General features: G+C 41.2%; 3 protein-coding genes and 1 long non-coding RNA gene across 6 annotated transcripts; 1 reads left to right on the top strand and 3 right to left on the bottom strand.

Annotated features, from left to right (window-relative positions):
• Positions 1-21,581: 21,581 nt before the first annotated feature.
• On the bottom strand, positions 21,582-37,361 carry LOC117774106 (eukaryotic translation initiation factor 4 gamma 1-like). The gene is made up of 6 exons (XM_034606218.1): positions 37,294-37,361; positions 37,126-37,175; positions 37,016-37,093; positions 34,029-34,030; positions 22,848-23,053; positions 21,582-22,134 (listed from the first exon to the last, which is right to left on the bottom strand). Exons 3-6 carry the CDS (start codon positions 37,084-37,086, stop codon positions 21,628-21,630), a joined length of 786 nt encoding a protein of 261 aa, XP_034462109.1. The 5' UTR covers positions 37,087-37,093; positions 37,126-37,175; positions 37,294-37,361; the 3' UTR covers positions 21,582-21,627.
• Positions 34,584-36,614, bottom strand: LOC117774114. 2 transcript variants are annotated; one of them, XR_004616017.1, is made up of 4 exons: positions 36,562-36,614; positions 35,909-35,995; positions 34,976-35,182; positions 34,584-34,768 (listed from the first exon to the last, which is right to left on the bottom strand). It is a non-coding gene; the product is annotated as an uncharacterized LOC117774114 (long non-coding RNA). The 2 variants fall into 2 exon arrangements; XR_004616016.1 differs by lacking the exon at positions 36,562-36,614 and having other exon boundaries at positions 35,909-36,211.
• Positions 37,362-48,840: 11,479 nt separating the features above from the next.
• rnft1 (ring finger protein, transmembrane 1) lies at positions 48,841-53,976 on the top strand. The gene is made up of 9 exons (XM_034606209.1): positions 48,841-49,024; positions 49,531-49,991; positions 50,073-50,149; positions 50,236-50,336; positions 50,511-50,664; positions 50,756-50,914; positions 51,536-51,601; positions 52,194-52,295; positions 52,951-53,976. The coding sequence occupies exons 1-9, from the start codon at positions 48,999-49,001 to the stop codon at positions 53,083-53,085; spliced, it is 1,281 nt and encodes a 426-aa protein (XP_034462100.1). The 5' UTR covers positions 48,841-48,998; the 3' UTR covers positions 53,086-53,976.
• A 492-nt stretch (positions 53,977-54,468) lies between these two features.
• On the bottom strand, positions 54,469-67,721 carry rps6kb1a (ribosomal protein S6 kinase b, polypeptide 1a). 2 transcript variants are annotated; one of them, XM_034606206.1, is made up of 15 exons: positions 67,478-67,721; positions 66,510-66,553; positions 65,403-65,488; positions 63,273-63,341; positions 62,516-62,663; positions 62,294-62,351; positions 60,981-61,081; positions 60,719-60,809; positions 60,533-60,623; positions 60,028-60,135; positions 59,864-59,926; positions 59,626-59,703; positions 59,422-59,529; positions 58,276-58,388; positions 54,469-57,847 (listed from the first exon to the last, which is right to left on the bottom strand). In XM_034606206.1, the coding sequence occupies exons 4-15, from the start codon at positions 63,288-63,290 to the stop codon at positions 57,583-57,585; spliced, it is 1,242 nt and encodes a 413-aa protein (XP_034462097.1). In that variant the 5' UTR covers positions 63,291-63,341; positions 65,403-65,488; positions 66,510-66,553; positions 67,478-67,721; the 3' UTR covers positions 54,469-57,582. The 2 variants fall into 2 exon arrangements, with proteins under 2 accessions (XP_034462097.1, XP_034462096.1); XM_034606205.1 differs by having other exon boundaries at positions 65,403-65,523; positions 67,478-67,715.
• Positions 67,722-69,781: the final 2,060 nt, after the last annotated feature.

The following is a 69,781-nucleotide window of genomic DNA, read 5'->3' as shown; positions in this document are numbered from 1 at the left end:
GCAGGAGCAGCAGCACAACGACTGAAGCGGCTATTTGTAACAGGAAAACACCTTACCAGTACATCTTAATGACAGGTGACAAATGAGCCTCAAGTTCAACTAGGTTATTCCCTCTTCATAAATCAAGGCAAACTGCAGACTGGGGTGTATGTAAGAAGATTGGTTTACTCACTGCTCCAGAACAAACCTAAATGACACCAATGAAGCAAGCAATCTAGATCACAGATGTAGGCAAGGGGAGGTAGAAATTCTGCCTGTAAGCACTTTGTCACGTCAACAGTAGCTCACCTTTTACAGCCTACAGAGTGCAGGCCCAAGTAAAACACGCTATATTACCAGTGAAATGTTCTAATCACTGGATCGCTGCCAGTGCAGTCTCAGGCTGCTATTCAAACTTCTAAAGTGTGACCATGGGATTTTGAGGGAAAAATAAATGTGTTTTCAAGTGACTCAACAGGAATCCCTTCTGAATCACACAGGAATGTGTCCTTTTAATCACTGTGCGTAAGTCGAGGGTTGTAGTTATGAACATCTGGAGCACATACCTCTCTAATACGCCAAGACAAAACAGCCTAAAAAATCCAAACTGGTGATTTAAGGCTTGTTACCCCATTTGGCCATCTATTCTCTCCACATTTTTACTCTTTCCTTGTCCTCTTACTCCAGGCTGTGTTGGATGAGACGGATGCTTTTTGCTGGACTTTTCATTTGCCAGTGAGCTTGGCACAGGAATAATTACCTGTCTCTATGATCAAGTACCTGATTACTCACCAGAGACGCACAAGATGTCTGAAGAGCAAAACCCAGGCCTTCTGCTGTGGTGGAGGATGGGGCTGCTGCAGTGCCTGCACACATGAAACAGACACGCAAACACACACACACACACATACACACACACGCAAGAGATTAACATGTGTATAATGCATGCATTCAAACTCCATATAGATGGATAGATAGCTTGTTGTCTTGAGGATCTTATTCTCCCTATGTTCTCCTGGCAGCTAAGCAGCTGACAGAGTCAAGGACATTTTGACTGGTGGGCCATTGAAAACACAAGGAAATCATTAAGAACAATCCTGACGCACATAATAGCAAGAAAGCATCCCAGTGTGGGGCAAAATAATCCCCTTAAACTGCCTAGTTAGGATGAAAGATGTTTGGAAAAGAGAAATACACGAGTGGAGAATAAGCAGTAAAACCGAGGCGCTGGACGTTGCTATGTGATATTTAGATATTATAATAAATAAACACTTGAGTCAGATTATCATTGTGTTGTGCAAGGCCCCTCCTGTAGTCCTCATGGTATACAGCTTGACCTCTAAATAGCACTTAGGTATAAGCACAGCGGCCTCCTGATCTACTGAGCGATCATCCCACAGACACACAAACAACGCAGGAGCATGACCTCCCCTCCATCCACCGCCGTGTCACATCTGATCCCACACATGGCACACAGAAGGAGCTCTCCTAATGGTTTGCTGTGAAGCAGCGTCTATGGAGCTTATCCCTGAAGCCACCAAGGCGTCACATCACACAATATGTTTCTATTCATCACAGAACATTGTTAATATTAATCTTTCTTTTTAAATAGACCACACAACACTTTGTCCTCAGAGTACATGGAGAGTACTGTGAAGTCAGTGCTGTCTGATGGCCATATTTTAAGGCTTGAAGAATTGGAACAATTAAAATGTCCATCTACAAGGAAACTGTTGTATTTCATCCACCTCCTTAGTGGGTGGACAATAACAGGGTGCGGTCCAATAACAGCCTCAGAAATGACCATTTACCAACTGAAGATCAGAAAGACAGTGGTTTGTTCAGTGGGAAATTCCTGGAATTCACACATCAAACACTGGTGCTCTAAAAAAAAAGAAGTAAAACACAAACATTGGTATAGGTTTGGGGGTGGGGTGGGAAATTACCTGAGTCTGACCTTTTAATGTATTCATTCAGAGGTGTGTCCTGAGGGGATAATTGTGACAACATTTGAGATATAACGAGCACCATGCAGAAAGCACCTCCCTAAGCATTTTCAGGATCGGCGGTTCGATCCCAGTCTCCCTATTCCGCACGCAGAAGTTTCCTTGGGCAAGACACCGAACCAAAAAGTGCCCCTGCTGGCTGTGCTCGTTGAGGGTGAGTGATGTGTGATAGAGAAAGTGCTGCACATAGATGCACTATATATGAATGTGTGTGAATGGGTGAATGGCAAAAGTGTACTGTAAAGACCTTTGAATGGTCATCAAGACGAGAAAAGCTCTATATGAATACAGATTATTTAAAACTCCATCCATCCATTCAGCATACCGCTTATCCTTTGAGGGTTGCAGGGTGGGCTGGAACCAATCCCAGCTGACCTTGGGCAAGAGGCAGAGTACACTCCATGGTAGAACCTAAACACGTCAACACATCACTTTCCCAAAATATCCTCACTCGGTTGGTTGTAGACTCAAACTGGTCCTCACAAAGAGAGCGGTACAAGAGCACACACACATACAGACATCGTTCTGAAATTGCATCTTGTGGTAAATCAGTCACAAAGTGTCTTTCAAAGCTGAATTAATATTACTACAAATTCTATTTTAAAAAAGCAGAAATTAACTATTAAAAATTGTCCTTTTCACATGCACACACACTCACTCACACACGCACGCACACACACACACACACACACACACACACATCACTCAGACATATTGCATTTTGCACAATTTGGTAAGTCACTCACACAGACAAACCTCTGCTCAGGGGCAATCAAAGCTATGAATAGCTGTGGTTACTACACACAGAGAGTGAAACCTTGAAGCCGACTGCTTTCATGAGCTGCACACACTGAGTGGCAGGAAAACACAAATACTACTCCACAGTCCTTTCTTCTCTGCTCGCAGACGCCACATTAACATAATGTAGTCTGCTTGGATTCCTTCGTCGCCACACAATTATTACTCCCCATTTAGTCTTGTACGCTAGTCAATAAATCCCCGGCAGCGAGTCACAACCAGTCTCCGTGGCTGATAGATATGCAGATGTTATGATACATATGTCTTGTTTCTCTCTATGGGAGAAGCCATTGACCTTTTCCTGTCCCGGCATGTGTCACAGCAAATAACAACAAAGCAGTGTGGCTCGGTAGAGTGGCACTGTGGTCTACATCATCATTCATGTTACAATATAGGACGACATCATAGAGAAACTCATTGCCCACAGACAGTAGCAGCACCCTTGCTATACTGTGAGCAATATGAAAACAGGGGAGTCAAGGGCCTTATAAAAATCACACCAAAGATCATCAAGATGTCAGGAGTGAAGCCCTAAACCAAAAGATGTAGCCTCTGGGTGAGAGAAGCAGGTTCAGCGCCTACAGGTTGCTGCTTCATTTCTGAGGCCCAGCTGGGAACAGATGGTTGGAAAAGTGAATGAATAATGTTCCTCACTCTCACTCAATATGTCCGAGGTGTATGGAAGCAGGGCTCTAAATACCAGGACCAAAGTGTATGCTGAAGCCATGTTACAGACATATAAAGAACTTGGTGAGCATATATTTAACAATCTTCTATCGTAAAGCAAATCAAAGGCTCACTTCACTTTGAATGATCTTTTTCTGTAGCCTAAAAGACACAAGGCTATATATTCTACTTAAATCATTAAGTCATGCTTCACAAATGTTGCATATAAGTGTAACAGACAGCTTTCCTAATTGGTAATAATGGCAAGAATTGATGACTTAACACACTGCAGACTTAATTTGGAAGCAGATCTGTTAACAAGAAGACCTGGTTTGACGTATAGTGCTGAAGACGCATTTTAATTAAATATTAGAATATGTAAAACTGTGCAATATGCCCTTCAACTCTGAATCAAATTATGAAGGAATTTCTTCACAGACAGCAAAGCCAGGAAGAATGAATACAGCGACCAATAACTCGTTCAATGTGCATAATACAGCTAGTTGCACTAATGTTGCTTTAAGACAGACAGACTCAGAAAATGCAAACCCCTTCTCAGTGGTGGGATGTAATTTGGGATGTAATTTACTTAGTTACTCTACTTAATTACATGTTTCATTTTATCTGCGTTTTACTTAAGTACATTTATTTTGGTCACTTTTATTTTTCACTTCGCTAGACATAGCAGCAAATATCTGGACTTTTTACTCCACTATATTTTACTAAGTATTTCATCAAATGTTTGTATTGTTTTTTCTATATTTAAAAGTTTTTCTGTATTTATATATATTTTATATATTTTAAAGTGATTGATACTGAGAAGGGAATTTGTCCATTGATCCAACCCTAACAGCTGAAATGGATTTAGTCGCCACTAAGACTCAGCTATAATGGTGTGGAAGACCCCTGCATTAGGGAATAGGCCACACTCTTTAGGCCAAGTACTTTTTCTTTTAATACTTAAAACGAAGCATGCACTTACTTTAGTTGAAAAGGTAATGCGGTACCTTTACTTGAGTACATTTCATTTGTACTTTTACTTAAATAAAATGTTTGAGTACTTCCTCCACCACCCGCCCTTTTCTTTGATCATTGATCCACAACTGTCAATCAAATAGTGAAGGAGTTTTGGTGTGGACGCTGGGCATTTGATAGGTTGAATTAGACCCATTATAAGGATAACCCCCAACCAAACAGAGTGTTCTGTTTTTATTATGACTCATTACTAATCAATACCATATTATATAACATAATTATATAAAATGCCTTCTTAGAAAGTGGTACCAAAACTCAATCACATGTGTGATGCCTGACAGGACTTATACCAGGAGTGATATGAGGTGGATATCTCCACACCAGACCTCTCCGATGTCCTACTCAGTTTATCTCGGCTCCTATAGGACTTGGATTAAAGAGCCCTCTTATATAAAGAAATCCGCGCTCCCCAGAGAGCAGTATGGCTGTCAAAAGCCTGCAGAGTGGGAGGTTACCATTACTGTTCACCACCACAGTAATTACAGATATTTCATTACTAAGCCTCCCTGCACTCTACCTTTCTTTAGAAAGCGTACATTTCCCGACAGCTCTTTTGATCACGCAGCACAGAGTCACACGCAGAACAATTTCTGCATGTAGGATACTGCAATCATCTCAAATCTGACAGCGCTGATTATTTCCAAATGTAAGCTGTTTTCTGGAGTTTTGAAGGTTTTTCTTTTATGTCATGCTAAACTGCACTGCATCTTAACCAACTTTCTTTTTGCCCTCCCTTACATATACGCAGCCTCACTGGCAAAGCGGAGCGTGTGTCTAATAATCATCAGGGCCGGTGGCGTCGTTGTAATGGATGCTGTATCTGCGAACAGTGTGAGTTATTGCAGTTCCACGGTGAAGGTGGTGATGCTTAATTATACTGAGACCCCCACACCCCTTGGTGAGGGTGAGAGCTCGGCATGCCGCATCGCTTCCTGGGAGCTGTCCACCTTCTTTGATTCCTGGCGGTGAGTTGCCAGTGAGAACCTGCCGCCTGCGAGAAAGGTAGAGAGGTGGGGTCAGGAGAATAGAGGGGTGGTGGGATGAAGGAAACTGCAACAGAGAGAATGCGAGAGGTGCAGGTAGAGAGGGTGCACACAGGCAGGGATAATAAAGAGAAAATAATATCACCTACTTGTACCTTGTGGCTCCCTAACCAGGATGCTAATAGTGATCTAATTATCGCTGATTTCTGCAGAGAGCAGGATATGAAGAAGCCCTTCATATCCTTATTCACAGAAATATCTCACCAAGACCAGCAGGTGGTCCTTTTTTGGTTTAAGATTAAATAACTGCATTGCCATGGAATGTGGCACATACATTTAAGGTTCCCCGAGGGCAGATTTGTAAGACCTCAGATCCCCTGATCTTTTCATCTAGCGCCACCCTCATCTGTTTACTTACTTTTCCCAATACAGTCCCATCAGCCGCATGCAGTGTTTTTAGAGCTAATTAGCAAATATTAAACTCAGAGGGGTGTGTGTGTGTGTGAGTGCGTGTGGTGGGTGGGTGGATGAGGTCTGGAGGAGAAGACGGTTGAGGAGTGATTGCACAAGCCAGTGATACAGGCAGCTGCACAGGCAGATTCCCCCCCGGCACTGTTGGTTCTGCCTGATTATTTAACAGGAGCAACTGGAAGTGGTTGACATGGTTTCATGGGCTTTGTGCAGTGCACACTCCTCAATTATGGATGGGAAAAGTGACACTGTGACAGCTGTAGCTCTCAGGGGGTCGGAGAGAGAGAGGAGGGAGGCAAAGTGAGAGACGGGAAGAGAGAGAGAGAGAGAGAGAGAATATGCAAGGAGTAATTCTTTCCTCCTCGAGCGGGAAGATAGGAGACAGTTTTCAGCACAGACGTGACATACACAAAGACACGTGCACAAATACACACACACGCACCCACACACGCACACAGATACACACACATACACACACACACACTCCCTCTTCTTGTTAAATTAAATATGCCCTGAAAATGACGGGAGGGTGGGGGTAATGAGGAAATTATTCACAATCCTTGACATGCTTTAAATCAGATTATACTCTCCGCCTGCCTCACCGGGCCCAGTCTAAAGACAGTCCAATCCATTCCTAGCTTAAGGCACACCGCCTCCTACACACACTCTCACACACACACACTCACACACACACACACACAGAAAGGTACAGAGAAGCTCATCTGCATCCATCTCAGCCGGAGACAGGGGAGTGAGGAGAGGTGAATTATCTGCAGCTTTCTTTGTGGTTGGATGCAAAGTGGAAAGTGGGCTTGGACCTGCTGCCATCTCGGAGAATCATTACATCCGATCCTGGGGGGGTGAGTCACTGTTGCTGCGAGAGGAGGGGACGTGCCAAAAGAGCATGGTTCTCCCGGCAGCAGGCTGTCTAATGAAATGCATATTAACCAGCTGAGAGGAAGGGAGGCAGGGACAAGAAAGAGGGGGGGATACGGGAGATATCACTTGCTGCAGCCCACTCCCCTTTTCACCAGCTCACATGCCATTACATACCTCCACAGAGGATACAGAGGGCCCATTGTGGAGCGTTTAGGGCTCTTGTGCTTAGAAAGACATCTTTGCTGGTGCACTCTGCAATTATGTGCTGACGAGGTCTATGCATTTCACACGTCCTCTTGAGGGGTTACAGCAGGTAGCAGCGAACATGCAGGGATGGTAGCGTGAAGCTTTACAGAGTGTCAGAAAATCTCCGCCTCTACCTCCTGAAATAAATCAAGGCTGCACTATTGCAGCCATCATACATGTTATCCTCCCATTGAAATAAGAGTAGTGACCTTGCAAGCAGCCTCAACATGTATGATCTATGGTGATGTATGTAAATTGAGACCAGTGATTGCATAAATTAGAGCTAAAGATGTGTGTCGAGAGATGTAAGCATTTGTGTGTGTGTGTATATGTGTGTACGTGTGTGTGTGTATGTATGTGTTTGATGTGCTGGGAGCCCACAGCATCCTGGGTTAAAGCACACAGCTGGAGGCGCTGGATGGGCCAGGTCTCAGAGGCAACAACAATCATCTTACACAAACACAGCCAGGCGAGAGAAGTCTCACTCTCACACACACACACACACACACACACACACACACACACACACACACACACACACACACACACACACAGGTGCAAAGACAAACGCAAGAGCAAGTTCAAAGAAACACACGCACACCTAATTTGCTGATTTTTTGCTGTGTGGGCTCATTTGCAAACAGACACAAGCTCTGCCTATCTCCACTGCGCACTGCTGCTGCACAGTGTATAGCTGCATTCTTTTACACGACCAGTTAAGCCACATGGAAGCGCTATCCTCTCTCTTCAATTACTGGGATGTGCTCCAAATCTGTTTTAGTTAGCGGGATTCCTCTTACAATGTAAATACACTAAGTAGCATCTTTTACAGAGGTAAGCTCGACTAACAGGAACACTTACAATCCTGTTATCCAGTGTTTTTCCAGGGCCAGGAGCATCAGTCTGGGTTTATCCCTGAGGAGCGACGGAGAAGAGATAGGGTAAGCTGTTATCTCGGAGATATCTACTAAAACAGCTGAGGCCAAAAGCTTTAACAACAATTGTGATAGGAAAAAAATGATACAGACAGAGAGGGATTGAAGCCCAGGGATGAATGGATGAAATACAATCAGTGTAGAAAAGAAAGTGATACAGAGAGATGTTGGAAATGTGTTTTTAGTGTGCACAGTTAAGACTTCCCCTATGATGAATGGCTGCCGGTGGATGTCCTGAAATAGCCGGAGAAATTCAAGGAGGACTGCAGGAAAAAAAAAAGATACTGATGACTGAGTGTTTTTACACCCTGAAAAAAAAAAGGAGAGGTTCAAAAACCGTGTCGACACAGGATACTCACTCTGGAAGGTCTTTGAGAAAACGCACAGATGTTACATAGTACCTACAGCATGTGTTTTCTATTTGTCGGCGAAGATATTCAGAAGTCAGACTCAAATTTTTGTGGCCCTTCATCTCTAAGCGAAATATATATTTCTCATGCGCAGGACAATCCTCTAATAAAGCACATGGTCCAGTGATACATGATTTTGCTGACAAACACAAAAAAGTTGACTTTCAAGTCACTTCATATTTATATTAAATTCCAGTGAACCTGCAATTTCTAAAAGTCTGACACTTATAATTGGATAATTGAAGTTTTGACATAATATTTTAAACATATGTATCCAACCTCTAAACAGCTCACTGATCCATTCGTGGGCTGGTCGTTACAGATCCTGTGCAGCCAAACCCACAGACCTTAGTGTTGAAGTTTCCAAAGTGTCAGAGACACACAGTAGGTTTGGTTCTTTTGTCAGATGGACAAAGTAATGACTGCACAAAGTTTTTAAAATCATGCAAATATGTATTGTATATGTATAATGTATATCATTTGCATGAAACTGGACATCTATCATGATTTTTCTCTGATTTTACTTTTTAACTAATATTCTATATCTTAATTTCATTAACGGTGCCACTATATCTGTACTGAGGTATTTTCTGTTGCTGTTCTTCATTTTGTTCATTTGGGAAACACAACTCGAGAGTTTGATGACACAGCGACGCTCAAACTGATCTTTAAACTACGAATGAAAACTTATTCTTGCATTATTTAACTTTCAGCTCCTGGACTTATGGAAAAATCTTTCACAAAGACATCAGAGCTCATCTAAGAGCCTGCAGCTGTCTGCGTCCCTGTTGCTGCTGCAGACAGGATTTTCAGAATAAAATACCTTTAATCAGTTGTGCAATATATTTGGGTTATAAATATGTTTTAATGACCTATATGCAGTAAGAGCTCTGCTCTTGATCCACGCATAGAACCGGGGAAGCGATTGAATTAATCCATCTTTTAGCTATAGCTCTTATCCATTGAGGGTCATTAGGCAAGAGGCAGGGTACACTCTGGACAGGACGCCAGTTACAAGGCCAACATACAGAGAGTAACAACCATTCACACTCACATTCACACCTTCAGGCAATTTAAAGTCACTTTATGTCTTTGGATTGTGGGAGGAAGCTGGTGTTCCCTGAGAAAACCCACGCAAACTCGCAGAGAACATGCGAACTCAGAACCTACTTGCTGTGAGGTGACAGTGCTAACCACTGCATTACTTTGGAGGGGGGGTGAATAGTAAATATTTCTCCAATTCTAATCTGTCAGGCTGAAGTTTGTGGAAAATAGTAAATAAAAGATGCAGAATCTTTATGATGGGAGGTGGCATCCATAAAAAAATCTTCTTGGGTTTGAATATGTGTCAGTGCAAACATCCGGAAGCTTCAATGAGGAGCTGTGACAATACAGAAGTATACTGTACATGCATGTGTGTGACAGTGGAGAATAGAGTGAAATAATATTTAGCTCCTTTGGGTCAGAAACTGCATGTGAAGGAGGTTTAACAGTGGTGGTGTAATGGTGTGGAAATGGTTTTCTTATCACACTTAATACCAATCAATCCTGGTTTGAACCCTAACTCCATCATGGTTTGAAGGCCACAGTCTATCTGAGGAGTAACCCTGAACTCTATCAATGTATTCTGTATGTGAATATTCAGAATCTGTAGGTGAGGGACCGGAAGCCCTTTGGTTTCCATTTTGAGTTTGATCAATCACGTTTCAGCAGGTGCACGTAAACAGTCCATGTGAAGAGTAAAAGAGAAGGAACACATCGACTGAAATACAAAAGCTATCAGCTTTTAAATTTATCGGCATTCGTATGCTGACAGCTGTGAATAGATATTTGCCAAAATGTCGCCCGGACTTAAAACACCTACAAAAAGTTTCAATGTTTGTGTTTTGAATGGAGAAATGTTGAGCTCAAATTATCTAAAAAAATTCAAATAATCATGCTGTCAACAGTAAAGTAACAGAACAGGGTGTATAGTCCCAAATATTGTCTGCTGACCCCAGAGGCTCCTGCATTGTCAGACGAAAGCTGATGCGGATCCAAGATTGGGGCTAACCCTGGGTATTGTTGCTGATCATGTGTATCTTGGAGCATGATTGTGCTGCATGTCATAAAGCCACAAAGTTGTCTCCAACCAGTGTCATGAACATGTCCTGCAGTCACCAGATGTGAATCCGGTTGAACACATTTAGGATGTGGTGGAACAGGAGATTGGCATCTTGAATGTACAACTGACATTTTCTTATGTTTTGTTCGGTGCTTTTCTGTTGACCTACAATCACTGGTTTTCTATCACTGACGTCACAACTTGACTTCATGCTTAAAGGCTGGTAATTTGGCCTCTAGCGGTTTCTTTTGCAGTGGAGATGTTTCTTTCTGAACGGCTTCAGGTACAGTTGGATTCCTTACCTCATTTTGCGAACCTGAGAGAGTGGTGTGCAGTGATGTACTCTGTACAAGGGCAGGATCGTAAGAGCTGACACAACTTCCTGAAGCATAAAGAATTTTATGTCTCAAATGGAGGCTGGAAATCACAAGGTTTTAGGAATAAAGAGCTTTAAAGTGAAGCAGAAGAAAATGTCCTCTTTAAATCTTAACATTCCTAAAACTCTAGAGTAATATTTTTCTTTTTTCATTTACTCTGATGTATGTTTAACGTTAATATAACAAAAGCAGCCAACCTATAAAACATAATGGTGCAGTGTTTTATCAGCAATATGCTTCCATTGTGTCATGTTGCATTACATTATCTGTACAGCCATAAATAGTTGAGTCCTATTTCAGCCTCCCGAAGCTGAAAGGTCCTGTAGGTTCAGCTGAAATACACCAGGGTGTAACTTCTTTCTTTCCTTCTTTCCTTCTTTCCTTCTTTCTTTCTTTCTTTCTTTCCTTCTTTCTTTCTTTCTTTCTTTCTTTCTTTCTTTCAGCACAGTGCTAATTTCCATCTGTTCACGTCTGCAGCATTGTTAAGCAGCAGAGAATAAAAAATGCTTCATGGTTTTGTTTTCTTCTGGAAACAATAAGTAATATTTATGGTGATTAAGGAGAAAATATGGGGAAGGGAACAGCAGGGGCGCTCCACTAAAAGCTCTTCAGCTCTTTCTATAATGACAGTTTTATTCTGTACTGCACAGAAAAGTCCTGCGGTGGCTACTGTAATTAGCTTTTGGCAATCAGCACAGGATTATCTGTTTAATGACTGAGAAAAACAAATGGAATCAGTCGTACTGGTAGAGGAGCTTCAGAGCGATCAAACTCACAACATCATTAAAGAAAGCTGCTTTACACTTCAAATTAGCATGGAACACCTCCAGGATAATTAAGCTAAGGAGGAGGTTATAGGCCTACTGGAGATCTGTGAACAAATAATCGTACTTGCTTATTAATGAGACATAAACAATCATCCAAACTTTCATATGGCTTCTGCATAAACGAGATGACCCATTCACCCTTGACAAGTCCACTTGCTCTCAGCTAATATGAGCATTCATATTCAATGTAGGACTGAACTGAAGGTTAAAGAGGCGTGGTGCCAAGGTAGCAGTCCTGTCTTTCAGACCTTGAACTTGATGAAATAAGTCCCCTGCTGTCTGGGGTTCGATGATTAAAAACACAAGAAGGTGGGTTAAACTCTGGAATCACTTATTATATATTGGGAGTCCTGGTTTTGCGAGTAACCTGCAAACTGGAGCAGCGTTGTGTAGCACCGAGGCAGTTCCAGTAGCAGATCTGAGCCAGTGCCTAATCTTGATCCAGTTCTTTGTGTTTCGACAGCCAGAAAAACTAGCTCCAGTGTAGCACAACTCTTTGCTGGTCTGGAAGAATGAACCGCCTACGTTAGACGCTATCGTGACTTTGTTGTTACCACCATTTTTTTTAATCCGACCACGCGGACAGGATAGTCTGCAGCAAAGTAATGAATGTGAAAACGTAGCAGCAGTGGTCTGGGGAGGAGACAAACTGTCAACTTGCCATGCGGTCTTTGGCTGAGATCCAAGGCAAATTAGACAGAGCTTCAGAGACAAATCCTGTACTTAAGCAAATACAGCGAACAACTAAACCACACTTCAAAACTGATGCTGTAGTCCTCCATTGTTTATGTTGTGCTTAGACGGCACAAGTGCTGCTGGGAAATCAGAGATGTCGACAGTCACGCAATGACGTGGCTCTCGGGCGTCTCTAGCCCATGGAAAAGCAAACTGGTTCTTAACAGGTTCCCAAGGTGAACCAGCTCTGAACCAGCACTTACACCTGGTTCACTGTGGTGGAAAAGGGGTATGTGTCAAAAAATATGATCTTCATGATCACAGCCTGGTAGTAAACTGCTCGCCTATAGTGTAATAAAGCCACCATTTTAGCTGCGTGTGACAGGTGAGTACTAAGGGCGCCGAGGTACGATGATTTAAACAAAGGAGGAGGATGGTGCGTGTACCCTCAGGACCTTGGGATAGATGGGACAAGAGACAGAGCGTGATAGTGAGAGACAGAGTTAGTGCCTGGTTATATACAGAGAGTATATCAGAGAGGGAGTGAGCAGAACCTCATTTGCATTCACTACAGACTGACAGCGGCGGCACACAGCGAACCAGGCCCACCACCACCACCACGCCCCAAGGGAGCTCCTGCTGCTGCTCTCGCACCAGAGGGAGGAGAAGCCCCGGCCTCCTCTGCTGATGAGCGAGCACGATTTTATTAAACAAAAACAGAGATAGGGAGACAAATGAGAGGTTGGGGGAGAGGGTGTCCGGGGGTGTATTTTGTTTTTCATTATGCTGAGGACATGAACTCCTTCGGTCGTGCACCATCTGGATGTCGGTACACAGTTTTCACACTTGTGTTATTGTTGGTGGCTCTAATTTCATCCCCCGGTTGTCGTAAGCACTCAGACATGAGCGCTTTACATAGTGCAGTCCAAACAGCAGGTGCATTCTCCTTATATTATCAATACGACTGAGGATTGAATGACAATAATAAATAAAATAAATAATAATCAGAGACTTTTTGAAATGGTTTTATCATACCCTTACAGGATAAGCGATATTGATTATGGATGAATGAATGGTTTTATCAATGGTTAAAGAAAGAGTGGAGGTAAAAGCTGTAAAGATGGATAAGGTGCTGACACATGTTGCTGTGGCAGTGGTGGAAAAACAATGCCGATCTTTGTGTCAATGAAGAGAACCAGTATAACAATGTAAACAAAAATCCCATTAAAGTATAAATCATGCATTTGAATGAAACTAGTATTATTAAATAATTGAATTAAAATATAACTAAAATAACACTACATTTTGATTGTGTGCATTGATGCAACAGCTTTATTTTACAGATCGAGCTGGAACCAGAAAAACAAATGTTCTGTATTACAGATTTGTTTTCATTTATTTCCACTGTTTGCTTTTTACTGAAATATTAAAGAGCTAATTTCTAATAACTCACAGACAATAGACATTTTGTGTAAAGTCTTAACCTGAACTATAGCTGTCATGTAAAGTGAGTGTTCTCTCTGAAATGTACTAAAGTATAAAGTGGCATAAAATGAAAAGTATACAAGTAAATTAACTGAAAACTGTTCTGAGGCAATGTTCTATCAGTTGTATCCATGACACTGTGCCTCAGCCAACTGAACCATCACAACACACCTCCTACTTTTCCCTCCAATAGACACAGACATGTTCCAGATCTTTGGCTCGCAAGTCAAATTCCTAGATTCAATAAGTTATGTGGAATTTTTTTAAACACACACACACATACACACACAGTCCTGATTTACTCAAACACTTCAGATCCCAGTCTATCAGAGCTCAGTTCACAAAGTCAAACACTGGGATTCGTGGCATTGGGGGGGGGGGGTTTGGCTACTTCACTTGGACAGGAAGGAATTAAACCAGGTCCTGGCTCTGATTCACTGAGGGTAGAGGTGTCAGTGGACGCCAAGCACAGTCGTGGATCCTCCCATTCCTGCAGCCTCCTGCTGGGCCACACAGCATCCATCCACTGCAGTAATTAAACACAGCCCACCAGTATACACATTCACGCACACACACACATACACACGTGCACTAATTGCAGGCAGGAGGCATCCTAATCATTACAGGCCAAATTAAAGCAATCAATTGAAACTAGAGACCAGCAGAGAGGAATTAATTCATGGGGGCTTGATCTGCTCTACAAAGACCGCACAGAACCAGACACAACCAGGTTCACTGGCCACAATCACAGCAGGAGGACGCCCTTATAAAGGGATGCAAATACATTTCACATACCTCGTGTCATGGGAGACCTATTTACGATGTAGAATTATGTTCTTATGCGCCAACAAAAAAATCTCTTGGCTGACACAAGTGGCTACATTGCTGCACACATCTGCAAGGCATTTACTAGTCCAGTGCCTCCCTGACTCTCTTCCTCTCTTTTCTAGCTTTGGCATTTTCTCCAACATCAACACACACACACACACACTGACACACTGACACACACACACTGGAGTGGATCAAAGTGCCAAACATCATGGGAAAAAAAGCCGAGTGTGGCAGGTAGGGTAATGCTCTCTGTTAGTCTCTCTGTTTAGTGCAGGTCACCGGAGAAAATGAACACATCTGCCAAAATCAGGCCCTGCATCTCTGCACGAGCCTGCTTAAGTGAGAGAGAGAGTGTGAGCGTATCCAATTCCAACATTCCCTGTGTTTTTACAAACACATCATGCTTGTGTCACTAGGGAGCCACCCCCACCCCCACCCCCCCGCTCCTCCCTCCGCCTCTCTCCTCCCCACCAGCAAGGCCAACTGTTGCTCCATCTCCGGGGCAGATTAGGGGAAGTGCTGGCTCCTGAAGAATGCGGGCCTGCTGCTGCCGCCGCCACTCTCAGCGGAGGGTTTTATTAGGACTGGCGTGGCGGCCCAGGCTTTTGGCCTCCGGCTAGCAGGGGGAGAGAGAGGCGGAAAGAGCCGTGTGAGAGGAGGACCTCTGCTTAGATATAGCACGCCATCAATTGAAAACATCATGGTGCCTCTTAAAAGACGGCGGCTTTTTGAGCCTGTGCTTGAGTTCACTATGCTGCTTCAACTTAGAGCAGCTATTTCCTGTTATTGCAAAGGGGACAATAAACAAACATTTCTCAAGTGCAGTGGAGACAGACAGACAGACACCACACAGGTTGTATCTGCACGTTCAAGTAATTATATTACGTTACATTAAGTACATCCTTATAAGTCCAGTAGCCTATATATGCACAATAGTAGAGAAGCTACAACCATTAACTGTAGTATAGAAAATATCCCTAAATACAATTTGTTTTATTGAGGAAGCAGATCTCCTAAATTTTGCTCTCAATGTTTAAATGTTTAGAACACAATGAAGGACCAACCCACTGTGAAGCACATGAGGAGGGGGGGGGGGGGTCAGTCACCTTCAGCTTAAGATAATCACAGCAGTACAACACAAATACACATGTTTTATGCACAAAAACAACCTACAACAACATTAACAGCTTTAAAGGTAACATGTTTGTAAATTAATCCTCGGTTGCGTCTCTGGTCATTGGACGACATTGAACAAATGTACCTGACAGGAGCTGTGACACCATTTAAATGGACACCATGTTACACCCAGAGCTGAGCTGCAACAACAAAACAATTGTGCCACAAACACAAACAAGATGTGAGCAGCGATGTGGATTCACGGTGAATAACCAGGAGCCTCCACGACTAATGCAGTGGCCCAGATCTGGGCCACACACATCCATCAGATTGACAATCGAGAGGTCGTGGTGTGGCTGAAAAGGATGCTCCTCTTCCTTTGGTGGCCGGGAAGAGTCTCATCTATTAAGGTGAAGGGGAGGAAAAGAACGACAACAGTGTAGTCGGGGCCAGCGGCGTTGTGACAAACTGATGCTTGAGGCTTGCAGGGATGTGTGGTGTGGGGGTGGGGGCATGTTTTGAATAAGCAGAGGCACACAGAGGTCACCGTGAGCCGATTCCTCTCACCTTGGTGACCACCGGTTTGCTGAAGGGAAGCGCAAAGAGAACAGCACAACAGTAATCTTCCCTTCTCTCTAATATTATTGATTTACGCTCTTCCGCTTTTCAACTAGTAAATTTTAATGATTTGTGATGGCTGAGGCTAATAACAGCCAATCATACGAATAAACATCTGTATTTGTCGCCCACATGAACAATACATCAGTGTAAGCCCACGTTACTCACTGGCCGTTGTTGACTTTCAAATTAGCAGTCCTAAAATGACATTGATTATTCCCATTCATCATTTTGTAGCAGCAGTAATGTACAGTAGTATTACTGTGCCCCACACATCTGAGTACAGCCTTTCATCACTTATCATACATCGCCACCTGCTGGATGTTGAGAGAACAGTGAGCAACAAGAAGCTGAGAGGAAAATCTGTCCTTCTGTGTCTTTGATGCTCTGCAGTTCAGTCTTTATGATGCATATAATATTAAGTGGGAGGTCTGAGGTAATATTTGATGCTGCTGCACACAGTACACTGTCTTTTATGTCTGTATGCCATGCTATAAAGTCCCTTTAACAGTTCTGTCCGTTAAGGCCTTAACATTACTGCTGAGCACCTGCTACTGTAATTCTGGGGACATTTTCACAGAAATGGATGAACTATGGTGTGTTCAGTAATGGCAAAATAAAGAGTTTGAAATGAGATGATCCTTCGATAATTTCCCCCCTGATTGAGTCAAGAAAAGACAAACAAATCTGGTTCCACTCCATTTTCAAAAGTTTTGTAAACAATAATCAAACACTCAGTATAGTATAACCCTGACAGATATCAGTTCCTTAAATAGGCCAAACTTTTTAAAATCAAGATTCAATAATTGTTCTCTGGGAAATTTATCAGTGTTAAAGAAAGTGAAAATAATCCCTGGATCCTTCCCCTGATCTGGATCTGCACCAAAATGTATTGGGTTCTTTCCTGACTCATATCGCATCCATTCACCAAGTTTCGTGGAACTCCATCCGGTTGTTTTGGGAAGAAAACGACACTCATAACTCTGGGTCAATTTGATTTAGTCACTGGAGGATCCATGTCTGCCTGAAAGGTCACTAAACTCATCTACACAGTGACATTCTGTCTGAAATGAGATGCGGATCTTTTACACCAAATCCAAACAGAAAATCAGAGCTCTCTTCATATTTAATCTGAGACTGTGTTACCAGGCATTCAAAGTCTAACGCCTGGATTGACTGCAGACTTCTCTGAGAAGATACAAATTATGACTCCCTCACGTTTATTGAGTTCTTCCCCATTGACACAAGGTGGACAAGCCTGTGGGGGGGTGATATGTGTGTTGTTGCCTGAAGGTTTACAGACAAATCATGAGAAAGCATGTGTGGAACTTTCCTCTTATTTTGTTCTCTTATTTTGGTGAGATGTGATTAATCATTGACCAGATTTAAACATATCAGATTTATTTGCTTTATCTATCATTTAATCTGCAATGATTTATTTATCAGTTAATTCTCTGTATTAGTTACTTTCCCTGCAGTAGACAGTAATAGCCAAAGCACCTCCTCATAATCAGTGCCAGCAAACTGAAGGGTCTCAAATGTGATTTAAACGGCCATCCTCCTCTTCCCTCTTCAACACTGACCTACTGGATGCCATGCAAATAAATGATCCGTGTTATTAGAAATCTAGTGATATGATAGATAACACCAACAAGTGCACAGTAATATAACGAAAATTATGGTCTTTAAAATATTGTGGAAAACAGGCCAGAAATCAATTCAACACACAAATGAAGAATTACTATTTGTTGCCAATATCATAAATAACAAGTGAAGAGGCCCTTAAAAACAATGAATTACTCTGATGTAACTACATGCATGGACACACACAGACACACACACACAAAACCGTTGAGTCTTTGGCAGTTCCAGTAAAACGTCAGAGGAAGCAGCAGCTGGCACCGTGTAGAGAGAAAGGAAGGGGGAGAGATGACAGGGGATATACGGAGTCTGTCAGAAGCGATGTCAGGTCACCGCTCTCCTCATCTGCTCACTGGCGAACTCCATTCATCTTGGCAGATAGCAATTTATATGTCAAGTTAACCTCCCTCCGCAGACTTTGCTCCGGTGTCCCGACTGGGGCAGTACAACTCTACTGACAATTCTACAGAGCAATAACACAATTACAGGGTACATGCTGGAGCTGGGGAACAGCTCTGACAGCAGTAGTACATTAACCTCCTTTCACCACAATCACTGACTGCATTCTCATACAATGTCGAGGCAACGCCAACAGACACTGGAGGAAACAAACCTCTTAAACAGAAACAGGTCAAACTGCTGTTAAAAACCTTCAAAAACAACTTTGAACCTGTTTCCGTAAAAATGGACTGTAATATTACATGATTTAGAGGTGGCCTTTCTCTTTGGAATTGAATTTCTGAAGTGTAGGGTTTGAACTGATATAATATCTAAATATACAATCTGTTCGGTGCGAAAATTCCCATATTATATTTTTAAGCTCAATTAGTAGAGACCGACACAAACACAGTAGATTAAGACTGAGATTTGTAATAAATATAATGTCCCAGTCACAGTGATAGAAAGTAACCAGGAATATAAACTCAAAAGTACTATTTTGAAGTACTTGTTCTTTACTAGGTTAAATCCATTGTTACTTTATACTTACTCTACAATACAGAAGGAAACCATTATAATTAAAGCCCTCAAAAAGCCAATTCATTTGGCAGAGAATAATAATAATAATCCTTTCAATTTCAATAGGGCCTCCCACCGTTGGTGCTCGGGCCCTAATTAAAATTAAACTTGATACCATAAAATGGTGTGCCTTTCGGCATTCAATAAATTTGGTTATCAAAATAAAAATATTGAATATTAATATTTAAAATATTAATATTAATATTAAATAATAATAATAATAATAATAATAATAATAATAATAATAATAATAAATAAAATAAAAATTAATAAAAAATATTGTTATATAATAATAATAATAATTGGCCCGAGCACATGCTTTGGTGAGAATTTGAGGGCTTTAATATGTTGTTGAATCCTTTGATGCTGATAATACAGGAGTGGAGTTGTTTGTTGACGGCTCAGCATCAAAGGATTCATGGTCAATGTCCGAGATACAGAACCTCGTGTTTTGATGGCGTGTAATCAAACCTTGACGCCACGCCACGGTCACACTGTGTGACGAAAAAACGATCTTTGAGGTAGTTTTTATCTCCATCTTGTTTAGATGACACTAGATAGCCACTAAATGCAAAATGGCGGGCTTCCTGTTTCTTTTTTTAAAGTGCACCTCTAGACTTTTTTGTTTGTCTGGTCATGATACACCTGTGTATCGATTTTTGTGAAGATCGGTCAATGTGAATTCAGGGGCTGCGTTCCAGGGGGCGCTGTTGAGCCATTTTGCCTCGCCCATTTAAAATTACTCCAGAATACGTACATTTTCACCACTTTCTAATTTTCTGCAATGCTTGGTAAGAAGTTGAGCATGTTAAAGCCCTCAAAAAGCCAATTCATTTGCCTGAAAAAAATAAATAATGAAATCAGACGCCTAAATAGGATTATTCCCTAGGAAATCAGTAAAATGCCTTTTTAAAAACCCCATTAAAATCTAAAGTACCTCGATTACTTTGAATTTGTCTCCCCAACTTCTTTTAGTATTAATATTATTCTTTTATTTATTCATTCACAGCCTCCATGTCTGTGGTGCATGCTATGGCAAGAGAACAGAAGAATCGCATGCTCATAATTAAAGCTGACACTGACAGTATTGTGCGGTCCTGCAATTTGAAATTATATATTCTCAGTTGCTCATTTTTCAGGAATAATCTCAGTTATTCGCCTGTCTATCTTATTATCTGGAAACTCATGAAGCGATGAACATATTCTTTATACACGTACAAATGAGAGAAGTAAATCCTAAAAGCATTGTTGTAATATGCCTTTATTTTAATGCCTATGTTGGGATGACTATATATTTACATAACTCAAAAAACTCATGGGGCCAAGGAAGACAATCAGTGCAGTTTTGCCTGTTGCATAACTTTTCATGAAGTGAGTGCATAGGACATTTTGGCAGGCCAGGCCCACCCATCCATGCAACAACTGTCACACTTAAGCTACTGGAATCCTGAAATATGCTGCGAGATTGTCTCCCAAAAAACAGATTTTTAGTCCAGTGCACAAACATAAGCTCACAGACAGAGTCTCTGAGTTTCAGCAGACGATACTGTGCTAATTTTAGGAGTCTGACCTCGGATGCCATCTTTATTACACATGCACTGAAATATCTTAAGGATTGGTTTAAAATAGTGTTACTCAACACAAAGCTGCAGTTTGTCTGCCCTGGTCAAATAATATCATGTTGTTGCTGATGATATAATAAAACCAAGCTTTTTTGTCCATTCATAAATATCACTCTCCAGAGGCTTATATTGAATATCCTCACAGCTTGAAGTGAAACTAGTCTTACATAACCAGCTGTAAGGAGATCAAATATGAGATCAAATATGTTTTTTTTTACTGAATTCTCATTTAGATTTGATGTTCAGTTCAGGATAAGTACTTTTGTCAAATGTTGTCCCAGAAACTCTTCAGTCATCTGTGCTTTTCATTGATTCTTGGGAAAAGGGGAAATGTATAAGTTATATTTCCCACATGTTTTAATTGAAATGTGAGGCCAGCTGCATGCAAGACATAGAAACATCCAATTAAATATAAACATTTTATTCATTAGTCGACAACATAGTAAAAATCTCAAACTGAGTACAGACATTTCTCAGGGTACGATGTCATCCAGTGTACATTATACAGAAACCTCAGATAGACACCCATTATAAAATCCCAAAATTGCAATATTAGATGATTACACAGTCAGTACTACATTATTACTTCTTTCAGTTTTTGACATAAAAAATCAATCATCATTTGTTGAGCTCCAGTATGAAAAGACACTCAATGTGTGTATCAACATCAACATGACATCAGCCTAAACCTTTTAGCGTAATTAGCTGCCAGTGTAAATATTCACAGGATAAAACAAAACACAGGTTAGGAAAAACTGAACAGTGAAACTTTGAAAATACAATATATTCAGAAGTGTTACAAAAAAACAAGTACATCTATATATCAACATCTATTTTCTTTTCATTGATTCTTGGGAAAAAGGGAAATGTAAAGTTATATTTCCCACATGTGTTTTCATTGAAATGTTAGTGGGGAGTGGAGCCTGCTCTCTTCCTTGTGTCCACTGTGTCCTTCAACAAAAGGGAGAGCCTTGGTGCCCTCTTCCCTTCCTCTGCAATGAACTCCAGCAGGTTATAGAAGGAGTCCATCACCTCCCTGGACATGACCACCTCCAGGTCCTGCTGGATGAGTTGGAGGAGCTCACAGAGGCTCTCAAGAGACGGCCCGTCTCCGTTTTGCAGCAGCCTCCTGATGCAGCTGTGCATTGCTTTCTCAGCCAGAACCTTTGATATGAACAGCTCCCCAATAAACCTGATGGTATTGAGGGAGCGACAGGAGGGTCTGGCGTTGTTTCGGTCTTCTCTCAGCCGATCAATCACCCTCACGTCCCTGACTGGCTCCAGGCAAGACCCCCTCTTCTGAGAAATGTCCTCCCTGTCAAAGTTCTTCCTGTACTCTGCCTGGCAGTGTTTGACAAGCAGAGACCTGAAGGAGACACTGGCTGACCAGTCGGACAAGGATTGGACTTCCACCTGAAGAGGAGAAAACCACAAGGAAATATTAACACAAATGCAACTCACATACTTAGTAAAATAAATAGTGATTATTTCTATGCAAGGAATCACTTTATACAGCAAACACCAAATGCAGTCAACAGTGATCAGTGTGTGCTGATTTGTATCCTCAATTCTAAATGAACTCATAATTTGATTAACACAACATGGGTCAAAAGTAACCCCACTCAGTTTTTATTATTTATATCTTTGCAGTAAATTATGTTAATCTTTCAGTATTTCAGGTTTTCTTCAATTTACTTGTTTTTTATCATCACAAATCCTTATTTAAATTTTTCCTTTCTTACTTTTTGAATCAAAATCCTTTTTGTATCACTTCCCTTCTAATGCACAACATGGGTCAAAAATGACCTGTATTCATTTCCTATGTTATTTCATGCATGTTAGAGTGTTTCTTTGCCATATCTTTCAAATCAACTTATTTCATCATTTAATATTCTACGTATTCATTATATCTTGTTTTTGATTAACACAAATCATTATTTAAAATTGTCCTTTCTTACCTTATGAACAAATGTATATTCTTATTAAGTCTTATTTGACAATCCATTACTAGATAGCTTGTTTATCAAAGGGTTAAATTAATGTTACAACCTGCAAAAAAACACAAGCTGCTCAACTAAGTAAGAAACAGGATAAAAGTAGCTTCCAGTCATAGATGCATAACTTACTGTTGAGAGGCGTTGGCACAGCTCAGCGAAGACTGCAGCAGAGTGTTGTCTCTGCACGGCCCTCTCAAAGAGGAGCTCAACCGTTTCCTGCAGGCTCTCCTCAATGTCCATCTTCTCGTGACTCAGCTCCGTCATGAAAGCTTGAAAGTTTTCAGTGACACAGCTGACGGACTCCTCAGGCTGGACCTGCTCCTTCCTCACAGCTTCTTCAGAGGCAGCTGGAGCTTCCTCCTCTGTCCTCTCGGTCCTCTGGCTGGATGGAAAGCCAAAGGTGATGTCCACCTGCGGCTGATCCTCGTAGGAGGCAGCGTGGAGAAAGACCACGGGCTCGGTTGGAGGGCGTCGCCTCTTCTCGCCCCTCCGATCAGGTGGGCTTCTTTGAGGAGGCGGAAGTCTCCAAGAACACAACTGCCTCCCTGTCACTGTGCCTCCGGAACATCTTCCTCCTCTCTCCCAGCACAAGAGCAGTTGGCTTGGAAGTTAATTCCACGCTTTGCTTTTGTTTTGGCATCATGTTGATTCAAATAAATCGTAGTCTTCAAGGCAAATCCAAAGAAACGAGTTCCGGTGAAAGAAGCGATTCAAGTGCAACGAGCCAAGTAGTCAGAAGAAAACTGACTGAAAACTGACTGAAAACTGACTGAAAACTGACGGTTAGGTAACGACGGACTTCAAAGGTCTGTTTGCCTTTAATCTGAGCAAAAGGAAGCAGGAGGGGGCGGGGGGTTGCTATGGTGACCTGCAGTGACATACATCAAAGGAACAAACATGATAATGTTAAAAAAATGCAGTTGAATGTAGATATACATTAAATTCAAACTTAATTAAATTTAGTGTTTGGGATTTTCTATTGTAAAAAAAAGTGATTTCAATAATAAATATTATTATTATAATAATAATATTAATAACGAGGTCCCAGACCCTGAACCCAAGGTCCCAGACCCAGAAGTGGACGTCGGTGACCCTGAACCCGAGGTCCAGGACCCTGAAGTGGACGTCTCTGACCCTGAACCCAAGGTCCCAGACCCTGAACCCGAGGTCCCAGACATCTCTGGTTTGAAGCTCAACTGAAGAGGTCCCAGACCCTGAACCCGAGGTCCCAGACCCTGAAGTGGACGTCGGTGACCCTGAACCCGAGGTCCCAGACCCTGAACCCGAGGCCCCAGACCCAGAAGTGGACGTCGGTGACCCTGAACCCGAGGTCCAGGACCCTGAAGTGGACGTCTCTGACCCTGAACCCAAGGTCCCAGACCCTGAACCCGAGGTCCCAGACATCTCTGGTTTGAAGCTCAACTGAAGAGGTCCCAGACCCTGAACCCGAGGTCCCAGACCCTGAAGTGGACGTCGGTGACCCTGAACCCGAGGTCCCAGACCCTGAACCCGAGGTCCCAGACCCTGAACCCGAGGTCCCAGACCCTGAAGTGGACGTCGGTGACCCTGAACCCGAGGCCCCAGACCCTGAAGTGGACGTCGGTGACCCTGAACCCGAGGTCCCAGACCCTGAACCCAAGGTCCCAGACATCTCTGGTTTGAAGCTCAACTGAAGAGGTCCCAGACCCTGAACCCGAGGTCCCAGACCCTGAAGTGGACGTCGGTGACCCTGAACCCGAGGTCCCAGACCCTGAACCTGAGGTCCCAGACCCTGAACCCGAGGTCACAGACCCTGAACCCGAGGTCCCAGACCCTGAAGTGGACGTCGGTGACCCTGAACCCGAGGCCCCAGACCCTGAAGTGGACGTCGGTGACCCTGAACCCGAGGCCCCAGACCCTGAAGTGGACGTCGGTGACCCTGAACCCGAGGTCCCAGACCCTGAACCCAAGGTCCCAGACCCTGAACCCGAGGTCCCAGACCCTGAAGTGGACGTCGGTGACCCTGAACCCGAGGTCCCAGACCCTGAACCCGAGGTCCCAGACCCTGAACCCGAGGTCCCAGACCCTGGACCCGAGGTCCAAGACCCAGAAGTGGACGTCTCTGACCCTGAACCCAAGGTCCCAGACCCTGAACCCTAGGTCCCAGACCCTGAACCCGAGGTCCCAGACCCTGAAGTGGACGTCGGTGACCCTGAACCCGAGGTCCCAGACCCTGAACCCGAGGTCCCAGACCCTGAACCCGAGGTCCCAGACCCTGGACCCGAGGTCCAAGACCCAGAAGTGGACGTCTCTGACCCTGAACCCAAGGTCCCAGACCCTGAACCCTAGGTCCCAGACCCTGAACCCGAGGTCCCAGACCCTGAAGTGGACGTCTCTGACCCTGAACCCAAGGTCCCAGACCCTGAACCCGAGGTCCCAGACCCTGAACCCGAGGTCCCAGACCCTGAAGTGGACGTCTCTGACCCTGAACCCAAGGTCCCAGACCTCGTCATTTTGCCAGGAGCAAGAAGAAGAAGAAGAAGAAGAAGAAGAAAAGCAATTTGAATTGCATTTGATTACTTTGAAATATGCTATTTTCGTGTGACGAAAAAATTGATCTTTGAGTTAGTTTATATCTCCATCTTGTTTGGATGACACTCATCTCAATTTGAAGTTGATCTGATGAAAGCCCTGGGACAAGTTCGTCAAAGTAAAAATGTGGAATATGGCCAAAATGGCCACTAAACGCAAAATGGCGGGCTTCCTGTTGCGTTTTTCATAATGCACTGAGAGACTTTTATGTTTTTCTGGTCATGATACACCTGGGCTACGATTTTTGTGAAGATCGGTAAAAGGGAAACCTAGGGGCTGCGTTTCAGGGGGCGCTGTTGAGCCATTTTGCCACGCCCATTTCAAATTATTCCAGAATAGTAAAATATCCGTAGGCCTTGAAGTTTCATGATTTTTTTAGCATGTCTAGGCCCTGAAAAAGCCCCCCAAAGGGAAATAATAATAATAGTAAAAATCCTTACAATTTCAATAGGGCCTCCCACCGTTCGGTGCTCGGGCCCTATTACATATTACATATAATTACTCTGATGTTAATATGTAACATCATCTCTCTGTGTGCTTTAACTGACTTAATTAGGGCCCGAGCACCTCCAGTGGGAGGCCCTATTGTATTTCAAAGATTTGTATTTCCCTTTTGGGGCTTTTTCAGGGCCTAGACATGCTCAAATTGTTACCAAAGTTTGCAGGGAATTCAAAACCCCAAAAAGTAATTGTATTCAGGAGTAATTTGAAATGGGCGTGGAAAAATGGCTCAACAGCGCCATCTAAGGAAAAGCCCCTCAGTTAGCTTTCACCGATCTTCACAAAAATCGTAGCCCTGGTGTATCATGACCAGACAAACAAAAAAGGTCAAAGGTGCAATGGGAAAAAAGCAACAGGAAGCCCGCCATTTTGACTTTAGTGGCCATATTGGCCATTTTCCACTTTTTTACTTTGATGTACTTGTCCCAGGGCTTTCATCAGATCAACTTCATATGGAGATGCGTGACATCACAGCAAGATGGAGATGAAAACTACCTCAAAGATCAATTTTTCGTCACACGGTGTGACCGTGGCGTGGCGTTAAAGTTTGCACTATGTCATTTTTTACATATACATGTTCAGTTTTCATCATTGAGATTGATGTACACTAACCAGCATCTGGAATAAAAGAGCAAACTGGGATAAGATTATTTTTTATTTTCTATTTTCCAAAAATATGTATGTAATACAGGTGTGAGGAGGGAGGGGAGGGTAAGGAGGGGAGGGGGGGAGTCAGGATGAGGGGACGGTTGAGGAAGAGGAGGACCTCCGTCGTTTAAAGAGAAAACAGGGGAACATCTTCCTCCTCTGTGTCCCTTCTCTCTCCTCCTTCTCCTCCTTCTCCTTCTCCTCTCTCTTCTTCAGTTCTTTATTCTCCTTCTTCTCTCTCTTCTTCAGTTCTTTATTCTCCTTCTTCTCTCTCTTCTTCAGTTCTTTATTCTCCTTCTCCTTCTTCTCTCTCTCCAGTTGCTCTTTCTTTTCCTGCTTCTTCTTCTCCTTCCTCTCCTTTTTGACCTTCTCATTGTACTTCAAGGCGAGATCCTGAAAAGACAGAGACACAACATAAGTGTCAACATTTTCTTCTTCAAAGTCTGAACATGAAACAAACCTACAATCCATATAATTAAAATCCAAAATGATCTGATGTAACGAACCTGAAGCTCAAAGTTCTGCAGGATCAGGAGTTCTACTTCCTTATGCTCAGCAGACAACTTCTCCTTTGTCTCCGTGATCTGGTTTATGAGATGCTCTGTCTGCTGGAAGTAGGCCTCATGTTCCAGGACAGTGCTCCTCAGCTTCTCCTTACAGTCCAGCAGAGGTTGAAACTTCGCCTTCCTGATATCAAAGCCAATAAAGAGTTCTAAATGTGACATCTAAGGATCATAGGACTGTTGTTTTTGTCATTTGACCTTTACTGAAACATCAATGCACAAACTGTTTGAAGTGATTTGAATGATCTGAATTTCAATTGAACAGTATTACTTATATATACAGTATATATATATATATATATTATGAATATAAATATAATATAAATAATAATAATAACAATAATAATAAATATATAAATATTATGTATAATTACTCTGATGTTAATATGTAACATCATCTCTCTGTGTGCTTTAACTGACTTAATTTTAAATTGATATTTTAAATGTATTTCCCTTCAAATGTATATAAATGTATCTATAACCTCAGAATTCAATAACAGTCATTGGTGTCTACAGACGCCCTCAATAAATTGGCTGAATTAGATACACTACTAATTAATCATAATGTGTTCATTCTTGGTGATCTTAATTTAGACCTCAGCATCCATCAATCTTAAAACATCTAAAATCATTTAACAGCTTGTTTCACATCTCTCTCACTCCAACCTCAAGGATTCTGCTTAGTCAAGCTTAACTGACGAGATACTGACAAACAGACCTGACAAATATCTGCCAGTGGTGTTTTTGACTTTAGTATTAGTGATCATTGCCCGACAGTTTGTACCACACATCTGAAACGGAGTAAAACAAATTCATACACAGTGGTCAGGAGGAAAGTGAAACATTTTAATGACCAGGGCTTTGTACACGACCTTTACTCCAGACCAATTACTGACAATCTAAAAATGCCTGAATTAACATTAAGCTATACTAGTATAGCTATAGCTATACTAGTGTTTTGAACTCAGTCTTAGACAAACACGCACCTTTTAAAAACACAAGAACAAGATGTAGCTCAAGTCCCTGGTTCACAGCTAAGATTTCTAACTCGAACTATTCCAGAAATACTGCAAGCAGCAGAACAAATCCCTGCCATCGGCTCTTCTTTAGACAGATGAGGAATAAGTCAGTGCTGCTGTCAAAAAAGACAAATCTGACTCTTACCCGAAGTATTTTACTAATTCTTCTTACAACCCCAGTTAAATCTGGTGTGTGGTGTGTTTGTGTTAGAGCTGTGAAGATGATACCACTTTTGTCTAGCTCGAAATTCAGATATAACTAGGGCTTCGTTGTAGCACTGACGGGCGCCCGAGCACACGCATTTCGAAGCCTGTTGCGGTCGGTGGAGAGAACGATCAATGACCAAGGCACGTACGTCTCCGCGTTGCATGCGTTTTGCGCACTGCGGCAAGGACAAACGCTTCACTGCCTGCGTCCGTCGAGCAATGTCGATCCTTGCCTGCTAATTGCTCATTACGGTCCAGGCTATCAATTGCACATCACACTGTGAACATTTTATGTCAATCGAATGATAGTTGTAAAACAAAGCTTACTTCCAGTTGCCAGTAGGTGGCGCCATCACTATTATTACCTACAGACTAATATATCTGTTCAAGTAGGGGCTCTGATGTAGCGTGAGCAATTTTGTGTCAATTGGACAATGTTACAACAACTTAATTTTTACACTGATCAGTAGGTGGCGCTATGACCCTGAACTAATATTAATATAAGGAGCTGTTCAGGTCAGGATTGTGATCATAGGTCAGTAGTTCGGAGCCGGTTGGATAGTGCAGAGTAGATTTGCAAAGTACTTCCTGTTTCATGGCGAATCAGTAGGTGGCGCTATGACACTGAGGAAATATTGACACATAGAGCTGTTCAGGCTTGGTCTCTGATCATGAGACAGAAGTTTGGCGGTGATAGGACAATGCACACTGGAGTTATGACAACATCGTCTCCTTTGGCGAAGGATGAACCTTCGACGCACCTCAATGTTGATATAAAGCCAATAAAGTCACATATAAAGGAGAAATGTTGCTCCTTTACGACAGCTGCCCACTAATGGAGCTGTCGTAAAGGAGCAACATTTCTCCTTTAGAACTCTTTATTGGCTTTGATATAAAGCCAATAATGTCACATATAAAGGAGAAATGTTGCTCCTTTACGACAGCTCCATTAGTAGACAACAGCTGCCCGAGAATCTTCTCTCTGACAACGTCCTTAAACCCCGACAGACGACCATCAGTAGATCAGCGCTTCACGGCAAAACTACTTTACAAGTACTTTTCTTACATTGGATCACCTGCGTTCATCCAACATGGAGAGGATCAACTGTAAGTTCTGTTCTAAGCAGTAGAGTCCATGTTCTTCTCCAGATCTACGGATATTTTATTAAAAAATATTTTTTCAGGCAAATTAATTGGCTTTTTGAGGGCTTTACCATGCTCCAATCGTCACCAAAGTTTGCAGAAAATTTGAAAGTGGTGAAAATGTACGTATTCTGGAGTAATTTTTAATGGGCGTGGCAAAATGGCTCAACAGCGCCCCCTGGAACGCAGCCCCTGAATTTTCACACTGATCAGTAGGTGGCGCTATGACCCTGAACTAATATTAATATATGGAGCTGTTCAGGTCAGGATTGTGATCATAGTTCAGTAGTTTGGAGCCGGTTGGATAATGCAGAGTGGATTTACAAAGTACTTCCTGTTTCATGGCGAATCAGTAGGTGGCGCTATGACACTGAGGAAATATTGACACATAGAGCTGTTCAGGCTTGGACTCTGATCATGTGACAGAAGTTTGGTAGTGATAGGACAATGCACAGTGGAGTTATGACAACATTGTGTCCGTTGCAACCCAGTCTCATCAGAAAACGTACACCACCTACGTTGGTCCACTTGGAAAAACGTAGTATTCTCACAATTTGGCCTCTCAGATTGTGAGATACCTACGTTTTTGTCTGCCCATTGTTTTGCATTGGCCTGTGCCCACGTCACGTGACTCTCAAGTTCCCGTCTGCGAAAACGAAAACATGGCGGACATTCCTTGTATTTTCAGATAAAAATGTCATTTTATAATATAGTTTGGGCATTAAAATACATTCTGACACCATTTCTAGCGAGAAATATGCTCTTTGCTTCCACAATCTTCAGCCAGTTCATGCTTATGATCTATATTTTATTAGTTATCACGAATATTTTTCAGATCTCGCCAGAAAAATCGTAGTAATGTAACGTTTTTATCGTTGCTATGGTGGTTGCTGTGAACGCTGCCATGCCGTAAAACCACGTCGTAGCGTGCTGTTTGAATCATCGTCCGTGCGTTGCGTCGTTCAGTGAGCGTGAATGTTATTCACGTTATTTGATATTAATATTTGATGATAGATTACACCTCTAATTCGAAGGATCTAAGAAGTCCCCGCAACTACATTCATACCGAGGCGGGCCCGAGTGTGCATGCGTGAGCGGACCTGTCATCTTGGACGGCTTAGTATAGCGAGTGCACATTTTTACAGTATATATGCCTATTGTGTATTTGATAAATTTGATATGGACTGATGATGAACATTAAGATTATTTTTCGTATATCATTAATACATTTTTTATCTTTACTTTTTTCTTATAACTTTGTATTTGTATTTCTGCTATGTAAAGAGTTGTTTGTACACACTGTTAATCTTCATGTGCTCTGTAATAGCGATGAATAATAACAAATCTGCTGTCTACTTGAATTTTAATTTTTAAATTTTGTATTACTGTATAGAGATGATAGACATACTGTATAAGGCAAGGGCTAAATCAATTATATAATTTATATATAAAATTCAGCAAACAATTCCAGCAGCAAATGGTTTCAGCAGTTCACACAAGGCGTTGGGGTTTGAAGGGTTTACATAAAAGTAAAGAAATGCATAATGTTATATAAGAAAAACTAACGATATATAATACTAATTTCTTAATTGTAATATTGCAGTAAACATTAAGTAATTTTAGGGACAATCAAATCCAATTAAGAGACATTGTACATACCACATGGAACAGGGCTCCCGCTCCACCAGTTCCATTACGTTCCCCTGAAACACATTAAAACATGTTTATCATTACAAGCAAACCTATGGTCAGATGACTTTACAGTTTGAAGTTGTGGTGATTGTAAATCCAGTTAGTATCTCTGTAGTACAACATTTTTTTGTATATTACAACTAAATTTTTTGACCTCAAATTACAACAAATAAAACCTTCAACCTTTTGCTTTTCAGTACCTTCTTCACCGGGTAATACTTCTCTCCTCCAGTGATTGAACGGTTGCTTCTGAAAGAGCAAAACAAGAGTACACTTACTCTCAATCTGACCTCATATATTTTAATATTAGCATTGTTGCACAATTTGATAATCAATTGTCAGTGAACATCCTAATACTCCTACCAGAGCTATGCATTTAGCACATGCATCATGGAGATCATGGGAACCTACTGGAAATGCTAAAAAACTGGGTGTGTCAATCTAGGGCTGCAACAACTAATCGATTAACAGTCGACTTCCACTCCAACAAAAAACAATAGTGTTTGGGGTTCCACAGGGTTCCTTCCTGTGCACTTTTAACTTGACATGATTCCCCTTGGCTTTATCATCAGCAAAAATAACATGATTACGTTGATGACCAGCAACATTTCATCTCATTATCCGCTGATGACTTCAAATCCATTAACTATTCAGCTGGTTGGAAAGAAATAACCACTAGATGGCAGCAAACCTTATTTGGCTTTAGAACAGGGAAAAAAACAGATCATGCTTATGGGTTTTAAATCATAGACACTAGGGCTGTACAAGATATCTAAAAATTACGGTCATCGCAATATCAACATGGGCGATGTACATATCACAAAAGACTGCTTGGACTGCGATAAATGGTGTTCAATGTGCCATGTATTCACGCTCTGCATGTCAATATATTTGGCCAATTAGATGGAGCCCTGCTGCCCTAGATAATAAATTAAAGATATTCAGTTCATTGTGCGCCGGCTCTGTCAAATTTCGTACTGCCTCCTTAAAAAATTGTTAGTAATCACGCTTGTCCCGGGCCAAATTGATGTCTATAAATGGATGATTATATAAAAGAATTGCACAGCTTCTTTAATATAGTCCCAGAATCTGAGGGAAAGGTAACGGCGCACAAACACAGACTCCGCTGCTCACTTTTCTCACTTTAGTCGCCCTACGACATATGTTTGTGAGTCCAAATCCACAAAAAATATGTGAAAAGATAAAAAATCTAAAGAGTAAACATGAATGATGAGCTCAGTTTTAGGGATCATATCCATTCACACACTCAGATATATATATATGAATATAATACTCCAATTTATTACCACAATATCACAACTCTAGCAAAACAAATTCCCATTTACATAATGTGATGTAGTGTCATGACAATTGTAGAAACAAAGTTCACAAACATCAGTCATCTTTAGGAAGATTTCAAAGGTTAGTTACTCTGACCTACATGTATGTATTATTTACTTGTGTAACACCTTAGTAAAAATACAACGTTATTGTGTTCGTTTTCTAAAAATGTCACCACAACATACCCTGATTCAACATGGCACTGGGAGGCTGCATGTCAAGACTGGTGGAGGGTTGGTTGAGAGGACAAGCGGCCAGTTGGCTGATGGGTGGCTGGTTGGCAGGGATGATGGAGGGTTGGTGAGTGGAGGGATGCTGGTTACTCCAACCTCAATGGAACAAAAACACATTAATATCAGAGTAATGTTTTGTGGTGCATACTAGCATATTCATTATTTTCAATACATATAAATAAAATACATCCATACAACTTAATTTGATCTATGCTTTAAATGTGGTGTTTATGACTTTTGCAGTAGACTGAGCTATATGTTGAGATTTCACATTCAAGTTAGTATACACATACACACTACACTATACTATACATTCCTAACGTTTCACACCAAACTGAAACGTTAGGAACCAATATAAACTCTGCTCCATGGTAATTATTAACAAATGCCTAATACTTTTCAATACTGAAATATTAAAATTCATAATTGCTCGTCCCATACCTGTCCAGGAGCATCAGCTGTTGTGGAGCATGTCAGGATTCCCGCGATGATGACAATGCCCGCCCCCTACTCTGGTTCTGATTGGCTAACCCCTGACCCTAACTCTGACGGTCCTCATTCCTAAACACCAATACATAGCTCTGGCGCCAATCAGGATTACTAGCCAATCAGAGGGAGAGTAGGGCGGGTGATGACTTCGTCATCCCACAGGCCCCCCCCACCACCACCACCATCCCTAACTTGCAGCCACCCCTCCCCCACACACACTGTGTACATACTCTCTGGACTACTTATGTATTCTCTCACAACAATATTTATACTTGTGTCCATATATTATGTCCATATACTTACACCAATACTCTTCTGCATGATATATTTTGAATACTCCTGAACATTTTTTATGTGTTCATACTGTATGTATCTTAGTGTATTCATTTTCTACTTTCACTACCAATGACATTGACTCTGTATAAATCTATGGTATCCATCTGACTTGATACATATATCTGCATTCAATTTGGGCAAGTGTAGACCTAATTTTCCTTGTGAAACACTTTTCATATCACAGTCTTCCCTTTGATTTTTAACATTGCTACTCCCTTCCCCTAGACCCCAATGCAGCATGGTCCCTGGTTTTCAGGATTACAGTATAGAGTACCTAGTGGGTGCATGTTTTAAGAGGACCCAAATATGAACTACTAAGACGTCACATTGTTTCTCTTGAGCTCATGGAAATGACCTTCACCTTCCACCTACTGTCACCTGAACCATACCGTACTGGGTGTGATTTGAGGTTTTGACTGTTCATACCTAGACTATATCTTCACTCCAAGTGGTGGGACAGCCTCACACTTGGATGTAAACCAATTTTAGAACATATTTGCTTATACTGGAGATCTTTTAAAGTAATGTCCCAGAAATGATTTCTGATAGAAACCCCTGCCTCATTACCGCTTACCAGCTACTGATTTAAAGTGAAACATCTATTGCTGTACTGCTGTGTTCATTTCTTTGATGTTAAGAATGTTTCTCATATGACCTTATCAGATTGCATTGTGAAACATCTGGGTCACCTAATTTTAGTGTAAACAAGAGGGTGGACTCTGACTTATGACTGGATGTATTTAGCACTGATACACAAGCTTGATGTTACACATCTTAAACAATATGATATGGGCGCCACTTAGACAACCAGACCTGTGTGCTTTGCTGTGACTATAAATGACTGAAACCTCAGATAAAGAAAGTAATTTTCTGACTTCAGTAGCTGAGGTACTCTCTACAGAATGTAATGTGCCCATTCTACTTCAAATCCATTTGATCCTTTTGTGTTTATTTTGCTTAAAGCAGAGCATTCACTGCTTTAACTCAATCAGCATCTTATCTGCCAATAACATGGTGTAGAAGTGCAAGGAAATCCCAATATGTTATGATCAATGTCATTTATTATGCACAAAAATTACATTAAGGCAGTTGCTGGAAATGATATGATCAACAATTCTCATGCAAAAAAATACAAAAATAGTGTTTGGGAGAGGGGGTTTCAGAGGGAGGGGGCAGCTATGGAGAAAGTTCTGTCACTCCAGGTTTGCTGCTTGGTGTGATGGAGACAGGAGGTTAGCATCAGGAGCGGAGGCTGCAGGAGGGAGTGTGGAGCTGGAGCACAGTGGTACAGCTTCACTTGAGAAGAACTGAAGGACACAAACAAACCATAGTGTTAAATTCTGAAGATGGTTCCCTCTGATTGTTTTTTTTTTTTAAAGATAAACGTCAGACAGGCCACTAAACACTAAATATGCTAAAGCTAACAGCTACCCAACACAAAGCTAAGGCCTTCCTAAGGCTGCCAGGGAGTAGCAACAGTAGCAGTGCAGCAACAGAGTTATTCACACGTTTACCTAATCACAGCACTCGCAGTTCTTGAGCAGCGAAGAAGTAACTCTCCATGTTTTCCTCTTCAGAGGAGGAGTCATCCAAAGACATTGTTGCCGTTCCAGAATATGTCGGACCCACTGCAGCCTGCTGAGCTTGAACTTTGTGCAATCTTCTCTTGAGCACGCAGAGTAGACCCTCATGTCCCGTCTCTGTAAATGCCTCAGTACTGCCTGAGAATATATGATAAAAAACAAAACGTTTTAATAGTGCGTTTGTGTGTATGTATATATACACACACATACAAGGCTTTCTTTTCTACAGAAATATTTTTCCTGAGTTGATGTCTCTGCTTATTGCCATCTAGAATGTGAAACCAAACACTAACATTTGAATGCCTCTGCAATAGCCAGTTGCCGGAGGCATAACTGTATGTTTTCGGGTTGTCCATCTGACTATTTGCCTTAAAGTCAAAAGGTCAAGGCCACAATGACCACATCTTACGGTTTCAGTTGTCAAGAGGTTACAGTGACATTTATATGAGAAAAAGTATGTAGAGATATGTACACAGAAACTGCACTGGTTAGCGGAGTCATACAACCGCAGTGCGGTAATTCTAGTTTTGTTTTTTTTTATAAATGGGTTAGCTATTTTTACAATCTACAAATAGTAATCAATACATTTTGTCACAGTATGTTACACAAAGAAATTGGCATTAACGTTGGCATCTTGTTGTCTCACCAGCCTGACGATACAGCTGAAATCTTTGCTGCTTAATGCTCAAATAGAGTCCTCAATGGCGTTCTGCAAGTCATTTTGATTGGTTGGTCCTTGTGAAGAGGAGAATAAAATGAATTAGTGCCAATATCAGTTTACAAATCAAACCTTTTTGTGTAGACCTTGTGTAAACAGAGTCAAAGGACATTGTGCAACAATGACATACATTTTTTCCACAGTACCTGTCGTCCACTGCTGAACATCTGACACCCATTACTGGACTGTGTCTTCCTGTAGAGTGGTGATGTTCTCAAGGTCCTTTGCACAGTCTGTCAAAACAAAATCAGAGTTACAAAATGTTAATGCTGCACAACCCTTTGCAGATACGGCTAGTATTTGCACACCACATCGGAGCAAAACAAACTGCAGTCTGTGAAGCAAGCAGTTTTTGTAGATATAAGGGAAGTGCAAATATTTCTGCACGGAACATATTCAGTCCCTTAAGCAAAAAAACAATGGCCGACAGCAACCTCAACGCCTTTGTCTACTTACAGACTAGTGAGTCTCGTGCTGCCGCCCACTGACCGATACATCGCCCTTTTCTAAAACTAATGAAGGCAAATTCACACATGTAGACAGAAATAAACAGTATAAATTAAAAAGGTGTAAATATTGCTAACATGATATTTGATGGGGTCATCATTATACATAACAGAGGAAAACTTTGCACATCTATTTCGTGAGACAGGCGACAGGTGCGTAGGAGAAGGATAAATTCAGAAGGTGGTGGGGTTTTTGTTTTCTACTTTCCAAACATCATTATTCATAAATAAAATTGGTAGGGTACAAGAAAACGTTGCGTCGTAAAATAAGGGACAATGTAATATAACTTTACGTGTTTTGTCGTCTCATGGATGTAGTCAACCAAGGAAGACACCTCAGAATCCTTGGCCAGAACAACAAAAAATCAATCAAGTCTCAAACATATAAAAATATATACATATTTACAAATGTACTGTTTATGGCACTCTAAATTTTTTACCCTGGTTGGCTCTTAAAGCCGTATAGTTTACGGATCCCATCCACTGCAAAAGCCAACATGGAGGGTGTGCACGCAGGGCACTGAATGCTGCACCTGAGACAGCCTCTCAACTTCAAATTTGGCATAGGTCTATTCCAGTAATGCATTCTGCATGGTATCCCCACATATCTTAATCTGCTAGAAAAAGACAAAAATCCAACACTATATTATAGTAAATATATGGGAAACATATTGCAAGCAGTGGGTAATTAGTTCCATTTTATACTCACCGACCTAAGACTTTTGTGCGATGTTCAGGCATGCTAACAAAAGCTTGCCGTGACATTCCCAGAGCCGCAATCTTGAGATCCTCATATTTAGTGAACCAATCCACTGCATACAAGGTTTTAAAATTGACTGTTGCTGGCCAGTACCCACTTTCAACTAGATCAGCAATGTCCACTGAAAAAGTCTTTGAGTGTATCGCCCTGAAATTCAAAGACAAAAAGCAATTATTTCAATGCACAAGCAATCTTAAATGACATTACTGCATATATTTTTTTTCCCCAAAAAACATTTAGATTCCTTCCAATCAAATTTACTTGCCTTCCTGTGGAAAAAGTTGTTTTCCCAGTTGAACAATCACAGCAGGGAAGCATGCTTGGTCAAAAATCAACCATTCTAGGAAGCAAGGGAAAAATAATTTGATGTACTAAATTCCAGTAACATCAACGTTAGTCAGCGGAGGTATTCTTTCAGTGTGATATTAACTTATATTTCACCCAGCGTACTTTGGGGATTTAATAAAAAAATTATATTTAGTATATTATATAAAATGGTGTTTGTGGTATGTAACTTAAAAGTACCTCTTTAAGGGTAGGAGAATTTCTCTCCCTCATCTTCCTCGATGTATGTGGATGGTGGCAGTGGCTTAAACCCGGCTTCTGTTTCTCTCCAGGTCTCCTTCTCTTTGGGAGAGGCTGCCCTTCCTGTTCCTCATCAAGCAAAACAAACTGTTCGGTCCCAGTTTTTGACGTTGCTGAAACTCCTGTAGCTTCACTTGGATCCTCCTTGATTAAAAAACAGAACATACCAATTGTTACTTAAAATGTATCGCAACGCCCGAACATCTTGTTTTGAAAACATTATTGTCATATTGCATACTATAAATTAAACCAAATTGATCTGATATTGTGGAGTAATGGTAGACAAATATATCCCTTGTTAATCTAAAGCATTCATAAATCAAAGTTCAATCATAAACCATCCTTAATTTGAAAGACGAAATCAAACTATTACACTCCAAAAATAGGGAAGCTCTCAAAACTTAGAATGAATGTATAGTGAAGGCCCCACAATGGGCCTTTCACCCTGCACCCTACACTGTATCGTGTACAACTATTTTATGGGCTGATTCGTGGTTTCTGTCAGTTTCCTTATACCATTACATTATCTGTTTATGTTTATATTTATATTGTAGCGTCCCTCAATGATGAGCTAAGCGTCTGGAACTGGTCTCACCAACCATGTATTCACATCCCAGGTAACACAGGCTACAATGGGCCGTAGCCTGAGTACAAACAATAGAATATTAGCAAATGAATAGCATCCATTGTCTGTATCGACAGACTCCAGATTCGCTGTGTCAGCACTCGGGACTGTAAACCCAGATCGTTACAATATTTAAAAACAAAACAAAATAAACTACTTACCTGACAGAAGGATTATAACATCGTCGTCTTCCAAGCGCTCCATGTTTATGACGTAGCTTTGTGTTAAATGGACCGGAAAGTTAAAAAAAACTTTATTTACGACAGTCACACGACAGGTCCGCTCACGCATGCGCACTCGGGCCCGCCTCGGTATGAATGTAGTTGCGGGGACTTCTTAGATCCTTCGAATTAGAGGTGTAATCTATCATCAAATATTAATATCAAATAACGTGAATAACGTTCACGCTCACTGAACGACGCAACGCACGGACGATGATTCAAACAGCACGCTACGACGTGGTTTACGGCATGGCAGCGTTCACAGCAACCACCATAGCAACGATAAAAACGTTACATTACTACGATTTTTCTGGCGAGATCTGAAAAATATTCGTGATAACTAATAAAATATAGATCGTAAGCATGAACTGGCTGAAGATTGTGGAAGCAAAGAGCATATTTCTCGCTAGAAATGGTGTCAGAATGTATTTTAATGCCCAAACTATATTATAAAATGACATTTTTATCTGAAAATACAAGGAATGTCCGCCATGTTTTCGTTTTCGCAGACGGGATCTTGAGAGTCACGTGACGTGAACACAGGCCAATGCAAAACAATGGGCAGACAAAAACGTAGGTATCTCACAATCTGAGAGGCCAAATTGTGAGAATACTACGTTTTTCCAAGTGGACCAACGTAGGTGGTGTACGTTTTCTGATGAGACTGGGTTGGTCCTTTGGCGAAAGATGAACCTTCGACGCATCTCAATGTTTACACGGTTTGAGGAAATGTCACAATTCTGACCATGATCCTATGACTTGACTGAGCTCTTTTGAGCTGTATATTGTAAAGCAGCCAGAAGCAGTTCATCAAAGTATAAAACATGTCACTTCCTGTAGCCAGCAGGTGGCGCTGTAATGATGAGTCAATATTGACACATGGATCTGATCAGGGCGGGACTGTGAATGTGTGAATGAGGTTTGAGGCTGATGGAACAATGCACAGAGGAGTTACAAGAAGTCCCTCTTTTTTGGCGAATCATCAAAATTTCACGCCACGCCACGGTCAGACCGTGTAACGTACACTTTAAAAATTATCATTTTACTCTTAATCATGAACTAAAGTTATCTCTCAACATTAATTGACACACATCAGTAAGTTTAATTTAGTTTCCAACATATTAACAATGTGTGAACGAGCTCTTCAGCCCTGGGGAAGAAAATTTGTGCATTGGGCAAACCATGGTCTTACACTGCCCTCTAGTGACCAATATTGCAGATGCAGCTCAATCATCTTGATTTGACTCATCAAACTTTAATGCCACGCCACGGTCAAACCGTGGGATAAAATCAAATATACCAAGGTAGTTTATATCTCCATCTTGTTGAGATGACATTCCCAGAAGTTGAAGTTGATCTGATGAAAGCCCTACGACACGTTCGTCAAAGTAAAAATGTCTAAAATGGTCAAAATGGCCACTAAAGCCAAAATGGCGGGCTTCCTGTTTGGTCTAGCATATCTATCCAAGAGACTTATTTGTTTGTTATGAAAAGACACATGTTCCTATAAATTTTTGTCCATGTCGGCCAATCGTGGTGCCGGGGCTGCCCTTTAGGGGGCGCTATTCAGTTATTTTGCCACGCCCATTCCTTAAAACCATCTGAATGTCTGCAGGGGGGGCTGATGTTACACAAATGTAGTTTGAGGGAGGTTGAACCTCCAACACCGAAGTTATAGCAATTTCGTGTGTCACGTCGAGTTGATGAACTTTGACGCCACGCCACTACTGTGGCGTTTGGCGAAAAGTCACAGTAATCTTATGCCTACATTATCAATGTCTTGAGACCCATTTGACACAGTTTGACATGGCTGCGGGCAGTGGGTGAGGAGGAATACCTCCAAGTGTAAGACGTTCCAAAAACAAGACATTTCCAGTTGCCACCAGGGGGCGCTGTGATTTTAAGTCATGATTTCTGTGTAGATGTCATCAGGCCGGGACTCTTTAGAACTCTTTATTGGCTCAAAGCCAATATAAAGGAGAAATGTTGCTCCTTTACGACAGCTGCCCACTAATGGAGCTGTCGTAAAGGAGCAACATTTCTCCTTTAGAACTCTTTATTGGCTTTGATATAAAGAAATGTTGCTCCTTTACGACAGCTCCATTAGTCGACAACAGCTGCCCGAGAATCTTCTCTCTGACAACGTCCTTAGACCCCGACAGACGACCATCAGTAGACCAGCGCTTCACGGCAAAACTACTTTACAAGTACTTTTCTTACATTGGATCACCTGCGTTCATCCAACATGGAGAGGATCAACTGTAAGTTCTGTTCTAAGCAGTAGAGTCCATGTTCTTCTCCAGATCTACGGATATTTTATTAAAAAATATTTTTTCAGGCAAATGAATTGGGTTTTTGAGGGCTTTAACATGCTCCAATCGTCACCAAAGTTTGCAGAAAATTAGAAAGTGGTGAAAATGTACGTATTCTGGAGTAATTTTAAATGGGCGTGGCAAAATGGCTCAACAGCGGCCCCTGGAACGCAGCCCCTGAATTTTCACACTGATCGGTAGGTGGCGCTATGATCCTGAACTAATATTGATATATGGAGCTGTTCAGGTCAGGATTGTGATCATAGGTCAGTAGTTTGGAGCCGGTTGGATAATCCAGAGTGGATTTACAAAGTACTTCCTGTTTCATGGCGAATCAGTAGATGGCGCTATGACACTGAGGAAATATTGACACATAGAGCTGTTCAGGCTTGGACTCTGATCATGTGACAGAAGTTTGGTAGTGATAGGACGATGCACAGTGGAGTTATGACAACATTGTGTCCTTTGGCGAAGGATGAACCTTCGACGCACCTCAATGTTTCCACGGTTTGAGGAAATGTCACAATTCTGACCATGGTCCTATGACTTGACTGAGCTCTTTTGAGCTGTATATTGTAAAGCAGCCAGGAGCAGTTCATCAAAGTATAAAACATGTCACTTCCTGTAGCCAGCAGGTGGCGCTGTGATTTTAAGTCATGATTTCTGTGTAGATGTCATCAGGCCGGGACTCTTGTCTTACATGTCTAGTTTGGACTCGATTGGACCATGTATGTCCGAGATACAGAACCTTGTGTTTTGATGGCGTGTAATCAAATTTTGATGCCACGCCACGGTCACACCGAATGAGCATGTCTAGGCCTTGAAAAAGCCCCAAAAGGGAAATACAAATCTTTCGAAATACAATAGAGCCTCCCACCGGAGGTGCTCGGGCCCTAATAATAATAATAATCCTTACAATTTCAATAGGGCCTCCCACCGTCGGTGCTCGGGCCCTAATAATAATCTTTTCAATTTCAATAGGGCCTCCCACCATTGGTGCTCGGGCCCTAATAATAATAATAATAATAATCCTTACAATTTCAATAGGGCCTCCCACTGTCTCCTACTGTTCGGTGCTCGGGCCCTAATTACTTATTTCACGTTAAGATTTTAAGCACAATAACTTATGATAATCTTATTCAATACAAGGCGTAGCTGTAACCTTTGTGGTTTGGGACCCCTGGCGGGAAAGCAGTGTCTGGTTGGGCAACCAGTTCACATTTCACATGTTTGAGTTGTTCACTGTCCCAAAGAATGATTTCACCTCTAAACCTCTCCAATGATGTCACATAATCAACATTAATATTCTTTGGGTATTTCTCTTTAATACCCAAAGAGAAAATACTTATCCAATTTTTCATGATAACAAGCAAAGATTAGAGAGTAGTTCTAAAAATGTCCTACTGGTATTTCTCTTCTGAACAACAGGGAGTCACCTGAATCCTAATATACCAAAATATCAAACTGCATTGTAAAAGGTCCTGTGTGTAGGATTTAGGGGAATCTATGGAACATAATATTCAGTGTTATGTTTTGTTAGTTTTAAATCACCTGAAACAAAAGCAAAATCATGCTTGTGTTACCTTGGACTTTAGTCTTTTGCCTCTTGTCTACCCTCAAGTTCGGCCTGTATCACTGATCACAAGGCCAAAACACTTGATGGCACTAAGGTGCACAACTGAAGTTATGTCCCTAACATCCACTGCTGGCCACTTACACCTGCTAACATCTACTGATAGTTGGTAACTTAAATTGTGCAGAAGACCTTCAAACATACAAGGGATATTCAACATCCGGAAAGGACAAATAACTGGCTCTAGAGGAGTGGTTCCCAAGATTTTTTCTGGCATGCCTCCCTTCAGAAGCCGCAAAAAAAAAAATCAAACCCCACAATTAAAAAAAATATCAAAAACAGCCAAAGCAATTAATGAAAGATCCAAATTGAGTTATAGTGAGATAACTGTCAAACTTTTATTTTTTGTACATTTATCATATTAATGCAATGGTGTCACTATATTTCTCCCTTGTTCTCCTTGCCCCCATGACGTGGCCCCAATCGACCACTGCCCAATCAGAGAAATGCTTCATTGAACAGTTTGGATACATTAGTAGCAAAGCAGAGTACTCTACAGTTCAGACCTGCAAAATGATCCTGAATATGTGGAACCATTTTCTGCTTGAGGATTTAAGGAAAACTTGTTCCTATGCCATCTGAACTTTTATAGCTGCCTTTGTTACCTCTGGTTAAACCTCAGTGGAGGAAATGAAGGGACTATAATTCATCAGAAACAGTCTCACAGAGGAGTTGATGGGAAGTTCAATCACAGTTTCCCCCTCTGCTGCTTTGATTCTCTCTGTTTATTAGCTGTGGAAGATGATATCAGCTGCCTGTAGCTGCAGGTGAGTATGAGCAGGCACGGTTGCTGGATGGAAAAACAGATGGCTGGTCAGGGCTGTAGCAACACGAGGCCACAGAGGAAGACTGACAACATGTTCATTGGCTCACACTGACTAACTGGAGGAAGAGAATCAAAAGGCCTCATCCTTTCATATTCCCCCCAACTCCAGCCTATCTGTGGAATCAGACCGACTAATCACACAGTCTTAAAGTTGAGTTAATTCAGAGAACTCAGTGGAAGATACGATGAATATTAGCTTTGAGTAAATGTCTTCATTATGTTAACACTCACTACAGTTTGATCAGTTGAAATGTTTCAAAGTATCTAAATGGTCTGTCTTTATATGAAGCCTTTGTCCTGATCACTCAAAGCTCTTTAAAGTAGAGTTTTGCCATTATCTCTCTCTCACACACACACACACACACACACACACACACACACACACACACACACACACACACACACACACACACACACACACACACCACTTCCTCTCATACATCACTCACACACACTGCCGCCACAGCCATCAGAGGTCATTTAGGGTTTGGAAAGGGCACTTCAGCACATGGAATGTGGGCTCAAGCCGCTTACTGTCTGGTTATATTTTTTGCAAAGTTCAAAATGATCATGCACTGCACGACCTAAAGTATGTGAAAATTACATCCCTGTGATCGCTGTAGTCTCATTCATTAACCATGGGCATTAAAGGGGCACTCCACTAATTTAACACAAAGATCAGATTACTCACAATCTCACACATAAGCATATGTGACACAAAAAACATGGCACTCTTGAGAATGTCTTTGTACAGTCGTCATTACATAGAACCAATACAAAATGCAGAAACATTTGTGACGGGCCATGTCCACGAGAACTGGGAATCCTTTAGTCAAAGTTAACTATTTTCAGACTGAATGACATTTTGTAGAAGATTGCTCTGTTGCCAACTGTGCTGGATGTGTATGACACCTTTGTTTTGCCAGGTCTTGTTTCATCAAGAAAACGGTTCATGTTGTGAGGCAAACACAAGTTGTGACAATTGACAGTGATGATGATCCACTGCGTGTGGAGGCAGTAACACTCTCTGATATGGACGACAACCAGGATGAATGTGTAGCACACTTGAGCATCAACTATTTAACAGTCACAATGGAAACGCACACTGGGCCACAGGCCAATGAAATACTAAAAGAAACTGAGACCTATGAAAATGAATTGTTCCAACTTCGGTGGAGTCATGTGCTTTGAAGTTGGAATGTGGAAAATCCTGGAGCCTTTATGTGTTTAGAGCAATCAAACAACACGTTAACACCTCTTTACCATATTTGAATAGTAATGAATAGCAGAGAAAAGGGATCAGTAGTGACAGGAATTTAAATAATTTAAAACATATGCACATTAATTATAAAAATGTCTACATTTGATAAAAAGTGATGTTCTGCGCTTGAGAAAGTTGGATGTACAGTTTGCCCCTGAAATAGTGAAACGTTTGACAAGTTCACATTAAAAGCTACTATTTTAAAACAGAGTGTTTAATTATTTGTGATATAATATAAGTGATGACTTATAAAGAAAGAACATGTCACTGACTCCACACTGAAAAATACCCGAGGAGCAGGGTTCACCAGTAATGATGTTTAGCCAGTGACACATGCAGCAAGAAAAGGGCCAGTTGTTCTGAAATCAAGAGAAGTTGTGTTGGACTCTGATCACAAACCTTTAATTGCGATCTTAAAGACACTTGAGGATTTGCCACAATGCCTTCAAGTCTTGATGCTCCCTCCTCAGACTGTTCACGCCAGGAATTCACCTGTAAGAGGCAGAGCATCATTAAGCAACACAGGCCCGAGTAGTGCTGAACATAATGTACAGACACATGCAGACAGCACACAGAACCACCTGCCTGTGCCCAACAGGGGTTACAGTGGGATTTGTTATGTGGGGGATTCTGTGGTTTCAGGGTTTCTGTATGTGCACATGTACGACAACGTGCCAGGGCCATTAAAGTGAAATTAAACAAGCCCTTATTCCTATGAAACCCAAGGCACGACTGTTAACTTGTTCCCTTTCATGAATTAATGATCCTCTTTTCTCCCTGACCTTAACATCCACCTGTAACCAAGGCAACAATGACGAGCCCTAGTGAACCTGCAGGTTGGACAACACCCCCTCTGGGTTAGGATCCGCAGGAAGATTTGTTTAGATAAATATGAATTACTTGTAATAAAATACAGGGATATTGATTCTGACAATTCCTTACACAAAATATAGCTAGGTATAAAATGTCCTAAGGCTTTGGGCACTTAACACTGTGCAATACGATAAAAGCATAAACAGGACGAAAAAGTGAAATCTTACCACGGATGTAAGACACAAATAGTATAACTATCATGTAATAAAACACTTTAGAAATAATCTTAGTTAGACAGTTAGTGCTACCAGGATACTAGGGCATTGCCAAATGCACACGCCCACCCCGTCACCTGAACACACAAAAGCAAAACATTCATGACAGGGTTGAACATGCACACAGTTACAACAACAGGCCACATGCCGTGCAAGAGAGGGGTGCACCAATATCACACCAGCTGATTAGTCTGGCAAGGGAACTGGGATAAAAAGGGAAAACGGTAAGTGGCTGAGATCAAATCACAAAGTATAAAAATGTGTTAGCAAACCCTGGAAGTGGACTTCAATGTAAATCTGACCCATTCACATATTGCTTGGGTATAATATTAATTCATAGATAAAATCATAGCACAGGCAGCAGCACAGTAGCGTACAAGGCAAATCAGCAGTGGCTAAGACAACTGTAAAATAGATAACAATTCTAAAATATATACGAACATATCATGCAAAACTTATTTTAGATCATTTATCTCAACACCTCCAGTCAGAACAACAACTCTGCGCACATTTTGGTACACAAGTTGCAGAGTGGCTAAGGTCATCACTTATAATTTCATCTCTCTAAATAGCAGCTTTATGTGAATTTGGCAAACTTTATGTCTTTGTCACTTACAAACTACATGTCTATCTCTCACAGGCACATAACACCACTTTTTAGCCAACATTGATGTTTTTATATGATTAACATGCACACATTTTAAATAATTTATGTCCGTCAGACGTGATTCTTCTTCTTTGCCCTTCATCATTATGTAAATATTAGAAAGAGGTGTCAGACTGTTTACATGCTCCAAACACATAAAAACTACATATTTACAGCCGACATGTTTTTCCCACATTTCAACTTCAAAGCACATTAACACACTGAAGACTTCACAACTCGGGAGGTGGGAAAGAAGCATGTGAATGTACAGGTGCACATCACATACATACAAGTACAACTGAATAACTACACTACAAAGTAACTTGTACCTCGTGGAATTTCAAATCCCTGATTCTGCCCTGTGGTGAGCTCCAGCACAACAGCCTCCTTCAAACAGATGATCCAGGCTCCAGGCCCAAGCGACAGGTTGCTTAAAGTGTCTTCCAGGAGACTAACCTGTTCCTGCCAACCTGGATAAAATGCATAAAGAGTGAGCCACTGAGCGACCCCTGCTTATATCAGCTCTGAATGACACAATAGTCTCCAGGTGTGTCTGTAGTATGAGAGGCAATAAGGGTGGAGCGTCTATGGAGCAGGAAAGCTGGGCTGGCACCAGTACCATCAATACCAGGCCCCAAGCTTCACCTGTCACACACCTGCAGCTCTCTGCAGCTCTCTGACTGACTGACAAGTGACTGAGGTCAGCTCATCTGCTGGCTTTTAATAAAACACCTTGACAGAAGAAATGGAAACCCTGGGACACTTCTAGTGTTCACACGTACTACATCACCGACGCTTTCACAAGGATATGGAGAAGAAAATCAAATAGGAAAAGTAGTCTGCTATTTGTTATGGGGTCTAGGGGTATGGGGGTGCAGGGGCGTCAGTGGATACCCCTCAAAGACGAATTGTATGCATATTTAAAAATATATATGCATATTTAAAAATAGCGCAAAATTGAAAAAAGTTTCAAATTTCAACATTTTGTGGTGAAGGCACTAACAACTCAATAATCTGTCACTGGAAGCAAATCTAAAACCTCTGTGAAATAAATACAGACAGTGAGAACTCTGTACAAAGGAACCATTGGTCTCAATTTAATTCTAGTCCCGGGGCTGACCAATGAGCTGCCGTCCTGGGACAGCTGAGGCCTGTAGCTACCAATGCCTCCTCTGTGGGAAAAAGTGGACTGATGACAGCCACTTGTCCCATTCATATGTCGCTCAATAAATGAGATATTTATAGGACTTGTGCCAACCATCAATCCACAAGCTCCCACAGAGGCTTTGAAAGGAAAAACACTATGAACTTGAAGCCCAGTGGTGAGCTGGGCTGTGGGCTGCCAGAGTATCTGAGGTCCCATGGCGCTGGATCAAGAGCTTTCAACGCCTCCTTAGTGGAGTGTGAAGGTTAGACTGATGGTAGGCAGGGTTTAAACCTTTGCTGAGTGCGAATGTCACTGATTCACATTCACGACACGAGAGCTCCTGACATCCAATTTAAAAAAGAAACAAATAAAAGAGAAATGGCAGATAAGGTTTATAACTATCAATGACTTCAGCAAAGATTTAGAGGAAAACCTGTCTCTCTAAGTGTAGAAATGGCCAGCGAGTGTCTTCAGGAGTGTTTCTGAACATTGAAACCTAACAGACATATCTGGACGTACAGTGTAAACCTCTGTATGTTGTGAGGCTGGGGCACAGGGCTGAGAATCAAATGAGAGTGGATCAAAATGAGGCTTTGTATTAAAATATGACAAATTACACTTATCAAACACAGGGAAGTATAAATGAAGTCCCTTCTCTAATAGTACAAACCTGCCTTAAGTAAAGGCATTTTACCTTCTGCAGCTGAGTAAAACGAAGGCTCCATTTTAGGATATATTGAAATAATTTTAGTAGTTTAGTAGTCGGCTATTTGAAGAGCTGATGTTGATGGAAAGCACAACCTCGTCTCATTTATGTTCTCTATAGCAAAAGAAAACATTTTAATAATTGTTGGATTTATTAAGAATGAGAAAAGTGTAAAACTACATATTTTTATTATTAATGATGTGCAAGGTGTCTCTGATAGTTCTGGTGTACTGCAGGTCTACTGTAGCGTCACATTTAACAATGACAATGTCAACACACACGGAGCCTGACGCTGAAGCAGCAAAATGAAATTCAGTCATCACTGACTTCATGATTTACTTGTTGGCTTTTTATTTTAATGCTACTGTGACTTTCAATTATTTCATTCATGAAAATGGTCGATTATTTTAGCACGTGTTCAAAGCTATTACCTGCACCTTGAAAAACACATGCAAACTGTATTTAGTAGAAACATAATACATCACAGTTTTCATAAACGTTGTATTTTATTATTTTACAGTATAATAAAGTGTCTGGGAATATCAATTAGTAGGACACAGAAATTATAAAAACAAAGAAACTGCGATAGAACATGAATTTTGTTCAGTTGGACAAATACCATGTAAAATTTTAAATCATGTCAAACTACCTTGATTCTTAATAGTCCAGCCAACATGAGTGTCGTTCGAACACCTCCCACTAGGTGGAGCTATCGCAGCGCGTCACATCCGATACGCCTTGAAAACCCCACCAGAAGGAGTTGGTGACGTCAGCTGCCGTAAACAACGTCCAGACGTCTGAATTAGCAGCTTATGATTTAGCCCGGAAGCTAACAACTTGGTTTTCTTTTTAGTTTCCTTTAGTTTTGGTTTGGTTTGGCGCCCCGGGACACTGTATCACATGGGGACCGAGAGCTTACCATGAAACTCCGGCTGCAGAATGACAGGTGAGCCGCAGCCTTCACAGCCGTCGGTGTGACCTGGGAGGAAGCTAGCTAGCTGCTAATGCTAACCCCAGCCCAGTGCTGCTCAGGAAGCGCTCGGCTGTTTGCTGTCTCGGTCCTCACCTGTGTGTGTGTGTGTGGAGTTTGATCAAAGACCGATGCTACTGTCATCAACATTAACTAATTATTTGTATAAAGACTGAGACGATCAGGACGAGCTAACTTCTGCACTTTCACCTGCTGATCAGTCAGTTGAAGTTAGCAAACAAAACTCCAGCTAACTCAACAGTGATCCCTGTTGATGCTGTGCTGCAAACAGTCTTTATTACTCAGCCAGTTAATATGTGAATACAGTAAATGTTTAAAAACAACACGGAGTCAAAATTGTCCTTCACAGACAAAACATGAAAACCAACACACGAGATTTACAGCACTTTCTTTGTTCAACATCTGTTGTTTTTAAATGTTCTGTACAGATACATTGATTTGATCTGTCTTTTCTATGGAAGGAGTGATTCCAGACGAGCACTGAAAGTAAGGGAGTCTCCTACTGTAATGCAGCCCAATTCAAGCGAGCAGGACGCTCATGCAGGAAATGGTTTGTCCCTGACGCTGCAACAAGATCTTCTCACCAGGACGCCGGGCTCTGGTTCAGCTGCTGCCAACCCTGAGAGCCACGAGGTGCGGGTGCCCATGGCAAGCGAGACTGGGGAGTCCGGTGGAGGGACATCATCATCCAGGAGGTCCAGAGTCAGTTTCCACAGCCACCCCCATTCACACTCACACGGACATAATCGGGCGCAGCATCACTCCAATTCTGAGCCCGAGCTTGACCCGCCTGACCCTGATCTGGACTCGGGAGAACCCAGCTCCTCCCTGTCTGAGCTTCGCTATCTCTTCCGCTGGCTCCAAAAGAGTCTTCCTTTCCTCATTATACTGTGTGCTAAGCTGGTCATCCAACATACTCTTGGTGAGTACGAGTAATGCAGAGATCATTCTGAAAAACAGTGAACACAAGAGAAGCCTCTCAAATTCCCTCTTTGTTTTCCAGGTCTAGCAGTTGGGGTTGGCCTCTTCACAACTTTTTTATATGTGAATAAAAGTATACAAACGCAAGTTTTTCTTCAGGTAAGTCAAGAGCATGAAAGTCATCGATTCATGATGCAGATCATCTCTGCTGTTAGAATCCTAAACTATGTTTTTACCCGTCTTAGGATCATCACTCAAAGCTACAGAGCATCTGGCTGCTACTCTTCCTGATCTTTTCAACGCTTCTGCTCTACTACACTTTTCTCACTGAGACACTTTACTATTGGTAAGGTCCAACTCATCTGGTGCAATCAGCAGAGATAAATCTATACTGTGTCACATTGACCACTGTATGCATACGCTGGCTAAATGAACTGCACCTTATTTAACAGCTAAGCCTGGGAAGCAGTTTAATTTGAAAGAATTGTGCCACTTAACCTAAATGTCGGTTTCCTTCCAGCCTCATCTTCCTCAGCCCATCCATTGAGCCGCTGGGTTTCTGGGAAGTTCTCTGGGCAGTCGGCATCACCAATTTCATCATTAAGTTCCTCGTCATGGGGATTAAGTGCCTTATTCTGCTGCTGCCATCTTCACTAGTGACCAACAGAGCCCAGGTAAGACTAGTGGATTTGATTTTGGGCTGTTTGATGAAAGAAAACAATTGTCACTGTAATGCTAAGTCTTTCTTTCTTTTTCTGTCTCCAGGGGAGGTGGATGATGCTGACTGAGGAGCTGGGTCAGGTGCACCAGGCCATGGCTCCAGTTTCACTGTGGTTCCGCTACCTGGTCACCTACCAGGAGGCTGAGGGGGCCGTTGGACTCACACTTGGGGTCCTGCTGGCTTTGCTCTACCTCATACTGAAGGTGTGGTCACTGGAATTTTACAGATGTAGGCTACAGCTAATACATTTGAGTTTAAACCAGTGTTTTTCAAACCAAAACAACTTCGGTCCAGACGAGCATTTAGCTCCATATCAGAACTAATCTGTTCATACAAAGACACTTGAAAACACATAGCAGAGTGTGCAGGCCAGTGTGAGCAGCAATCTGTTACTGAGCTGCAGAAAATACTCCCTAATGATAATGAACACATTTCCTTTGTCGACTAACCATGAGGTGGAACTGTGATGTTAACGTTAGCAACACTCTGCATTCACTGCTGGGATTCGACAAGATCCATTCAGGAAGTGAATTGATGTTTGAAACTGTCTGTGTTGTCCAGACGGAAACACAGCCTCTCAGTTTTCAAACAAGAAATGTAGCCAGTAGTGTTTCCAAAGGTTTCCATTTAAGGGATTTGAAAACACCTCAGTCGTTTGGACACCAGGTGAAAACAAAACAAAAGTGAAATGTATAAGTGGATGAAGCCGCAGATCTTTGTTGTTTTCATGTTTAAAGTGACACTTTGACTATAAAAAATTGGTGTTTATTAACAATTGAAATTGTTTAATTTAAATTGTTTTGTTCTTTCTCTCTTTGTTGCAGCTTTTAGGATTGTATGGCCAGTGGACATCTTTACTTAAAACCGTGAGGATATGTCTGAAGGGAGAGGTTAGTGTTTAACATCTTTATTCAAAAGTTAATGATCAGTGTGCAGTCACCAGCTGTGTTGGTTTATTTTCATGCCTCTGCACCGACGACAGTGACCTGAGGGGATATGTTTTCAGGTTCCCCTCGAGAGAAGTTCTTCAAGTTTTGTGCAGTCATTCACTTGGACTCAAAGACACACTAATTGTCTTTTGTTGATCGAAAGTCAAGGTCACTGTTTGGCCACACATTTGACACTAACATTTATTGGATTAGATTTTGGTTGACAAAAGTCAAAGTGGCTATGACCTCAAAAAACCATTTTTTGCCACGTGAATGTGTTCTCTTAAGAACTTTGAAATTTGGCACAAATGTCTCCTTAGACTCACTGATTACCTGATTAGATTTGAGGTCAAGGTCACGTGGCCTCACAAAACATGTTTTTGGCCTCTTGAACATGACATCTCATATCTGACTCTCTGGAATTTCTCATTAGATTTCATTAAAGGTTACAGTGACCCCATGAATCTGGATTTTTCTTTTATGTAAACTGAAACTGTCCCGGTTGTCAGAGACATACAACCGCATGTAATTCTAGTTCTCTTTTGTTCCTCAGCATACAGGCACAGCAGCCACTAGGAGTCAGTGCAGCGAGGCGGGAGATGTCTGCCCCATCTGTCAGGGAGAGTACAGGGAGCCCCGGGCTCTACTCTGTCAGGTAAAACCAAACTACTACATCTGTCGTACCATAGCGTTGTTCAGGCTTTGTCATGATTGTAGTTGGTAGGAATTTTCTCTGAGGAGCGTTATTAAGTATTTATTACTTAAAGGAATAGTTCACCCAAAAATGAAAATTCACTATCTACTATGCCGATGGAGGGGTGGGTGAAGTGTTTGAGTCCACAAAACACTTTTGGAAAAACAAAAACACAAAATGCCTCCATACTGCTTGTGTGGTATCGTAAGTGTCCGTAAGCCCTGGCTTTCAATTCGACTTGAAACAGCCTCATTTACACCAAGTTTTAAGTCTAAATGTCCACTGTTATCCTCCTAGCCCATTTTTATTTTGGAGTGAACTTTCCCTTTAACAAAAGTTGTATAATAAAAATTAGGTACAAATTTTCACACCTGACTGTTTTTAGTCTGTGAAAATACAAAAACCAGGCAACACAATCTTTGCTCGTCCATATCCTTCTGTAATGTTCTTTATTAAAACTCCTGCTCTCGCGGTTGCTACTGTAAGATAACCCACATTCTCCTTTTTGAAACGATCCTCTTCTCATCTGATCCCTTGTTTTCTTGAGTTGATCTTTTGCCCTGTTTGTGTACATGGGCCGGACGCACTAACACGATGCTGCTTCTCTGTTGCGCAGCACATTTTCTGTGACGAATGCATCGCTCTGTGGTTCAACCGGGAGAAGAGCTGCCCGCTCTGCCGCACGGTGATCACAGAGAAGGTCTACAAGTGGAGGGACGGAGCCACATCGCCACACCTGCAGATTTACTGATGGATGACGGGGCGGGACATTGCTATTAGTTTGTACTTTAATGTGATTCTTTTTTTTTCTATGCCTGTCAAACCCCACTGACAAGTAATGTTGTACACACTGTTTGATGCATCAGCTAAGGGCTGCACCCACAGCTCACACCTGCAGGAGACACGTTCCTGCCTTATCCACCAGCACATCCCTCCACGTCTCTGACAGACAAACAGAAAGTTGATTATTTTCATCCCTTCAAATGTTTTTTTTTTTTACAAATTTTCAGTTTAAAGTTTCTCCCCCCGTGTTGCTTTTATTTACCCTTATAATCTTAATATAAACTTTCTTCATGGGGCAGTTGTCTACTTGTAAATATGGAAAGATTCAGAAATATATTTAAAATGAAGTATTTTAAAAAGAGTTGCTCTCCATCATACGTTTGAACAAAAAGGGCAAAACATGAACCTTGTCCATCCAGTGTTTTCTAAATTTTTGGACACGACTTTTGTGATTTGTAACAAATGTGCGGAGTAGAGCGGCTGCACATCTCTGCTCAGGAGCGCTCGCTGCTTTAACGGGTTCAAATGTGAGACTGAAGGGCTGACGACCACCTCACTGCAGAGCACACAGTAAAGTCACATGGTGCAGATAAAGGAACTGTCAACACGATGATCAGTTTGCCTTTTGCTTTCAGTTTTTGGTGACAATTTTTAACAACTGGTAAAAAGGATGCAACTGCGCTTGTGAGATTGATTTACACAAAAAAAAATATTTTTCTATAGAGGTGAATCAGCCTCGTTTTTGTAAAAACCAAAGACTGGGAGAAACATCTATTTTATTATGTACAAAATTAATTTTACTGTGTTATTTTTATCCATTTTGATCCATCAAGTATCTGAATAAAGATTTACATTTGATTGATGTGTGACTTGTTTCATGAAGCACAATGACAATCGTTTAACTAACAGTAAAGTCTATTACTGTCTCAGGGCCTGGTCACATATGTGCAAATGTTTCAGTGGCGAACCTCCCGTTCACTTCAATCTGTGAACGAGGAAGAAACATTCACTTCCTGTGGTGAAGCAAATGACCCACGATATTTACTTTGGATTTGCGTATGAGTGACTGTACCTTTATGACCTCACAGTATATTTGACTTTAGTTAACAAAGAGCAGCTAATATGAATCCCTAAATGGCACTAACACAATCAAAATTAATTTGGCCGTTACATTGCCTTTTATCAGAAATGTTTTTTTTATTTTTGACTTATGCACTATCTGAAGGAGTAAATCAACAGATTCAAACACACATTCAACTCAGATGGAGTTCCGCACCTGAAAGTAGCCTGATCACATTTGTTCTCGTATGCATCTCAAACATACATGAACAGAAACGACATGTGTCATTGTTAGTTACTGCTCATTAACCTGACAGTCATTTATTAGTGAAGCAAAGGAATGCACGTCCTTGAGAGGTTTAACAGGAAGTGAACTTTATGGAACCTCAAACTTTTCCACACACATTTACAATAAACAGCAAACTGTACAAACACACTGGAATCTGTCAGCAAAGGCACAATGCCACTCCCATTGAATTTTGCATCAGTTTGTTTAATCCACAATATCTGCCCTTACTTAAACACTGCAAAAAAAAAAATGAAGTTCAAGTTCTCAGTGAGGAAAATCTTAGATATCAAAATGTTTTCTGAAAACCCCCCATGAATGAGGCTCCACTACAAAATAAATACTGTTAGACATTAAGGTCACCGTCCTCGAGTATAGAATAAAGAAAAAGCTGCATCTGAGGTTGCTGGAAGTAAGACAAGGTCTGTGGAAATAAAAAACGTACTCTACATGTGTTTTATCATCATACTCTGAAATGAACGCTGAACCAAATGATCACACATTCTGCTGCCTTATCTAAATAATACTACGTAATAAATACTCAGTTTGCATAGTGTGAACAATGCAGCGGAAACATATTGGAGCTTTAAATAAATAGAAACAAAGAAACCTAACAGAGTGAAAAACGTGGAGTGACTGCGGTTTGACCGGAATGGTAGAAAACAAAAAAAGATTTATCCTCTCAGGCTGACACATTAAATAAAGATATGAACTTAACACAAGCTTCAACTATGTGTAAAAAAAATTATTAAAGGTAACTTACAGAAACACATTTAAACGTATCGGAGTAACAACGTGGAAAACAAAACATCTTAAATGTTGGATGAGGAAGAAAACATCTTTGAACCTGGCAGAAATCAGTGACGCCTCTGCAGTCGTCATTCAGCAAAAAGGATTTGGTTCATTGAGACAGTGCAATTGGTCAATTTTAAACAAGTATTTGAATCAAAAGAAATATTAGGGAGCCATTCAAGCATCCATTCAATTTTCAATTCGTATCCTGGAAATCTGCATATGACTGTGTGGTTAAGATGCAAAGTTTCAAATGGGTTTGACTCCAGAGGCTGGAACTGCAGCTTCATGTCAAACATCTCAGTTAAAACACATTTAAATAAGATGCGTCTGGGTTTATCCCAATAGCACTGAGAGCCCTCAACTGTCAATGCACTAAAACCAATGCAGAACACATAAGACAAATGAATGAATGCAGCCGGAATCAGTGAAAGGCTGTGATATCAATTTGGAGGAACATGTTCCAGGTCAACATGTTTCTTGGTCACTATAACTAGGAATGAGACGATGAGGCTGCAAAAGTAAAAGAGGTATAAAATAATGCTGCAGGGGGTCTTAGGAACGAAGCGCAAAAAGGCATTTAAAGTCTGTTTACATTCAACACAAAGGAACTGAACGGTGCTTCTGGACAGGCCTCCTGCAGAAAGCATTCCAGTCAGCCGAGGCAGCAGAATCGATTGTGGTGAACCGATGCTTTCGTCTGAAATTTCACTGCTCATCTTTTTATAGCTGCTTTTTCCGTAAGTCGTGCCCCCCCCCCCTTCTCCTAACCACACGCTCCGGCGACAAAGGCAAAGTGATTATTTTCCTCAAATGTAAAGGAATGCTGTGTTCATAGTGGAATATTTCTATTCAGTATTTCTACTTTGACTCATAGTGTAACCTGCAAGTTATTATCACAAGGTGATCTTTAAAGTAATAAACAAAACAAAATCAGTCTGGCATGTTGAGGGAGGAATAGAAACCTCCTGTAACCAAAGTCTCTCATCGTGATGGAGGCGACAAGTCGTAAACACTAAAAGTAACATGGTCCAGACTTGAGGATAAAAGAGCACCAGTAAATCATATAACACCAGCTGAGTACACGGCAACAAGCTACAGCCCATTTATCAGCTGGTAATGGCCAGCCGAGAAGCCAATCTACTTCCTTTGAGAAGCACATCTCCTACACCACTCCTCAGACTGACTAGACATTTACAGTGGATACAGAGTCTACACATCACTGTTTAACTCAGATGTGACCTATAACCTGTAAAAAACTATTTAAGATCCCAATAAATACCCTGAAACAAAAACACTGGAAGCAGAAGCAGATCTCTCTCATTGGTTTGGAGTCTAGCCTTGGTTTGCTGTTCTGTTGGTGATGTGTTGCTGGGTTTTTGTGTCAAAACTTTGGTCTCATCAGAACATAACCCACTGTCTATGTGGGGAAAACTGGACCAAACTTAAACCAGGGTTGGATGTTTTCTTTGTGAGAAAAAGCTTCGGTCAAATGAAGAAAATAAGATTCTGTTGTGACATTTAGGGAGCGACCGGTACCCAGAAGATCCTTTAACGCTGTCCTTGGCAGCCTCCCTGCCCGACCTCTACCTGTCTCATCAATTTTGGACAACTTGTTCTTTGTAATGCCACATTTTCTGCACTTGTTGATAACCGTCTCTTCTGTGCAACACACTGTAGCTAATGCCTTGAACATCCTTATACCCCTGTCTCTCTCCTGATCAATATCTTTCAACAACCCGGAGGCTCTTTGTGGAACATGGCTCAAACAATAGAATACAAATAAGATGGTGTCAGGAAAACTCAGTGTGAACCTTATTAAGGGTTAATCCGAGTCAGCTGTATAATGACTACTATTTAACACAAGTTTTTATGGGATTGGTTGATAATGAACACAGCCACATCCCCAATTATGATAGGTCACGCACATTTAGGCAACCTGGTAATTTTCCTAAAAGGTTTCAGTTTTTCTCTTGAATTTCAGAGGGTAAAGGTCAAATTAAAAGCTGGAAAAGGTCTGAACACGCCTGTTAAAACTGCAGACTAAACACTGCGGTTTTAACAGGGATGTGTAGACTTAGTACTGTCTACACTACTGTAGTTGACTGCTGAGCATCAGTGGCAGGCTGAGGAGGCCATGCTGAGTCAGGAGGATTTTGGAGGCCAAAAAGGAGAAGGCGCAGCTGGAAGAGCTGGTGATCTGCGTTGACAGTGTCAGTCAATATTTCTTAACAAAATAAAATTCTACAAGTCTCTCTTGAAGAAAACGATAAAAGAGAAGGACGAGAGGATTTAGAAGAGTCCTAATGTTCGCAGGCAAGCCGCGCGTCATAGATTCATGCGCAGGTGTTCGGGCCGCTTGGAGTTCATGGGGTAGGCCTGCTTTTTGTACAGGCCTGCATTGATGCCTGAAGGGCGCCTGATGGGAAGTGGCGCCGAGGCCTCCGAGTTGTTGCTGCTGCTGCCCGTGTCCATTTGCTCCACTGCCGACATTTCCATAGGTTGCTCTCCAAAGCCCGAGGACAGCAGGGATGAGCCGCCTGTCAGCTTGAGTCCCCTGGGCCAACACTCACCTCCTGCAAATTTCACCGGACTGTTGGAGAGAGAAGATGTGACAAACTTTAAAATTCCTCTGAGCTTTTGGACAGGTTCTTTTCTAAAAGGTACAGAGGCAGATATGTGTCGCACAATTATAAATGGACGTGATTAATCATTGACAATCTGGAAAAAATACTAGAGCTAAAGGCCAATTACTCTAAGGATTTCCTTTTGGAAAACTGACCCCTCCCATTCTTGAACTATACTGAATGTGATGATCAGCTATTTTCAAGCTTTCAGGCAATTACTGTTGTGGCATTGGAAAGAAACTTTTATTTACACTGGATGGATTTATTTAGGCCCAGCCGACGTTTACAAGGTCAGCAAATGAGTCATCGATGTGGAGAAGACTTGCTGTGGGAGAAACTTGTAAATGACCAGTGGAATTCGATGAAAGCAGAGAGAAAAACAACTGGCTGTTACCTCACAGGTGTTCTTGGGCTTCCCGGGAACTTCCGTGGTGAGCGTACTTTTGGTTCGTAAGAGAACTTCTCTTTGACGTTTTCCAGCACAGATGGGGCTACATATGTGAAACCCTGTGGAAGGGGTGGGGGACAAAAACAGAGAGATCTGAGTCCACCTCTTCAAAGAGCATCTTTCTGAAAACAACCCACAGCTGATGATGAGAAATGAAACGCTGAGTAAACCAGATCATGCAATGTGGTGGAACAGTGATTGAAGCTTCCAGGAAAACAAACAGGACTAAACCAGATGGGAAGAATTAACCGATTCTCGTAAGACCTACTTGTTGAAAAGAAAATTTTAAAAATCATGTCCAGAGCTTGTTTTTGTAGGTTTGTTTGCAGACAACACAGAAACTGTAAAGGGCAAAAGTAAATGTCACATTGTTGTTCTACTAAAATCCCTAACGCTCTTTCCTTAAAACAAACTGATCTAAAATCCAGCATCATCGTCTTCACTGCCATCAGTGTCGCACTTGAACTTTAGTTTACTTACTCGACAATTAAACTGATTGAGTATTACTCAAAATCATATTATTTTAAGTGCTAACAGAGATTGACAACAAATTACGCGTTACATGACATTTATTGGTAGTCTTACATTAAGCTCACGTTGATATACATACATATTACTCTCTAAGGTGTTAACTGGCAGTGACAGTGACTCCTGCTTACTGCTCTTTGAAGTCACATTTACTCCAAGATCAGAAAAGGTGATGCCAACAAAAAACAACAGCATGTATTTTAAATTTCCTGACCCAAAACATAAATGAACAAGAAGGTACTGGGATTGCACTCCTCTGCCAAGGTTAATGCCACAGTTATAATTAATGGGAAGCACTGCTTCCCACCATATTCTTATTTTGTATTGCAAATCTTTTATAATGAACCAGAAACGGTAATATTTACTCTATGTTACACATAATATAAGATCTCTAATTTGGTGTTTTGCTCTTTTGCATAGCTGTGTGCTGCACGATGGCCTGTCAGGGATTATTCCTTATATAACTTGTTTTGAGCGTATTAAAACCCTATGGAAACTGTATGCCAGATGTTGAGACAGCACAGCAGCTGGATGCACAATTTTCTGTGGAAGTCCAGAACCTACCAGGAAGACTTGATTGGCACTTTCGCTGAGCGTGGAGTCGTCAGGGCTATCCACTGGAGTCTGGCTGGTGAACTTGGAGTCAAACTGGCTGACGTCATCAGCAGATTGCTGCCAAAAGATGTAGGTCAGTTAGTCATCTGGCAGGGACAGGTCACACAGTATGTGGCTGCATTTAAAAATAAAATGTAAAAAATGTAAACTCACCAGGAAAGGTTTAAACGGCGGCTCTACTTTGCGAGCAAGGAGGTCATCCCAATTTAAATGTCGGAAGAATGAATGGGCCTGGGAAAGACAAGGACAGGAGCAAGGTTTGAATATTTCCAGACCACCAGGTTTATCAAGATGGATTCTCATTTTCTAAGGTAATGTATTATGTCCCAGATCAGGATGTTAACACAATGCATGCATACACTTGTGACTCTTCTTTCAGTGAATGTCATACCTGAACCTCAGCAGCATCTCCTGGTCCAGCCCCGAGTCGTAATGAGGCATTTCGTTTCAGCAGCTGGAAGAGAAGGTTTAAAGAATTCATTTTTCTCCAAATATTTCAGCAGAGACACAACAGCCAGTGAGGCCCAGTGCAGAAGGAAGGATCTCACAACTCACCTTTTTCAGAAGGTCCCTGGCTTCTTGTGTGAGGTAAGGTGGAAGGCTGAGTTTACATTTCAAGATTTTGTCAATTGTCTTCTTTCGGTTTTCACCAGTGAATGGTGGCTATAAACAAGGAGAATGTAAGAAACAATAGTTCAGCAAATGTTTCCTCCTTCAATTGGCCTCTCCATGGCACAGGGATAAATTAGCTTGCACTAGAGCCACATACTAGAAGTATAATAAAGAAATTCAGTTCTATTTTCTGACGGGTAGGATGAACGATGACGTTTTCTTACTTCACTCTGCACCATAGACTGTTTATAAAAAGCTCAGGACACAATGTCCAGCACACAAACAATAAAAAGTGACAGTATAATGTAGAACTGTTTGTGGAGGACTCACTAATGTCAAGGAATAATTCTGAAGTAGCTCCAGAGATTAACACAGGACAACCAAAGAGCCAGGTTTAGAACGGGCACTGCACTAGTTTTAACAATGCGATGAAGCAGTGTGAACTTACTGCGCCTGTTAGCATGTCATACATAAGAGCTCCAAGACTCCACCAGTCCACTGCCCGGTTATGTCCACTCCTCATCAGGATCTCTGGAGCCCTGAGGAAAGAGAGAGAAGTAGAAGATTGTGTCCAGTCTCAATGTTCAGAGGTTTTCAAAACAGAATCTGAACTTAGCGTGACGGTATGACATACATGTATTCAATAGTGCCACAGAAGGTGTGGGTGACTGTTCCGTCATGGATGGACTCTTTGCATAGACCAAAGTCTGTCAACTTCACATGCCCTGCATAGAAACAGAACCACAACAAGAGCGTGAGAGAAACCACACCTCAAACAAACAATAGATCGAGTATCACACTAACCAGAGAAAGAGGGAACAACAGTTCACATGTGGACGTCTAGATACAAGTCTTTTGAATTTGCCTTTTCTGAGCAGCATTTCAGGCTTATGTACCGTTGTTGTTGAGCATGATGTTCTCAGGCTTCAGGTCTCTATAGATGATGCCCTTCTGATGCAGGTGACCCAGTGCCATCGAGATTTCAGCAAGGTAGAAACTGTCAAGAGAAACAAGCAAGTCATCACGTCAATCTGTTTCTCTCTCTCATACATACACATATACACACATATATACACATATACACACACACACATATATATATAATACACTTATCACAGATTTTCTTAACATCTGTAAATTTGACACCGTAATAATGTTCAACATTCCTCACTGCTCTTTGGTGATCTTAAGTCAAAATGTAATTTAGATTATTTACAATTATTTTACACACCCTTATTTATTCAGCAGCTTATTTCATGTCATCACCATTTTCATCTACAGACTGTTAGTAGAACAACATGCACTGGAAGTGTTTGCTTCTGATCCAAGTCACTCTCTACCACATATCTGCCTGTTTTCACAAAACTCACTAGGATGCTGTTTGCACATTTAAAATATACCAGCGTGCTGATGTCAGAATCCACGTAAATGCCATTAATCTCTTTAGCAGCCCATGTGTAATTGTTAGCATTAGTGTTCCAGAGACAACAGATCACACTGATGACGTTCATGATCCTGCTGGGCATCATGAGTAAAAAAAAAAAGTGAAACACTCTTAGGACATTAATTCTCAGGAAAAGTTCAACTCAACACTGTAAACTAGTAAAAACAAGAGTAAACCTAAGATATAATTATATCCCTGGTCAAATGTTAAAGATAGACGACACAGAATGGATTGCATCTATACAGTGCGCCAATGCCATTTAACAACTATGAGCCTCTCCTCTAACCATCTAGAGCAACTTTGGTTCAGTGTCTTACTAATATTATTATTAGTAGTATTTGGGCAGGATAAGGAGGGGATCAAACCACCGACACTGTAAGCCATGGACAACCCACTCTATTCAGTTTAGTTGTAATGTGTGATATCAGTTTTGTGGTCCACAGTGCCGTGTCCCTTCTTGTAATTGTGTATCTCAGACGATGTGACAGATTAAATTAAATATGATGCGAACCAACATTTGTCTTTTGCTAACGTGAGCAAGCTAGACTTAGCTGAGCAGCACAGAAGCAGCAACTGTGTGAAGGTTGAAACAAAGCTGATTTAATGAGTCAGTTGTGATCTTGCTTGACTTGAAAATAATATTTTTTAAAGACGTGATGGTGAATAAATTCAAAGACTCTGTTGTTTGCTTACGATCCCAGACATGGATGCTACGTCACGCACATTACAATCAACAAGAATGCCATGTTTACTAAATTGACTTACCAGGCTGTGTCTTCCATGAAGATGCCCTCTCTTTCCAGTTGCATAAACAGCTCTCCTCCTGCATTAACCACATAAAAAATCCGTCAGTCAATTTTACTCACAGTTGAGATTTAGACCCATATTTCACAAATCCACTGGATTATTTTTGTTGAATGTGAATTCATGACAATAAAGAGCCATGACATCTGTGCTGTTGGTTTGAGTGGGCATCACTATGCTCACCGCTGAGATACTCCAGGATGAGGTACAACTTTCCCCCGGTCTGGAAGGCGTAGATGAGGTCTACAATGAACGGATGCTTCACCTCCTCCAGAATGTTCCGCTCAGCTTTGGTGTGCGCCGTGTCTTTAGCATTACGCACAATCATCGCCTTGGCAAGAGACAGAAAAACACAGAAAGTCAGTGTGTGAAAACATTCTGGCAATAACTCACACCCAACTGGCTGGTGTCAACAATGAGGGATCAGGATGCCATGATGGCTGCTGCAGTAAAAACGAGAACCTCAAGCTTCAGGGGAATATGAGCTGGCTTTTCAGGCACAGTCAGACATCAGCTCTGTGTCAGCTGGAGAGAGGAGGCCAAGCTGAACAGAGGCTGCAGCTTTGAGGTTTCTTGGGAAAAAGACTGCTGTCATTATTTTGGGTGGTCTGTGCTTTGCTTCTGGCTGGAGCTGAATGCACCAGTATGAAACCATTAACGACACATAGTGACATAACTTACACGTGAAACTCTATACACTGTTAAGCTCTATAAGACTTTGGAGTCAACCGAGCATTATAGGAGCTAATTCCCCAGGGATGTTTGCCACTTGTGTTCCTTTACATATGAATTAGATCATTCAGACACTGCTGCTTTCACACTACATTACTGTGAATGTACTCTAGGGGGCAGCTAGGTATGCTCATTATAGGTGAGCCTTAGTTATTTTGACTATATTATACTGTGTATTAATATCAATGTTAAAAACTTAGGCACTCACCTTCTTCAGAACTTTCATGGCAAATATTTTCCCAGAGGTAGAACCTGATACCTTCCGAACTTGAAACACCTGTAAAGATAAACATCATAAGAAATAAAAGAAATAATTAAAATCCATTTAAACAGGCTTTCTGTAGAATTCTCACTAAAGACTTGTTCAACCTCATTAAAACCACAGAGAATTCAAAACCTATTTCAGTTATTCTGGTTAAAGTATAACAATATGGTGGAAAAGTAGGAGCAATGATGTGAACTTGAATAATTTCATTTGAGATTTTTTGCAGTACTGGTTCAGGATAAGTGGCAGAACATTTTTAGATGGAACCAATCAGAAACAATTATCTCTAAGTTCCTTTGCATTTTTGCTAAAATCAACACTTTCCCATAATGAGACAATGAGGTCATAATCACTACTGTAATGACTATAATAACTGTAGTTGGAAGTAGTGGCAGTGCTATTCAACTTTTTTCCAGTTGAATAGCCTCCTGTATGAAGTTCACAGTTCTGACTATTACCCTTTTAGTATATAGGCGGGTATGGTCTTCTCACAGTTTTAAAATCTAAAATATTTTGTTACAAACATTACTAACTAAGTAAACAGTGACAGTCTATTCAGTTCAATGCACTCAGAGCTTGTGATACCCTAGCGTCACTATTCTTTAAACCAGATATTTTCTATGTGTTAACTAGGTCTGGGAAATGCAAACTTTATCCCGGTGGGGACTGGGGACATTCAGAGACATGATTTCTTACATATTAAAATAACTTCTTTAGCAATGATGAGAAGTTTGGAAGCTGTTGCATGTCTATTAATTTGACAGAGAAATAAAAAACACAGCTCAAAGGCTGTGAGCTTTATTTAGTTAGTTAGTGTCAAACCTGTATTATTCTTATATAATTCTGACTACAGCCCAAAAGGGGACTGCTCTGATTTGAAGTCACTGGTAGAGTATGGGTATACCAGCATACATGTTGATAGAGTACGTGCCAAAGTAGATACTGTAACTAGACAGTGAGTGTTTTTTCAAGAAGTGTAATTACTCTGAAATGCTGAGAAATCCTCAAGCTGCAAAAAACGACATCTTAGTCACACACAAAACCACTTCAAGAAAAGAATAAGTCATGCATTTGCTTGTTAAGTGAAATACGATCCCAAAATAACTTTGGTGTGGATTTTCATTGTTACGCTAAGAAAGAAGTACGTCAGAAAATTTCCAGAGCTCGTCAGGTTGGTTTAAATAAACATGTTAACACCAGAATAAAACCATGACTAGACAGATTTCCAAACGTACAATGCCAGTTAAAACTTTTAAAACAACTCAATTTTTCCAGTTTATATAGAAATTTCATCAGATTAGTGGTTAACTACCCGAAGTAAAAGTAAAAGAATAAGTTTAGGTCACAAAAAAGTAAAAGAAATCCCCTCGTTTTTTATAGGCTTTTTTCCAGGGGATTAACAGACTGGTTTAAGCACAGGCTTTACTGCAGCTTCAAATGAAAATGAAGGCAAACAAATAAGAACCACATGAGTGAAGAAAAATTGTGGTGTTCTAAAACATTTGACTGGTAGTGAATATGCAGATTACATACGGGGTGCAGGTGATTACTGTTATATAATGATAACCTATTTGTATAGCACCTATCTAAACAAAGTTAAAAAGTGCTTCACACAAAAAAATCCATGGCAAAATGAGGAATGAATTATAATAAAAAGGCATTCAGTTCAGTTCAGTTTTAAGAGCCAAATCATAACATAATAAGGTAAACACCTTAAATTTATAGAGAAATATTTGATATTATTTGATGCTGGTGTAGGTAAAGTAGGAGGTGCTTCTGCGTTGCCACATCGTTTGTTCCTGACACTTTTCCAAATTATATTTCAAGACATTTCAAATGTAATGTGCAAAGAGCATATAAAGTAGCCCAACCAAACCCAAATTACAAACCCAACCTCACAGCTCTACTTAGAGAATATATGGTTACAACATTCTGATTCTAAATTTCAAGTCAACATACATATTTAACAGGAATAATAAGGAGGAAGATAATGTACAGGTGTGAAGAAGATGTACAGGTGTGTGGGAATTTATTAAAATTCACATTCCCATGCCAGAGAATGATGAGTCTCACCTTTCCATAGCCACCTTTTCCCAAAACTTTTAGCAGCTCAAAGCATTCAGGCCTGATTTGCTCTGTTCCTTTGTTCACGCTGTTCTCTGAAATTTCAAACTTCTCACAGTCATCCATGTTACTGGCAAAACAAAGAATAAAGAAAATAAATGGAAAACTGCACGTACACAACATTAACTCCACAGTGTGTTTACAATTTGCAAGAACGACAGCAGCATCATGAGACAGTGTTACAAACATTTGTGCTTTAACATAGACATGGTAAAGGGTGAACTGAGGTTGATGGTGCAGCAGTTTTATTAATGGGAATGGGATGCTGGGATGGGAGCGCACTGCTTAAGTGGTTCCTAAACATGTAAATATACAAAAAGTCCCTCAAATAGATCCAGATTAGAGTAAGGTGGTCCTATCTAATTATATCATTTACACTCAGAATGTATGATGTAAAAAGATGAATATAAAAAAAACAATACCACAAATTCTATCAAATAAGTCAGGAGCAAACAATTATATTCATTATCTGACAAGATTTTGAGAAAATGGCTAAATAATACCCATCAAAGTCTCAAGTCTTTGAACAGATGATTGTGTAAGAAAATAGTGATTCAGTTTATATCAATTATGGGGAGCTTCCCCTATCTTTATTCAAGAGTGTGGTCTTTCTGTTTGAACTTTACTGTTTTCTATTTGAACCCTTTCACTCAGTACCCTGCGCTCGCACTCTAATAGCCCGTAAAATCCAAGAGCAGAGAAACGCGAGAGCAGACGTTTCATGCACACACAGAAGCGAAGTGAGCGCGAGGAGAAGAGCTGAAGCTGGAGTGCAGGAGATCTGTCCAAGCAGCAAAATATCTGAGTGCAAGCTCACAGTTTGAGCACAAGCAGAGCAAATGCCAAGCTGGGGGCTATTTGAGTGCGAGCACTGGGTTTTCTGTGAAGGGCGCAACATAATCGGAACATGAAATCATTCAGTCCTGCTCTCAAGCTGAAAGACTACGCGTTTGAATTGAGGTAGGAAAAATCACAGTCAACTAATTGATTAATCTACCCCATCGTTTGACATCGTTCCCTTAATGGATACTGGGATATTTACAGTATGATACTCACAATTCAAAGCCACTGCACTGGTCCATGTATTCACTGAACTGAACCTGAAAACCACAGGAGGAGGAGGAATGTTAGTAACAAGCAAGATGTAGTATTTATATTTGTTTAACATGTACACAGCTATTTAAACTTCTTTATCAACTTAAGAATATTCCCCTGAGAACGTGTTTATAATTAATAACCAATGACCAAAGTTGTATGCAAACCACAAACTAGTCTTAATAAGTAACTTGACGTCAGGTGACTGGGGACAAAGCTAATGGACAGTGTGTTGCTGCTGCTTCCAGTCCCTGTCCCGTTAGCGTCGCTACGTTCACAGCGTGTTGTCGGTCTGTTTCACTGTCTCTTCATTTAAAGTCCACTTCCTAACAAAGTCTGAAGAGTTGAGAAACCACCGCCACGTGTGACGTTCGCGTACTCCGCTGCACATCCCTGCGGCAGACGAATGCCGACGCAGCGCATGAAGCCGCTAAAATGCATGAATCCATTATCGGACACGTAGCGATGGGACGCGAATGTCTTTTTCCTTTGTGGTCAGCTTTTATCATCGTGGTTTCACACGACATTTCTCCATTATCCACCAGCTCAGTGGTTGTTTGTCTTCACTGTAGAGAAGACAAGCAACGTTACATGCTGCTGAGCGGGGTTCGTGCTAACTTCAGCAGGTGTAACTCCAACAACAACCTGTCTGCCCTCCACACTTCGGACTCTGAGGATGGATTTGTCCGGTGTAACGACACGGAATTCGTGCAACAGGTCGTAGTTTTAAAGCAGTGGAAGTGCGATGATAATTTATTAAAGCTCAGCACAGTAGCTGTTTAAAAAGGTAGCAACAAATTTCCGCGGGAAAGTGGACGTGTCCGATAATGGATACGCGACCGGTGAAGCCAGCAGTGCAGGCCTCAGAGTTGCTCGGCGCTAGCTAGCTAACAGAGGCGGCGTTAACCTGAACGTTAGCGCGGACTCACCCCGTCCTCCAGGTCGTCGTCGGAGACGTTCTCGTCCGGTTGATCCAAATCGATGTCGAAAACCCCGGCCATGGTCTCGGCGCTTCGGTCGGTGTTTAACCACAAAAGTCAGTCTCGCTCACCGGCCTCATGGAGGGGACATCACCGCTACAGCCGGCTACAGCGAAGCAAGCGTGGACTAGCATCCAGCTAACCACAACAACACGGGAGCAGAGCGGCAGCGAGACAGAGCCTCTAGTGGCCGGCACCGGTATTACTGCACGCAATTTACAGTAACACATTATTATTGCACGTTTTTTTTTTTTTTATCACTAAAGTAACTGATTGTAAGAAAGCTAAATTTGTTTTAATGTGTGTGTGCAATTAATTGTTTAAACACCATCAAGATATGCATTCATTACATGTCAGTCCTATATTTTAAAGTGAAAAGATTTTTTTTCATATTTGTTTTGACTGTTACAGACAGTTGTAGTTTTAGGAGAGCTATGAAATCAATTCTCACGCTGATGTTACCAAACAAGTAAATAGATATGTACTTTATTGATCCCAAACTGGGAAATTATTGTGTTACAGCAGCAAGTCAAGGGCATTGCACATAGAGCCAAGTAGCAATAAAACAGATACGAAGAATTAAAATAACTACAAATAGAATGAAATAAACATAAAATATGCTAAAAAAAACTGTACATACACCCTCAGTAGATAATAGACCATAAAGTACTAGAATACACAGTAAAGTACTAAATATAAGTAGTTGTCTCGGGTCATCACTCTTTGACGTCAGAGAGTGAATCCCTGTTGGTGAAGTATTTATCTGCATTACACTCCTCCAGATGATCTTTAAGGTATTTACAATGGCCGCAGCACAGGATTGAGATTTATTTGGCCCAAAACGTCCATTTGACTGAAGTGGAGCTGCTGACGTGACTTCAAGGCCTCCCAGAATTCACTAGTATCTTTTTCAATGTCCTGATTATTACACTAATGGGCAGCAGGATGTAAGAATGTGCCTCACGTGCTTCCTCTAGTTTCCTCCACCTACAATGTGGACAGTCCTATTCATACACTGCCAAGTCATAATCAGATCACCTAATTGGGATAATGTGTGGTTATGGGTTTGGTGGTCTCAGTTTATTTGGGGGCATTTTACATAAGAAAAGTTTAACTTTAACTTCTGTTTGCAGTTTATCAGTCTTGATGTTGTGGATCTAGTCATGTAGTTAAAGTCAGGCAGATCAACAGGGAAACAGAAATAACCACATATACTTAAATATCTCTTATCTTATCTAGACAAAATAATTCATCAAGAAAATAACAGGTAGATATATTGATATTGATATTGATAATGTCACCAATGCTAATGATCAATACCTTATAAATAAAAACACACATACTTGCCTGATTACTACATGTTTGTCACATTTTGTTATATCTCTGACATGGACTCAAATGGTGATCACTGTTATCCAAAACAAGAACCACAGCAGCAATCTATTTTAATTATAGAATATGTTTGTAAGAGGTAAATACATTAGGATACATTTATCATATATTTGAATCTATCAACAATGCCGGACAAGTATGGTGCTCAGAGGATGCATAATGTCACAGTGGGAAAAGGTGAAAATGGCGAATAAATGAAATTCACCAGAATTTAGCTGCTTCAGTTTCATTGTCAGGGTCTTGTTCCTGACTATTCTTGACTATGTCACATGGTGTACTGGGACATTTGAACACCATCTTGTATATTATCAGGATCATGTGCTTCACCTACTACAACAATGCAAATCGTCAGCTATGAGAAAGGCCTTTTCGTGTCCATACACTGTAAGAGGTTAAATCTGTGGCCGCAGTGAGTTCCACCCAGTCATAATCAGATTGCTGTAGCCCTGTGATTCACTGCAGGCTCTGTCTACAACAGCCTTCTACCAGTAGGTGGCAGTAAGGAAATGTAAATCCTTTTCATGTGTGACACCCATTTTTCATTCATCTTAAAATCTACGTTTAGCTACAGTGTGTTCAATGTGTTTAGGTCCATGATCCACAAGAAAAAGGCCAATATTTTATTCACCATAATTGTATTTTAGTTTATGAAGTCATTGTTATTTGCTCTTCCTTTTGCTTCAGAGCTTCAGCTGTGTAGTTTCAAGAAAGGTTGAATAGAGGGCAATTTAACTGGGATCTGAAAATATTTGCCTTTCATCAAAGAGGCTTTTTCAGTCCATAGATGACCTCTTTAGTTCTTCTTCAGTTCTGAAGAAGAATATTGGAACTGAAAATTTGAAATGGAAACTCTTCAAGTAT

This window comes from Hippoglossus hippoglossus, chromosome 14, assembly GCF_009819705.1.
Source record: "Hippoglossus hippoglossus isolate fHipHip1 chromosome 14, fHipHip1.pri, whole genome shotgun sequence".
Taxonomy (NCBI): domain Eukaryota; kingdom Metazoa; phylum Chordata; class Actinopteri; order Pleuronectiformes; family Pleuronectidae; genus Hippoglossus; species Hippoglossus hippoglossus.
Note: the sequence above shows the minus strand (reverse complement) of the source record. Positions and strands in the feature narration are given on the sequence as shown.

Bases quoted from the DNA above. Each gene is read 5' to 3' on its own strand.
- LOC117774106 (XM_034606218.1), bottom strand. From the start codon at position 37,086: ATGCAGTGGATTGGTTCACTAAATATGAGGATCTCAAGATTGCGGCTC. The intron at 22,135-22,847 runs GTAAGTTATGCA...TCTCCTCTTCAG, and splicing joins TGTGCCAACGCCTCTCAACA to GTGGAAGTCCAATCCTTGTC.
- rnft1 (XM_034606209.1), top strand. From the start codon at position 48,999: ATGAAACTCCGGCTGCAGAATGACAG. The intron at 49,992-50,072 runs GTGAGTACGAGT...TTTGTTTTCCAG, and splicing joins GGTCATCCAACATACTCTTG to GTCTAGCAGTTGGGGTTGGC. The intron at 50,915-51,535 runs GTGTGGTCACTG...TCTTTGTTGCAG, and splicing joins TGCTCTACCTCATACTGAAG to CTTTTAGGATTGTATGGCCA.
- rps6kb1a (XM_034606205.1), bottom strand. From the start codon at position 67,549: ATGGCCGGGGTTTTCGACATCGATTTGGATCAACCGGACGAGAACGTC. The intron at 62,352-62,515 runs GTGAGCATAGTG...TGGTTAATGCAG, and splicing joins CATCCTGGAGTATCTCAGCG to GAGGAGAGCTGTTTATGCAA. The intron at 60,810-60,980 runs GTACATAAGCCT...GTTTCTATGCAG, and splicing joins CATCATGCTCAACAACAACG to GGCATGTGAAGTTGACAGAC.